Source organism: Nicotiana sylvestris, chromosome 2, assembly GCF_000393655.2.
Source record: "Nicotiana sylvestris chromosome 2, ASM39365v2, whole genome shotgun sequence".
Lineage (NCBI taxonomy): Eukaryota > Viridiplantae > Streptophyta > Magnoliopsida > Solanales > Solanaceae > Nicotiana > Nicotiana sylvestris.
The window spans coordinates 106,151,939-106,224,027 of NC_091058.1; the positions used below are offsets into that span (position 1 = coordinate 106,151,939).

Genomic DNA, 72,089 nt, shown 5'->3' on the forward strand with positions numbered 1-72,089 from the left:
TGACCAAAGTCAAACTTAGTCTTTTAATAGAATCCTAAAGAATCAAATGGACCTATTTCACTCAAAACTCACCAAATTCCCGAACAAACCGTCCCCGCAAGTCGTAAATTAGCTAAAGCAAGCACATAAAGTTTTATTTAAGGGAACGGGGTCCTAAAAGGCAAAATGACCAGCCGGGTCGTTACAACGCCTAAGTCTAAAATCACCATACGAAGCGGTCGAGATCACCCACGACCCATTCCGGGACCGTTTACTCAAAAGTCCAATTCTAGTCAAATTTTCACTGTTTAAACTTCCAAAACTAGGTTCCTTCTTCCAGTTCAACTCTGATTCATCCGGAAACTGAATCAACCATGCACACAAGTTGATATACATAATGTGAAACTGATCGAGATATCAAACTAGCGAATCATGCGAAATTGCTCAAAACGACCAATCGGATCGTTCCAAAGATACACAAAGTACTTAATTGTAAGGATAAAATTCTATAGACCCATCAGGAAATTATTAATAAGAAAAATAATCTAGCTAATCCCTTATGAATTATGTAATCTTTGTTTATTTAATGTGCCTCTCTATTGTAAAACAATTCAGGTAAAATTTAAACAAATATTAATTCTCTCTTAATTTAAGATGACAAATATCTAGGAATACTAATTCACGAACAAAAGGATGGTTTGGTTTTCGGGTCTTTCGATAAGTATATTAAAAGGGTAAACCACGTAAAGTAGTCAATTATGTCACGCTCCACCTTCGGCCTTCTCGGTGACACAAAAAAAAATCAAATATGGTTTTAACCTTTTATGGAAGTACACACACGAAAGAAATCGGGGAGAAGGAAGCTTTCATTGGGCCCAGTGACTGATGACTTTAGATTACTACTCAAACTTTTTGGGCTTCACGTGACCAGTCAAATCTTCTGAAAGCGTTACGAATGGCACAGAAATTTCGGTTGGCGCAAAAACCACTGGTCCTCCTTTCTCGTCTCCATTGTTAAGCTACTAGGGTTTTGATCTTCTGCAGTGAAGTTCTTGGGCCGCCATGGAAGAAGTTAGGTCCAGCACCGCTTGGGTTTCTACTCACTCCTCTCATGTTACCGTTGATTTCTCAGGTTCCTCTCTATGTTGTTATTCATTACATCCAATGCATTCTCTTTCTGCATTGAATTAATTAACCTTCAGTCTCAAATTAGTTGGAGTCCGTTATAAGAATCCTCCGTGTTCATTATGCTTTGTCCAGGAGCGAGGGCCTAGAAATAACTGCAATGCTCTATTTTCTCTTTATTTTAGAGTCACGTTTAATGGTAGTTTAAAGTGGCCTGTATTTGATATATAAAATTACATTTTGCATGTGTTATGCGCAGGCATTGAGAAGGTTGCTGAAACTATGAAGAATACATTGCCGAAAGTGGAGTGGGATTTTGAAGGGATACACTATTTTGATAACGGCCCACTCACTGTTCAATACTTGTTGGTCTTGGATACATTGAATTTTTGTTTCTGGCCAGGTACTTTAACAAGTTTGCAACTACGATAGCTCCGTAATTGTGAATAAAGTTGTAATTTGACAAAGGTTTAATCTGTTATAGTTGTCTGCAAATTAGTTTCTTTAACTGTAGTTAGGGTTGTACAAAGAAAATTGATAAACTCCACCAAATCGATAGTCCGAGTCAAACCGAATAAAAAAACCCGATTGTGGTTTGGTTTGATATTGGAAAACAAAATCCGACCATAATTGGTTTGGGTTAGATTTTAACTAAAGAAAAGTCAACTGAAACCAAACCAACCCGACATTACATTAACATAACTTTTAAAAATATTTTATACATAAAAATATTTATTGTAATATAATTTATAAATATTTCTTAAACTTTTTCATGGTTTTATTTTTAACGTATTATTTTAAGGTTGTACTTAATGTAGTAACTAAAATAAAGTTCAAATCAATACTAATTCTAACAAAAGAAATTCAATTCAACACTAAGATGACAGTGTGTTGGATATCTATTTTTTAGTTTTCCATTGGTTTGTAATAAAAATGCATAACTTAGACTCTCCTATTGAGCCGAGAGTCTCCCGGAAATAGCCTCTTTACCCTTTTCGGGGTAGGGTAAGGTCTGCGTACACTCCACTCTCCCCAGACCCCACTAGTGGAATTTTACTGGGTATGTTGTTGTTGTAGTTTATTTTTTTCTTTAGTGTTTAGTCATGTAATTTAACCGTACTTATTTTAGCATGACTTAGTATACTTGTAGATTATGTTCATTTTATTATGGCTTATTAATGAGCAATATTTATTTTATGTGATTTCATTGCCTTTATTATTGAATATTTTAGTATAATGCTATGTTTTTTTTCTTGGAAAATACATTATATAGTTGTATCCTACTAGGACTAAAGAAATATTTGGAGTACAAGTTATAAATTTTGTGCTATGAATACTTTACGCGAGGAAAAAACCCCGAAAAACCCAAAAAATCAGAGAAAAATCGAAATTGAAAACCCCGACTTTGTTGGTTTGATTTGATTTATAGATTTAAAAACCCGACACTATTGGTTTGGTTTGGCAATTGAAAAACCCAAACCAATTCGACCTATGTACACCCCTAACTGTAATAATACAACTTAATTTGCTTTTATTTCATTCTCTGTCTGTGTATGAGTACATGCCAGTATTTGGAACTGCGTTGGTTTTTCCAAAGCATATAACTTGCACATTTATGTCAATCAAGAAAGTTTTTAGTACAGAACCCTATTCATGATGCTTGATGCTGGGGCTTCACTAAAAAGTCGTATGGCTGTTTTTCATGTCAGTTGTTTGATAGTATACTCTGGCCTAATGACTTTTTGCTTACTTCTAACTGCAGATGAGGACCTGAGTTATGATCATCTGGCATCTGGATTGAAGGCTACTCTTGAGAGTGACAAAACTGCATTTGATGCTGATCGTCTACAGAAATATACAGGTAAGCAGGTTTCTTTGGATTCTGTTCTGCTATGCCTCTGTTCCCTACCCCTCCCGTGGTTTTCCAGAAATTATATGGTGCATGGGTTCTGTATAAGAATGTCCAGTGAACAGTTTCTTGCTTTGTATACACGCGTGGTCTCTTAAGAATGCCGATGACTTTCACTCTTGCTTTTGAATACCTAACTGACGATCCAATCAATTTCAACCCAAATAAACTACCCTCTGCGGAGAATGCCTTTGCGATCTTTAAATTTGAGGTCCTTACACAACTATTAGAAGTGAGGTAATCCAAGATTCAAAAGAGAAGAATCGATTTTGATTCTTCAGTTTGAATCTTCTTTTCTTGTTGAAGTAGCTCATTATATGCCTATATGGACAAAAAAATTGTGAGAAATCGTAGTCTTTCTCTGAAATGATACTCACTCTCTTAAATGTCACGACCCGGACTTCCCACCCTCGGGAGTCGTGATGACGCCTACTAGTAAAAGCTAGGCAAGCCAACCAATTGAATTATTTGCCTTGTTTCCATTTTAAATCCATTAACAATTAAGAACCAACAATTATCAATCAACAAAATTTACTGGGCGGAAGATTAAATTTCAAGTTTAATAATACTGCAAATACCATTCCATAACAAATCTACCTAAGACTGGTGTCACAACTTCACAGACTGTCTAGGAGTATTACAAATAAAGGTCTGAAAGAAATAAATACAATACTGTCTCTGGAAATACATGAAAGAAAAAGGAATAGTAGATAGAAGGAGACGCCAAGGCCTGCGGACGCCTGCAGGACTACCCGGATCGCCTGATGAACAAGAAACAACAATCTCATTGCGGTCCGAAATCTACAGCACTGGGATCTGCACAAAAGAGTGCAGGGTGTAGTATCAGCACAACCGACCCCATGTGCTGGTAAGTGCCTAGCCTAACCTCGGCGAATTAGTGAATAGGCTAAGACCAGACTACCAAATAAACCTGTGCAGTTAAATCATATACAGCGGAAATAGAAACAGATAATTACAACTAAAGTTGGACGGGGGAAACATGCTGCGGGGAGTAGCAGGTAACAACAGAATAATAGTATAGAAATGTAAGGAACGCCATAAATCAAATACCAACAAAAGATATGGACATAAGAAACAAGTACACATGTAATCCCAAATCACATAGTACCGTTGCAAGCGTGCAACCCGCTCCCATTTCATATAATACCGTTGCAGGCGTGCAACCCGCTCCTATTTCATATATTACCGTTGCAGGCGTGCAACCCGCTCCCATTTCACATGTTACCGTTGCAGGCGTGCAACCCGCTCCCATTTCATATATTACCGTTGCAGGCGTGCAACCCGCTCCCATTTCATATGTTACCGTTGCAGGCGTGCAACCCGCTCCCATTTCATATGTTACCGTTGCAGGTGTGCAACCCACTCCCTTTTTAATATAGTACCGTTGCAGGCGTGCAACCCGCTCCCTTTTCATTTATCAATACCAACCATAAAAGAATCCTGACAAGGAATAATATTTTAACAATAACATCCCAGCAAAGGAACAATACTATAACAACAACATCCTGACAAGGGAACAATAATATGACAACAACATCCCGGCAAGGGAACAGTAATGATAATCCTCATATGAAGTGCAATAAACCACAACGGAGTCACAACAATTACAATACAAGAATCACGGGCATGCTTGACACCAACGTATAGATACTCGTCACCATGCCTATACGCCGTACTCAACAATTAGCACACAACAAGTAAGACTCAACTCCTAATCCCTCAAGCTAAGGTTAGACCAAACACTTACCTCGATGCCACGAACACAATTCAAGCCTCAACTATCGCTTTACCTCTTGAGTCCACCACCAACTCGCTCGTATCTAGCCACAAGTTACTTAATAATATTAATAAGTGCTAAATGAATCAATTTTAATGCATGGAAATAAGTTTTCTAAATTTTTTCCCAAAAAGTCAAAAATCGACCCCGGGCCTGCTTGGTCCAAAATCGAAATTCAGACCAAAACCCGATTACCGATTCACCCCCGAGCCCAGATATATAATTGGTTTTGGAATCCGACCTCAATTTGAGGTCTAAATCTCCAAATTTTAATATTCTTAGGTTTTACCCAAAATTCCCCAATTCCACCATGAAAACTCTAGATTCTAGGATGAAATCTTGTAAAAAGAAGTTAAGGAGTAAAGAAAATGAGTTAGAAATCACTTACTAATGTTTTGGAGAAGAAAGGTCGATTGAAAAATCGCCTCTTATGTTTTTTGGGGTTTTGAAAAGTGAAAAATAACTGAAAATCCCATTTAAATATACCCCTCTCAGACCCCCTGCGCGGACCGCACAAAAAGGAGTGCGGTCGCAGAGCTCACAGTGTTGACTGCAGTGATATACGTTAGTATTTTGGCCAACTTTCTCTACAGATGTCCAAATTGTGATTTCTTTAGCTTTTTAAAAACTAGACACGAAGGGCTACAACTTTGGTTTTTGAATCATCTCAAAATACCTTGTAGATCAAAAGATATAGGCTTCCGAAGTCGGACCGGTGAAATTCTTCCTCACCGTGGACCGCACAAAAAGGAGTACGGCCACAAAGGCCCCTCCGCGGTCAGCATAAAATCAATGCGGTCAGCGCTAACGGGTTCAACTGGAAATCCAACTCACGTCAAATAGACTCCATTTTTCACCAAATTTCATAGTTATCATTCAAATACTATAACAAGTTTGTACCGGGCTCCGGAACCAAAATACGGGCCCGATACCAATGGTTTCAAACATTAATTCTGTACTTCATTTCTTGGATAATTCAGCAAAACAATTTCTTTCAAAAATTGATTTCTAAGGCTTGAGACCTCGGAATTCATTTCCGGGCATACATCCAAGTCCCATATTTTACTGCGGACCTCCCGGGATCGTCGGAACACGGATCCGGGTCCATTTGCTCAAAATGTTGACCAAAGTCAACTAAATATCAAATTTTTAACTCTAGAAATTTCTATTTCTCATCTTTTCACATAGAAGACTTTCCGGATATAGGTCCGGACCACGTACGCAAATCAAGGTGAGGTAAAAGGGAGGTTTTTAGGCCTCGGAACACTGAATTTGTTTCTAAAACAAGTGATGACCTTTTGGGTCATCACATCAAATCTTTAGTACCAACCTCCAATTATAAATTTGTTCATCATTCTCAAGGTTAAATCGGGAAATGGAAAAGGATTTAGTTGATGCAGCAGTAGAGACACATAAGATTAATAAAGTATTAGATGGATCATAACTGATGCTACAATAGAGACGCCTAAGATCAACAAATATTAGAGCTCAGCACTAAAGTAAATTCTAGAAAGCATCTTCATCAGTTCTGCTTGTGTTTGGAAAGTCATGTGAAGCAACTCACATTTGCATATATATATATTTGCAAATGCCTTGAGTTGTTTTCAAGTTCTGAAATCTTGTAGCCTTTCCCTGCTAAATTTCGAACACCTATTTTTAGGTCCTCAGTTAAGGAAAATGTTGAACTGGCCGAGACCACTGCCTTTGGAGGATGAACGGGTGCGCTTATTGCATGAGGTACACTTCTAATTTTTTTCATTTGGTGTTACATGCATTCTCTTAACGTTCCAGTAGCTTGCAGTGTGAATCAATTTTGTGTTCTTCGAAGCTTGTTAACTAAGCTAATAGCTCTCATGGCTAAGGTTGGGCTTGAGCTTGAGAGGAGCTTTGGGGGAAAGGCATCTAAGCTTGTGGAGTCCTGCGACAAATCTGCTGCAAAGCTTGTCACTCTCATCGCTAGCCACTTTCCTGGTATCTTTGTTTTCTATAGTTTTCCTTTTACATGATACGTTTAATCATTATTTCCAATGATAATATATTTATCTTTGCTTATTTTACTGTTGCAGGCTTCCGTGATCACACGGTGTACAAAGGCCACCAGATTTTCTTGTATAAAAGAGCTCAAATTTTTGCTGCTGATTTATGGGGTGCATTTAAGGGTCAAGGATATGGTGATTTTGAAGACATAAGCTCAATAACCATATTTGCTGATTATATTGTTCCAGCTGTCCTTCAGCAGCTTGGAGTGCTGAGATATAGTTCATCCGTGGCCAGTATTATCAAGAAAAATACTGAAATTACCTCAGGCAGTGACGAGGAGGTAGAACTCCGAGCCTGCTCTGTCTATGCTGTGGAGCAAATGAAGGACTTGATCAGTAAAAAGACTGGGAAGCAGGTTGGTCTAGCTCATTGCTATTATATTGCTCTTCGTATCTTCAGTGATCAGATTTGGTGCTTCATAACTTATACTCGGCTGAAAGTCAAATTTTATAAAATGAGTATGTATTTATTGCATGTGTAAAGCTTTGGTGTCTCTTATTGGAAGGGGTGAGTGGAAAAATGGGTACTTCTTGTTTAAGTATATTCCATTTACTTCACGTAGAAGACCATTAGACCAATAATTTCCAGAATTCACAGATAGATGACTTCATGAAATAGACTAATCTACAGACAAAATCATTCTTTCAGCTTTGATGCAGCTAAGCAGCTGATGTTAATAGAAATCCTGCCATCTAAATTGTTCTGTCGGATCATTAATGTATTATCTTTGATTTAAAATTTTACAAAATGGAGTAAAATACTTTCTACTTTATATGGGTCTTTTGACTCTCTAATATATAACTATTGCCTATTGGAACAAGAAACCATAAATATGAGATGGCATCTTTTGTGCTCCTCCAAAATTTTGTCTTGTTCATATCTGTCTCCTAGAGTCTTAATAAAATAAAGAAAGAGAGGAGAAAATAAAAAAAGTGGCTGTCATCCTTTGGCAATGCCTTTGTCTGCGCTGCTTGATACTTCTGAATCTGAAACTGTTTATAGTCCAGTCAATAGTAGAGTACAGCTTAGGTGCATGTTGCTGAATCATGTTGCAAGTAGTGCACTTGATTTTCTCATTGTTCAAGACTATTTAACTTTTAGCTTGGCAAGTTCCAGTTAAGTTACAATCCTTATGTCATGTTGACCTCTTAAGTGTATATCTATATCTCCCATTTAAATACAAGAAAAGATAAAAGGGTGAGTTACATGTCCAATGGCCAATGTAAGTTGTACATGGGCTGTGGCTCTATGCTTGATTTCATTGTACAAGCAATATATAAATAAGGCTGCTAGTGGTGTAACAGTTAGTCTGACATGTCAGCTGTGTTCTTTACTTGTTATTCCTGTTTTGTGTGTATTCGAAACTGAGTTCCCAGCTTTCCAATTTTCATTGATTGAATTTCATTTTCACTAAATGTGACATCTCGTTTTCCTTTCCAGGTGTTGAGCGTGGAGCTGGATCTTTGGTTATGGGCTTTTGGCATAAAATGCCCATCTCTTCAACACCACAGGACACTCTCTATCTATTATTGACTACAGAAATTAAGCTGGGTCCATTGCGGTCTTGCATTCAAATGATTTTTTTGGTGTTCAAGGAATTTTGACATTTATGCATCTAGGTGTAAGAGTGCAGGAATTATACAGGATTCTTTTCCCTCCTAGTGGTGAATTCACTTTCTTTAAAGAGCATGGAGGTTGAATATCAGTTATTTAACCTCTTTCAATCTCGTTAAATTTCTGTAAATTGACCTACATACAGATTTTATTTGCTTTAATGGTAAATGTTGGCTGGAATACATGACTTTTTGTTTAATTGGTCCTCTTTGTCCTGGAATTTTTATTGACTTTGACTGTTTCCATGATTCTTTATGGTGGAGACATTTCAAAGAGGATATCTTCTTCAGACCTCATTATAATGATTAGTCCCACTATGAAGTTTTCCATGATATGATCCACAAACTACTTATGACTAATACTGTGCGTGCTATTACATTTAAGATGATCATGTCTACTTCTTTAAATGTTTAGAAGGTCTAGTAGGGCACTATTCATCTCAGTTTTGCTTCTTGCTTCAACTTGGTCATATCTTCCTGCAGTAGATTTACATGCACATCCCCTGCTCAAGAAACAGCATCTATGTTGCAGCTGCTCCTTGTAGTTAATGGAGCAAGGGATTTTTGGTGATTGGCAGGCTGCCATCATAAGTACATTGTGGAATTCCTGGATTCCTCACAAGTCTTGGCCCAAGAGGCACTTTGTTGACCTTTGGGCGAATATCCTGCATCAAACAACCGGTTCTGTTGTAACAAACCAGAACTTCCGGCTCATGAATACCGACAATAAAGGAACTGATTTCTTAGAATCAGGTTCTAGATGGATTTTGGATCAAGACCAAAATTGCTGCTTTACAGTTTTACACGTCCATGCCTAGCAGCGCGGAAGATTTAGCAATATCAAGGTTTGGAGTAACTAGATGATGGTAACCTTTATTGGACTTGTAGGTTGCAACTTTTATAATTTATCATGATTGACCTCTGAGAACTTTCAGTACCTGGTCAAATATCGCAGTTGGAATGGCAAGTGTGGCTACAGCATTGGGGGCATCAACAATTCCTGAAATCCTTCCTTCACAGGGACAGCACGAAAGTAGAAGATACACCTGATAGCCACCAACATCATTGTGGGCACAGCAATAATCAGTATTCATATTTACTCAAATTGCTTTCTTCTTCTGGATGTTTATGTTATGTGGTCCCAAAAATCTTCTATTACAAGAGTAATTTTCAGTAAGATTCTTAATACCTGTTCCTTTGTGTAGCCAAACTTTGACAGGTAATCAATTGCACTTAGCACTGCACGCTTGTATGCAACACTTGCATCAAGATAGTGCTGTTGTCCACTTTCATCTACGCTGATGCCCTCAAACACCAACCACTCCGAGAATCTTGGTTCCATAGGCCCTATCTCAAATATTGGGTTCACATGTAGCAGTGTGGGTCCCATTGGAGTAAGATATTCTTTCATTCCATTTCTTATGATTTCACACCTGATCCAAGCAAAAATAAATAGGTAAATCTAACATCTGCCACATCTGTACTGTTAGCTTATAAAGGCAGGGGTGTAGCGCATAAGTTAGAAGAGCTCTTGATGCTATATGTGGGTACCTTAAGATGACTAACATTGATGTAGCATCAGCAGCAATGTGGGGTGGCAGAGTAAAATAAGCACAGAGTTATAAATAAAGCCTAGTTCCAAGTTACTTTATATTGCTTGTAATAAAATGGTGCATGATTTTATTTCCTGAGTTTGCTGGTTGATGTAAAGGATCGACTCTGGTGGCAGTCAACCCCAAGGCAGAAAAAGATTATTTATTCATAGCCATTTGTTGTAAATGAGATGTGGAACATACTTGAGCTCTAGGAAGCCACTCATCTCTATTGCCCCACAAAATGCTACTTCACCATCGCCTTGAGAAAAATGCATATCACCAGTACTGAGGTTTGCTCCTTCTACAAATACTGGAAGGTATATTTTTGAACCTCTGCTGAGATTTTTGATGTCACAATTTCCTCCATTTTCGCGTCCAGGTATTGTTCTTGCAGCCTCATTGGCAATCCTATTCCACTCAGGAGTTCCATCTTGAATCTGCATATAATTATGACTTGTCAGAAAAACTTGATGTGCTTAGTTTGTTCATTCTTCTCTCTTTTTTCATTTTTTTGCATTCTTTTATCAGTTTTCATATTGTTATGACTGGATTATATTCTGTTTCCTGAATGCACTAACTTCATGCTGCAATGCATTGATGCATAATTTGTTGTCTCTTTCTTTTATAGATTAGGTTTAGTTTAACAGGTAAATTACTGTTATGGAGTGAATGAGCCAATGAGGCCTCTCTTCGGTTTCTGAAACAATTGCAAGTGATCATACCTTGCCAAGAATGCACCCCTTTGTTGAAGGTAGGTTAGCCAATGGTCTTGAATGCAAGACCTCACATAATTTGAGAGACTGGGGACCAGTTTCTTCAAGCTTCCTTTCTCTCTCATTCCAGATATTGAGTAGTTCTTTTGAAGGCGCTGTTCCAATTATTCCAGGATGAACTAAACCAGGAAATCTTACACCTGTCCATGAGATGTCCAGTAAATCTAATTAGGATTTGATATGTATATTTGTCCAGGGTATATTAGGATAAGGTTTGCAGCTTTACCTGGAATATGAGGTGAGTAGGCATATATTCCTTCGAAATACCAAATGGCTTTAGTTGCACAGGGGAAATGGTCTGTTAGAAATCCGCCACCGTTATCTCTGTCGAATATGGCAGTAAAACCCCATTCATCTCCAGGGAGAGGCCCCAAGTTGCATATTTCAACAGCAAGAAGGTCACCTGGTTCAGCTGGCTTTCCATCCGTGTCTACAACTTTTATTGGTCCACTAAGATAATGGACCTGCATGAGAGAGTTATGTGATTTAGCCTGAACTTATTCCAATTTTCAACTTTCTATTTCGACAATGGAGGTCCATTACGTGACTTAGGACTTTTTTTGTTGGTTAGATTCACCGGATGTTGGGTGATAAGTTTATGCATACTTACAGTGGATAGATCAATGGTTTTTACATCAATTGCAGAGTTATTATCTTGAATAGCGCCTGCTGTCCAATCAACCATCTCAATTCGGAACATCTCCCCGGTTTTAATCTCTGTTACAGGAGGTATCTCTGGGTGCCAACGATTGTGGAGAGGTAGCTTTTGATCCCATGGCTTCTTCTTTAGGTCTATGGGGATTATTAGTCTTGGAGTTGGAGGAGCCATGGCAACTTAGTGTTTTGTGAAACTTTGAGCATGTTTACTTTCATTACATGGCACTCAAAGGAAAGCAAGTGACTAGATTGCTAGCTGACAAATGGGAGTCACGTCTCTGTAATGGTCACCGTCTACTTCTTGAAAATGACAAAGATATTGGACAGACTTCACAATTGTATTCATCGTTAAGGGACGTATATTCAACTTGGGAAACTCCGTAACCAAAGGATGATTTAGTATTTTCACCTGAGGCAAGAGATTTAGGATATATTTTTTATGATGAAAGATATGATTCTTCCTACTAAACCAACTAGTTTAATCCAACCCAATGAACTTAGAACATGATATAGCTCTTTCTAGCTTCAATAGCAACTAGGATTTTGAACTTTTAGAGCAAAAAAGAGAATTTTCAAGACAAAAACACTCTCAAAAGGAATTGCTCAGTTGATATTGATTCTCCAGTTGGGTGTTTCCCTGTTTCTTCACGTCTGGTTCTTGAATTTAAGTGAAATATGGAAATCGTATCATGGAAATTCCCTAGTTTAGATGCTACGCCTTATCTATTGAATTGTGTGCTACTGCTGGAGTCCTAGACTAAGCTTCATCCTTACCAATTTGTTGCTCATTCTTGTTTCTGATGGGCAGGATGATCACTTTTCATCACCTATAAATCCTTCTACTTATTAGGGGTTGAACTATCACTGTTAATTTCGTGTCAAACCTTTTTCTTTCATGAAAGTACTAGTTCTAAAGGGGTTCAATTTAATAAAAGTAATAAATGTGTGAAACAGTGAAATAATTGAGTGCTTGCAGAAACTCACAACAGACTGATCAGCATGCTTGATGTCCTCGGCAGTGTATTCTTGTGTAATGCCACCTCCACGAAAATCCACCATCTCAATCCTGAACACCTCTCCAACTCGTACCTCTGCTACCGGAGGTATCTCCGGGTGCCACCGGTTGTGAAGAGGTGGATTTTGTTCCCATGGCTTCTTCTTTAAATCTACCTCTACTACCAACCTTGGACCTATTGAATTCATAGCTTCTTTTAGAGGGATTGGAGAAAGATCAAGTTAACTCTTTTCGAGCAGCTTATTTGAAAACAGTAAACTTTTTAATGGACAACTTTCACTCTTGTTCTGCCATTAACTCAATTAGCTGCATGACATTTGTTCAAAGTCCATGATAGGTTAGCTTAAGGACAGGATTTTTCCTCCAATTGGACTATCTGCCTTTATTGTCCTCCCAACACAGTTTCTCTCAAAGATGCAAAATCTGTACAAATCATGTCTTATTATTAGCCTTTATTTTCCAAGAATATGATTGACACCCAGATAAAGGTTACCTCAATCCGTCTGCAAGCAACATTAGCCACTCATCAGGGAATAATGCAAAATGTTTTATCTAGATTGAATTCTAGTTTAATGGCTTGATTTAACCTACTAGTATTAGTCTTTACTCTTTAGTGCTTTAAGACTTTACATATTTTCTTTTTTCTTGAAGTGTCTAGATAAAGAGTACATGTTTAGGATGAACAGAGGTACGGTACTTGTATTCTCCATGAAATAAAGAGGGTTCATTTCTATCATCATTTTGAGGGTAGAATTAGTGGCACAAAAGCTAATTCTAGTCCCAATTGCCTTTTGTAGAGGACCCCACAAATCAAAATCTTTAGGATTTGCCAATATCTTTTGATGGCTTCAATTCACTGCAAATGCTTGGTTTTTGTCTGCCTACAAGAATGGTCCCTCTACGGCTTAACGTAGTCGTCTAGTACTTATCTGAGATAGGACTTTTCTTTTTTCAGGTTTACATATCTGATATGCAGTTGCTATGTCTTCAATCAAGAAGGAAATGACCTCACCATGTTCCTTAGTTTGGCTATATGCTGCATTTTGATTGGCACACCTTCATTTGAACAATGTTAGTAGATATTTTCTACCTTGGTAGCCGGCCCTAAAAACCATATGTAGCTAGGGATTCCCTAGAGTCCGGAACCCAATTGTTGTTTTTTTGGACTCAAAGTACATTAATAAGTATATATATAAAAGTTACCTTTCTATATGTAACGTCCAAATACAAAACGTTATACCTTAATGGTAACTTTTATCGTTAAGGTATAGCGTCTTGTATTTGGACGCTATACATATAGCGTACAAAAAAACACGCTATGGCAGAGGGGTGCCTGATCCGCTTCTCCCGTTACCTGCTTTCTTTATTTACTCCCATCACGACAAACTCACAGATTTACAAAACTCATCATTTCTCTCACCCAAATAAACCTACTATCAATATTAGATTCACAAAATTTTGTAAAATTTTTAATATATATACAAGAAAATGAACTAAAATTGCTGGTTCAAATGAACCTGTAACTTAAGTGCTAGATTCGTCCATGCTTAAGAAAATTAGATTAGGTCATTAGATTTGTAATATCGGTTCAGATTTTCACATTTTAAACGTTGAGTTGTCTCTAGAATAAGTGCAGATAATACAAAGAGATGAATAAATAAGCAGTTTACTTCTGAATATTGACCGTGTAAAATTTTCTTACACTTCAAGTTAAAAGTTACTCCCTTCGGTTCACAATAAGTGAACAATTTGTTGTTTTTATTTTGATCCAAAATAAGTGTCCATTTATATAATCAAGAAAAAATTCAATTTGTTTTTTCAAAATTACCTTTATGTACGTATCCATAAAAAGTCTTTCTCCTCACATTAAATTATACTGCAACATTTAATTAAGGTAGTTTAGTCACACTAGTTATTCTTGTCTAAAATTTAGTATTTCCTTAATGGGTGTGCTCAAGGCAAATTGATCACTTAATGTGGACGGGAGAGAGTACCACAAGACGGTGCAAGTAAAAAGTTACACTTCTGAATATTGGCAGTGAAAGTTTGCTTATCATGAATAAATAAGCAGTTACATTGGTTCTTAACGTTCTTTGTTTATAGTAAGTCTAATTTAGCAACCTAAAAAATAAAATAAGTACCTTATTATAATAGGTAAAGTACATTAAAAATGTAAATAAGTCTGTACTACCACCTGCATAAGTTAAATCCTTAAAAAGAAATAAAATTCCTATATTCTTCTCTTTTCTAGGTAGTGGGTATTTTGGAATTAGGTTGCACGAGTCTCAACTAATTTATCGGCAGCCTGCTACACGTTACAAGATCATATTGACCGTAGTTATAGATTTGGAACCTTTTCTTTTCTCTTACCAGTACCTTAGTTGGAGAAGCGGATCAGGCACCCCTCTGCCATAGCGTGTTTTTTTGTACGCTATATATATAGCGTAAAAATTCAAAATGTTATATATGTCAGTCAAATACGTTATATATGTCAGTCAAATCGTCAGGCTATATAACGTTTAAATACAAGACGCTATACCTTAACAACAAAAGTTACCGTTAAGGTATAATGTCTTGTATTTGAACATTATATATAGAAAAATAACTTTTTTTTTTGCACTTTATACTTTGAGTCCAAAAAAAATAATTGGGTTCCGGGCTCATCTCCCCTCCTCTTAATGACAAGATAAATACATACGAAAAACTATATCCTTACTTCATTTACACCATCTACCGACAAATACACGAATTGCCCACTAGTCACCGTGCGGAATGCCTCTAAGTTAGTCAAAGGAGGGACCAGAGTGCTAGCTAGCTAATCAATACACCAAAAATAGTAAGGGCACTCTACTCCAACAGTATAGGGCAACCAAAGCTCGGCTTCTGGAATTTATATAGTAATTTGTTTTTGTGCAGATTAAGGGCAAATAAAAGTGCAATTCGGTGCACAAAGTATCCTGCATTCATGCCGGGTTCGAGTTAGGGCCGTACCTTAAGAGGTGTGATGTAGACAACCGACCCTAATACTCCCTCTGTTCCAATTTATGTGAACATATTTCCTTTTTGGTCCATTCCAAAAAGATTGACCCCTTTCTAAATTTGGTAACAATTTAGCTTAAACTTACAATTCTACCCTTAATGAGAAGCTTTTATAACCACACAAATATTCTGGGCCCTTTTTGATTTGTTTAGGACCACAAATTCCAAAAGTCTTCATTTTTTTTTAACTCCATGTCCAGTCAAACAGGTTTACATAAATTTGAAATGGAGGGAGTACAAACATTAATGATTGTTTCCACGGCTCGAACTCGTGACCTAGAGGATCACATGGAAACAACTTTACCGTTGTTCCAAGGCTCCCCTTCATCCAAGGCTCCCCTTCATTAAGGCCAAATCTACTTGAAACTTTCTTTACTATCAGCTATGCATGTTAAGCAGTTGGGAATCGCTCCAAAATAAGTGCTTCCTTACTCTCTAATCAGCAGGGAAATTTGCTACTTACAAAAATTGACAATTCGATAGTCGAATATGCTTGATGTCAATTGGCAACTTTCCGTTGCACTATGATTTACACAGTTTCCTTAGTTACCAACATCAATAACAGCTAGACTGATAAATCATGTATTTATCAGATTGTTGGGACCCTTGCACCTTTGAGAAAGTGCCCCTTTCCTACATCTTCATAAAATAATCTCTCCTTGAATACGTTACATACTTCCTTCATCTCTACAACCTTGTCATAAAATTGTGTTAATTATAAGTGACTTCATTAATGGAAAAGTAAACTAAGAATGAAACTGTTATTACCTTTCTCTAAGCTATAGATCTTTTTTTTCTTCTGCTCGAGTGGTCAAGAGCATTGGGCCAGCTTGAAATTAAAACAACTCCCTCCCACCCAGTTCGGGCGAAATTGCAAGTCATCAACTGTGTAATCATGTGATCCATGAGAAAAAATCTCATGTTCTCGACTCCAAACGTATTTGAATACTGGATTGTGACATATATATATATATATAACCCAACTCTTACTAGATGGCGTTCCCTTCAATACCAACAAGCTAAGGGAATAAGAAAGACTCACCTGGACGTGGCCAAATTCACTACAAGATATCACCTTTATTGTGGCGACAAATACCTAGGAGTCGCTGCTAAAGGGTATTAACGGCGACTATTGTATTGTCACAAGAAAAACTGTAACTGAAGGTTATTTGTGGCGACATTTATAGTCCAACTCTTACTAGATGGCCTTCCCTTCAATACCAACAAGCTAAGGGAATAAGAAAAGACTCACCTGGACGTGGCCAAATTCGAACCCATGACACTAGACGAATTCGAATTATTCTCTTTTGACACCAAATTATGATGTGCCGGCTGAAGGGCCAAGTAACTAAAGCAATAAAGGCTATAGGCTCAAAAGTTTTAAGGCCTCACTATCTATTAATATATAGTAGATTCTTTAGTTAATTTTCTGCAAAAATTGTTTAAGATAAAAAGCACAAAATCTTCATAAAAATGAAAGAAAACTATTTATAGCCCGTTTGACCAAGTTTTTTTTTTTTTTGACAAAAGTGCTTTTTTTTGTTGTCAAAAGCACTTTTGGCCAAAAATTGAGGTGTTTGGCCAAGCTTTTGGAAGTAAAAAAAGTGCTTTTGAGGAGAAGCAGAAACAGTTTTGGAGAAGCAGAAAAAAATAGCTTCTCTCCAAAAACACTTTTTTGAGAAGCACTTTTGAGAAAAATACACTTAAAAGCAATTTTTTAAAGCTTGGCCAAACAGTAATTGCTGATCAGAAGTGCTTTTCAAACTAATTAGCCAAACACAAACTACTTCTCACAAAAAGTATTTTTGAGAAAAATACTTTTGAAAAAAAGCACTTATCAAAATAAGCTGATTTTCGCAAGCCAAACGGGTTATTAGTCATGTGATTGATTGGCTATATTAATAATAAAATTTAACTTTAGGTCCCCAATTTACTGAGCCTCCCAAGATTACGATGCCAAAATGGCTTCATTGTAGCTCCGAGGATAAGAACGAAACGTCGCCGAGGCAGGACGCTGACAATGACCTTTTAGTCTATTTTCTCCTTCTTCCACATTAACTGCACTTCCCAGTCGACTGTAGTCCATGTTTCTCCTTACTTGCTGAAGTTGTTTCTTGAAGGTAGTTCTGTTTATGGTTACGTCCAGTCTTAGTCTCTCACCATGTAAATCCTTTTTCCTCATTTCCGGTTTCCGGGAGAAACACACAGTGGCACAAGCAGGATTTCACAAGGGAATTCAAAATATAAGAAAAGTAAGCGATTCAATATATATATATATATATATATATATATATATATATATATATATATATATATATATATATATTAGCTATACACAAAAATACTTTTAGCCTTATATACACATTGTAGTTTTTCGGGAAGTTCGAATCCGCTTCTGCTGCCGTAGCTCCGCCCATGCAGAACCGGGAGATTTGCATCTATACCCGTTTTTTGGGTCACGTTTTAACTTGTGCCCGCTTTGTAAAAAAAAATTGCAAACGTACCCACTTTTTCGCTTAACTTAAGCATACGGGGCTGAAGTAGCAAAGACAATCACGCAAAACTTCAGCATTCTAGTAGACGGGCCTGAAGTAGCAAAGGCAGTGCTGAAGTTTTTTTGTCCTGGATAAGATGCTGAAGTTATTTAGTTCATTTGTAAAAACTTAAGTACTAAAACAGCTGGAGTTTTTTGTCCTGGATTCATGAGTTTTGTCATAAATCTTTTTCAAAAACTTCAGCAGAAGATGCTGAAGTTATTTAGTTCATTTGTAAAAACTTCAGTACTATATAAGCTGAAGTAACATTTTGCAGGAAGAGTGAAATATAAATGGCAAAACTTAAGTTCTATATGTAAAAATCGAATCAGCACTGAAACATTTCACAAAATTTTAAGTCAACAATCAATTATCCCACAGATGTTACACAAAACACTAATAATCCAAAGATGTTCGTTCTGACACTGCAGCACATTAAGAACTTTACCATTCAGACAAGTACAAAGGCAAGAGAACTGTGATCTTCCTCCTCAATCCTCTTCTTAAATAAAAAAACCGATATTATTCTCCTGATCTATTAGTACTACTATTCTACATAAACAAATTCCAAATCTACTGCTGCAACCATAGCATTCACCTAATGTAAAAATTCTACCAATACAATGTTAAAAATAGAACTCTTAAGATGGTGGTAGTATTAGAGAATTAATCATAGTGCCTTTCAGTTGTTAATAGAAGAAGAAGAAAACGAAGGAGGAGAAAAAGGAGGAGGAGAAATGGGCTGAAATTGTTTAAAAATTGGGTACAAATTAAAATTTTTTTAAAAAATGGGCATAAGTCCCGTGCAATTTTTTCTGCAGAACTGATTACACTACTTGGACAAACACGTTAACGGATACCAATGGTCCTAAAAAAACAACTACGAGTAAGCGTACGTACAAATTACTTATCTAGAAAATAAAGCACGTGACCTGCTATAACCTTAAAATTTACCATAGCTGTGAAAAGACTATACATTTCAGTGGTATATAAATTAAATCCATAAGAAAAGTTTAAAATGCTGGATGATCAGAAACCCAAAGATCGGTGATGAAAGAGGGATGGGCTGAGGCCATGGCATATGTGAACCATGTGCTAGTGTTTCCCTTGAGCTTGAATAGTAAAGCATATCTGTACTTGCGAAACTCTTCCTTGTAATTCTTATTATTATGCATTAATGGAAATTTCAGCAGGATCTAGAATTATTCAAAATAAAAAAAAAATATTATGGGTGCTAGTCTTCTGAATTTGCCTAGAAGTGAAAAACACATGCATGGCTTTCCTGCACCAAATGAGTTGATACGAGTTGTTTTAAAATTTCCTTTCTTCATGTTATTCGATATCTTTGCGGCATGGAACATAATATTCGGTGCATAGTTTATATTTGATTAGATTGTTTGCTGCTGTTTTGATACTCCTATCAATACCACAACCTTTTTCCCATTGATACCTAAATAATAAATCTTTTGCTAATCTCATAAGATTTTAAAGATAATTTTTAAGAACGAACCAGCGAACTTGTCAGTCGAGCATTCTGATAATTGCATGTGTCTATAAAGATTGTACATAATATATTGAAATATGTAGTTGTTTGAAACTCGAACTTTACTTGGTCGAGTAATTGAATAGGATTAACTTGACTCAACATAAGAATTGTATATAACTCGGTGAAATTATCAACTATCAACACTTTATTGATAATTAAGCTGAAACAAAGGATTTGAATGAGTTTTAAAAGCTCAAAAGTGGTTATATTTCAAGTGTGATGTTAAAATTTATTTTTATTCACGAATTAGGCAATGATCTTTTTTCACAACATTTTTAATTTGTATTTTAAGTTTGTGCTATTTAGAATTATTTATCAAGTCGAGCGCAAGTTTTGAGTCTAAACATGACGAGCAAGGAAGGTGTTGGCCCAAGTAAAGGTTAGTTTTGAAGACTGACAAAGGAACTTAGGCATGAACCAGATCCATCCCTGTTGAGCACAGATACGGACAAACTTGAGCGTGTGAGATGCACGTGAAAGAGATAAACCTAACTTGACAGAATTGATATCTCCTGATCCTGATAAAAAATGTTGCATAATTGATAAGGAGAAAGACTCTTTACTCAAAGAGAACACTATTCATCAAGATAGGGAAGGAGTTAGAGGTTGAGATCAACTAGAACTCTTCCAGCAAGAAAGAGTAGCATCAGAATTCTAGTCAATCTTTATTTACTAACTCTATAAATATTAGTGTTATTTTCTTTTATAGGTAACGCACATAAGCAGAAGTTAAACGTGAATTGAGAGCAAAATAGCAAGGCAATTTTGCAAGCAGTTCGTGTGTGATTCAAGTGTGCAAACCTGAAGCTACATGAACTAGATAGAAGAACCAGTTCCAAGTGTCTGTCTTTTATTCTAGTTCAATTGTAATAGGTGTTTTCATATTGTATCTTTCAGCTTTATCTAGAGGCAATTGTAATAGGTACTCAGAGTTTTCAAGTTAGAGTTAACTTGAAGTTGTCGCAGCAGTTAGAGGCTGTTTGCCATAACAGGATTAGAGTTAGTCCTAGATTTACAAAAGTATTTTTGTAAATGCAGTTTTTGGGTAAGTGATTTAGTAAAGAGTTTGGTAAATCCTACTAGGAAGTAGGTCGCAGATTTTTCACCCTGTGAGCCAGGTGTTTTCCACATAAAATACTTGTGTTCTTTACTTTTCCCATTTACTATTTCTGCAATAGTAGGTTAAGGAACACTTAGATGAACCAGGTCCTTCCATAATTGTAACAACCCAACCCTCTAGTGATATTGTTCGCTCTAGGCCTGGGCCCTCACCGGTTTAAAATGCGTCACTATGGTCTAAGGTTTGTTAACTTATATACCCAGCATCTCTCTTGTGTTTTGCCGATGTGGGACTCTGTCTAAAGTTTGGGGTGTTACATACACCCCCTCTTATGGACTCAGCGTCCTCGCTGAGGTTTGCCCCACCGTATGAGATTTGCTTAGACTCAACACTGAGGTTTGCCCCGCCTAACTGGGATTTGCCTAAACTCAGTTGAACTCTGACCCACCATCGAAAAGGCTGACACAAGAGTGGCTCTGCTACCATCTGTAACAGCCCAGTCCGCTAGTGATATTGTCCGCTCTAGGCCTGGGCCCTCACGGGTTTAAAATGCGTCACTAGGGTCTAAGGCTTGTTAACTTATATACGTAATATCTCTCTTATGTTTTGCCGATGTGGGACTCTGTCTAAAGTCTGGGGTGTTACAATAATCAGTTTAAGCAAAAAATTGGTCATCACACAAATCACCCCCCTCTTGTATAGTATTGAAGTATAAAACATCAATTGATATCAAAGCGGGTTATCATTGAAGAGGCTAACACTTTAGGAAAAGATCAAGATGAGTGCACCACCTGGAAACTGGGAAGGGCAATCCACTGCTAGACATCCACTCTTTAATGGCCAGTACTACTTTTGATGGAAAAACAGGATGAGAGATCACATCATCGGAGAATACTATGAGCTATGGGACATTGTCACTGATAGTCCCATGGCTACCATGAAGAAGACTGCTGAAGGAGTAGATGTGCCAAAAACAAGAGCTGACTGCAATGATGAGGACTTGAGGAAATGGGAAAAGAATGCTAAGGCCAAGAAATGGCTTGTGTATGGACTTGGTCCAGACGAGTACAGTAGAATTCAAAGCTGTACCACTGCTAAGGAAATCTGGGACACTCTGTGAGTAGCTCATGAAGGAACTCCTCAAGTGAAAAGGTCAAGAGGAACACTGCTGTATTCTATATATGAGAATTTCACCATGAAGGAAGGCGAAATCATCTAAGAGATGTATACCAGGTTCACCACACTAACAAATGAACTTAAGTCTCTTGGAAGGGTAATTCTTGAAGAGGACAAAGTTGAGAAAATTTTGACAAGGGTTCTGCTAGTCACTTGGGAAAGCAAAATCATTGCCATTCAGGAATCAAAGAACATTGACACTCTTAAGTTGGATTAGCTAATTGGAAATCTTACTGCCTATGAACTTATAAGGCAAACCATAAAGATGGATGCTCCTAAGAAGAAAAGGATCCTGGCACTCAGAATCACTGAAGGTGCTGATCTAGAAGAGGATGAAATGACTATGATCACAAAGGACTTCAAGAAGTATCTAATGAGAGGAAAGGGTTCCTCAAGAGATGCAAGCTACAACAAACCAAGGGTTCTTGAAAAACATACCAACGAGGGCTGCTACAAGTGTGGGAAGACTGACCACCACATTAAAAACTATCCTCAGTGGGAAATTGAATGGAAGAAGGAAAGGGTTGAACGAAGAAATAGGAAGAAGGAACATGTTCATCCTAAGAAGAACAAAGGATCAACAAAGGCTATGGTTGCTGCCTGGGGAAAAAGTTCAGATGAGGATTCAGAGGATAAAGATGGAGATGAACAAGCACTTATGGCCATTAGAGAATCTGATGAGGAATCTGAGGTAAGTGTAATTCATCTCAAAGACAAGATTAAGTTTTTTTCTAAAGAAAGTCTATCTGAGTTACTTTTAGATTTCATTGATGAATTTGAGCTCATAAACAATGAAAAGGAACAACAGTCTAAGAAATGTGTGATTTTGAAAGCTAAGTGCAAAAATCTGGAACTTAGAGCTAGTGAAAGTGATAGTAAAAATGCTGAGTTAAAGAACCAGGTTCTTGAACTTGACACCACTGTGCAAGAGCTTAGATCTGAAAATTTAAAACTGAAATTAGGAACAGGTAAAAAGAAAGCTGATCACACACCTCACTTTAGAAGAAAATCTAGGAAAAATGAAAGATGAGTTGTACAAAAGAGATGAGCAGATAAGAGTCCTAAAGGAGGATCTAAGCAAGGTTAAGCACGAGCTAGACAGAACTTGTAAATGGAGTAGGTCCTCTGATGCACTTTCATGGCTACAAGAACACCATAGTAGCAATAAGAGAGGACTTGTCTATGGGACTCCTTCACCTAAGTGGGATCCTAAAAGCAAGTACATCACATTTCCTGAGAACAAAATATGCACATACACTGTGGTAAGATTGGTCACTACAAAAGTGAATGTACTGCAAAAGAAAAGGCTAGTCAAAGAACAAAACATTTGTTTAGGGGGAAAATAGGCTGTCAGGATGGGCTAAAAAGAATCTAATTAACCCTTTTGCCTATAGAAAGGGACCCAAACTAGTTTGGGTTCCTAAGACTAACCCTTGATTTTCTTTTGCAGGTCCAAGTGAAGGGGAGCAGTCAAATATGATACATGGATAGTGGCTGCTCAAAGCATATGATAAGAAGTAAGAACCAGTTCCTTTCACTTGAAGACCTCAAAGGAGGTAATGTCTCTTTTGGAAATGGTAAGAAAAATGAGATCATTGGGGTTGGAAAGGTAGGTAAGACAGACTCACACAACTAGATCGATGGAACTGGTCCATATGGATCTCTGTGGTCCAATGAGAACTTTAAGCAGAGGTGGTAAAAGATATATGATGGTGCTTATTGATGATTACTCTAGGTTTACCTGGACATTGTTTTTAATATCTAAAGATGAAGTATTTGACACATTTACTTCTTTTGTTAGAAAAACTCAGAAACAACTAGGTAATCAACTTGCATCAATTAGGTCTAATCATGGAACTAAATTTGAAAATGCTAAGTTTGCTGAATTTTGTGATGTGCATGGCATAGATCATAATTTTCCTCCTCCTAGGACTCTACAACAAATGGAATAGTTGAAAGAAAGAATAGGACACTTGAAGATATGGTTAGGACTATGTTTCTTTCTAGTAAACTGCCATTTAGTTTCTGGGAAGAAGCTGTAAATACTGCATGCTACATCATCAATAGGTGCATGACTAGACCTCTTATAGAGAAGACTCCCAATGAGTTACTTAAAGGGAGAAAACCAAATATATCCCATCTTAGGGCATTTGGATGCAAGTGCTTTGTGCACAATAATGGAAAAGACTCCCTAGGTAAGTTTGATCCCAGAAGTGATGAGGGAGTATTCTTGGGATATTCTTCACATAGCAAAGCATATAAAGTGTTCAATAAAAGAACTTTTGTACTTTGATCGCCAGTTCTCGGGCATGACTTGCCCCGTATGATGTATTATGACTAATGTAAATTGTTGATTTTATTTTTCATGAAAATCAGTATGAATTCGAAAGAACAATCTCAGTTGAAAGCTTTGAATTTGAAAGGTTTGACCATGAGTTGACTTATTTGTATATGAGCTCAGATCGGAATTTTTATGATTTGGATAGCTTTGTTGGGTGATTTATGACTTAGGAGTATGATTGGAATTGGTTTTGGAGGTCCGGAGTAGAAATAGGCTTGAATTGGGGAAGTTAGTATTTTGGCAATTTCTAGTTGATAGGTGAGATTTTGATCCGAGGGTCGGAATGGAATTCCGAGAGTTGCTGTAGATTCGTTATGTCATTTGTGATGTGTGTGCAAATTTTCAGGTCATTCGGACGTGGTTTGGTTGGGTTTTTGATCGAAAGCATATTTCAGAAGTTTTTAGAAAACTTAGGCTTGAATTCGATGTGAATTGATGGATTTGATGTTGTTTGATGTGTTTTGATGATTGGAACAAGTTTGAATAAGGTATTGGGTCATGTTCGTGCTTTTGGTTGAGGCCTCGGGGGGATTTCAGATGGTTGGCAGGGAAATTGGAATTTATGTTGCAGCTTTAGATTTGCTGCTTCTAGTATTTTTGCATATGCGGTTTGTGGACCGCAGATGCGGGTGTATCATCGCAGAAGCGAAAATGGGTCAGGCGAGCTGGACCGCAGAAGCGGCTAAAGGGATCGCATCTGCGGAAGCGCAGATGCGGAAGTGGTTCGCAGATGTGGCTTAGGCCGGTTTAATGAACTCCGCAGAAGCGGATGTGTTGACCGCATATGCAGTACCATAAAAGCGAATTTTGGACCATAGATGCGGTCATGTCTGGGCAGAATGTATATATGTCTTCCTTCGCGATTTTTGAAGGGTTTAACCATTTTTGCACTCGGAATTTGGAGCTTTGGGCGATTTTGAAGAGAGGAATCAAAGAGACTTCATTGAGGTAAGGATTTTGGACTTAAAACATATTCATATAGTAGAATTTCATGAATTTAGGGCTGTAACTAATGGGTTTAAAGGGCTAAAAAAGGAGGATTAGGGCTTGAGTTTAAGAGGCCTTTAATAGAGGATTTGAGGAGTCATTTGAACTCCGATTTTGATGTTGTTGATATGCATAAACTCGTGGAAGGATAAGGAACCCGTTGATGTAAAAATTTCTGAGTTTCGAGAAATGGGCCCGGGGCTCGGGTTTTTGGTAATTTCAGGATTTGTGCCCGTTATTGATTGTTTTCGCTTGGGCTTTGTTCCCTTAGCATATTATGATGTATTCATACTGATTTTGGATAGATTCAATGTGCGTGGAGGCCGATTTGAGGGGTAAAGGTGTCGCGAGCTAGAGATATCGCCGGTTCGAGGTGAGTAATGATTGTAAATGATATCCTGAGGGTTTGAAACCCTGAATTCGCATATCGTAGTGCTATATTGAGGTGAGACACACATTTGATGATAAGCGTGGGGTCATTTACTATAGGGGATTGTGACTTGGTCCGTCCCGATTGACGCTTTTACCGCGTATTTGATTGAAACTTATTTGTTATCATCATTATATTTTGGAAAGTATTATCATGTTTTAGGCTGAATGCCATATTTGGGCCTCGTGCCAATTGTTTTGGACCCTTAAGGGGTTTTTATAACTATTTCCTCATTGTTTTGACCTACTACTTGAACTCAATTGTATTGTTTTCCACTGTTGTACAACTTAGCTACTTTTACTCGGTTTTGAAACTAAAATAATATATTAAATGATGTTTTGAGGCTGAGAACTACTGTTTTTACTAACGCCTGAAGGGCTTATGTGATTTTTGGACTGAGTATGGCCAAGGGCCAGATGTGAGGATACTATGGGATCGGGCTGCGCGTCGCAGTAGTGTTATACTGATATTGATATGAGGCCGAGGACCTAGATTTGATGCCACGAGATGGCTTGATATTGCGCTTGGGCCGTAAGGGGCCCCTCCCAGAGTCTACACACCCCCAGTGAGCGTCGGACAAGATATATGGATCGGGCTGCACACCACAGTGATATATGGATCGGGATGCACGCCGCAACGGTGTTGGTACTGTTCTACGTGTTTACTTTACTTCATCTGTCTGCCATTATCTATTGTTTGTGCTACTTCATGTGATATCTATCTGATCGCCTAGCATTTATCTGTTAATTGAGTGTTGTGCCCGAGGGGCAGATTTTCGTGCTTATCTGCACTATTTGTTTGCATTCATTTGCGTAACGGTTGAAAGAGTCATTTTTAAAAGAGGTTTAAACTGAGCTAAGATGTTTTTCCAAGGATTTCACAGTTTCACTGCTTTTATTCAAAGGGTTTTAGACCGCTCTATACAGCATGTTGATGCATTTTTTGTGATTTCTTATTGCTCAGTTATTATTTACCTTTATTACTCACTGAGTTGGAGTACTCACTTTACTCCCTGCACCTCGTGTGCAGATGCAAGTATTTGTTCACTCGGTAGCGAGTTTTGAGCTGGTCGGAGGCTAAGTTATCGGAGTTTAGTGAGGTGACTGCTAGCGTTCGCAGCACTGCATCTCTTCTTTTTGTTTATCAGTCCTATTTTATATGTTTCAGGCCTTGCAGTTGTATTTATACTCTAATAGATGCTCGTGACTTGTGACACCCTGGTTTGGGCTATGTCGGGTTGTACTTCCGCTAATTATTATCATTTAATCACATTTAAACTACTTATGAACTGTTTAACCGCTTTAAATAGGATGCATTGGGTTTAGTTGGCTAACCTTGTCTTCACAAGAGGCGCCATCATGACCGTATCGGGGATTGGGTCGTGACAAGTTGGTATCAGAGCCTAGGTTACATAGGTCTCACGAGTCATGAGCAGGTTTGGTAGAGTCTCGCGGATCGGTACAGAGACATCTTTATTTATCCTCGAGAGGCTGCAGAACCTTTAGGAAAACTTCACATTCTTGAATTCTTAGGCAGCACGACCAGTTTCAGATGATTAAAGAAGAGGTAGTGCTAATTGGGGTGATTTGACGAGGGTATGTGTTTCAGAAAAGACAATGTGATTAATTTGATGGTACTTCGGTAGTATTGCGACACTTTCTTGTTAGATCGACTGGTGATATTCGAGTTTGCTTGGGGGCACAGGGAATTTTTTGAGTATCTATCGTGGAATGATTGGGTATTTGAGGCGTAGCATGTATTCGGACGGCGAAATTGGGATCGGATGTGGTGATTCATGGGCCGTGTAGATTTGGAGACGGAAGTTCTCATATTCAGGCTATGTTGTGGTTGTGGATCGTGTGTATCGACACTGTTTAGCGACTATCGAGATTTGGAGGCTCGAGTGGATTTTTCTTTGTTGGTATGTTAGATGTTGGATGTGATGTTGGAGTTCAGACTGGTCATCTCAGTGTTGGGTTATTCTGGACTATTACGCTATGGGCTATGCCGGAAATGCCACGGGTTGAATGGCGAGGGGCGGTAGATTATGTTCTAGTAGGGTGGTTTATATTTCAAAGACCCAGCGAACGGCTGGGAAGGATTGCCTTTCTTAATTGAGCCTTCATGATGGATATCAGTGCAGAGGATTCTACCACTGATTCAGTTCCGGTGTTGAGGAACTCTCTGGATGTGTTCCTTGTGGGCGGGCATGTCGCCGGGCAGGTTTGTTGATTTCGGTATTGATTTGGCGTCTGGCACCATATCGTATGGCTCCAGCAGGAGTTATAGTAGTGGAAGGAGCAGTTTCAGGCTTCTTTGATAAGGAGTTCGTGGCAGGCCAATGTGGATGCGTGTTCTAGCTGAGTCGGCTTAGTTGGCCCCAAGCTATATTGTTGAGGGACAGGTTGATTCGACCATTATTGAGCTTACTAGTGATCTGGGAGATCTATGAGTTGCCTTTCTGTGTTGCAAGACGTTATGATTTGTTGATTATGGGCACATATGGTGCGGTTCTATTGGGATTCATAGTGGAAGTCGAGCGGGAAAAGCAATTGAGTGTTGCTCGGTGGATGGTGTATCGGTTACGTCGTATCGGGTCTGCGTGGTATGTGTTCCTTGTTTCACCGTAGGTGTAGTGATTTGCTTTGGTTCCAGGTGTCAAATTGTGTGCGGTTGTCAATTTCGAGCATAGTGACCTGAGGTGTTTCACGTGGAACAATGTTTGGATAGAATCGCGCATTTTTGCAGCGAAGCTAGGTGGATATATGACCTTGCAGGTTAGATTCGGGTGTTCTATTTCTATGATGTGAGACGGGTCCTCAGTCTTGTGTTGTGGTGGTACGGGTAATCTTGAGGTACAACTCCTTCATTGAGTCATTTTCATGATTGAGTATGTTAGGACCGTTGCTTATTGGCGCGCGTATTATGCCAGTTGTGGCTTAGGCCTCTATTGATGCGTCATGTCACCAGAGTGATGTGTTGGATTAGAGGAGATCGTTGGGATCTTTAATGAATACGAACAGATTCGATTTCAGCATGTTGGGAGGATAATGTCGAGGTTCGGCTCAGAAATTTGCTATGGTATTTGCCAAAGGAGAAGTGGCTACATGAATAGTCGATCTCAGAAATGGTTATGGTTCAGTGCGTATTTTATTTATCGTTGGTAGTATATGAAAGTGTTGGAATGAGACTTTAGTTGATAAGAGGTTTTCTAACAGTATTCGGTTGTTGTGGGCAGCTGTTGTGAATAAAAGTTATCGCTACGAGTGTTTGAGTTATGTGGTATATTATGGGATTGCTCCCGAGGTTGCAGGCATGGGTTATTACAGCTGGTTCGGGTCTATTCAGAGTATAGGTGTGAGGTTTTGATCGTATTGATGGTTTCGGAAGTGGAAATGTGGTTCTATGGCTTATGGGCTAGATTGGATTGTGCTATTTCAGTTGCAATGGGTTATCGGACCTATATGAGATAGGGTGACGTGGGATCACCCCCGGGTATATGCATGGTAAAATTATTCAGCTACGGGTTGGCTTTTAGAACAACTCTGGGTACGTTCGAGGACGAATATGTGTTTAAGTGGGGGAGGATGTAACGACCCGACCGGTCGTTTCGAGATTTTGTACTTTGATCGCCAGTTCTCGGGCATGACTTGCCCCGTATGATGTATTATGACTGATGTAAATCGTTGATTTTGGTTTTTACGAAAATCGGTATAAATTCGAGAACAGTCTCAGTTGAAAGCTTTGAATTTGAAAGGTTTGATCAAGAGTTGACTTATTTGTATATGAGCTCGGATCTGAATTTTTATGATTTGGTTAGCTTTGTTGGGTGATTTATGACTTAGGAGTGTGATCAGAATTGGTTTTGGAGGTCCGGAGTAGAAATAGGCTTGTATTGGCGAAGTTAGTATTTTGGTGATTTCTGGTTGATAAGTGAGATTTTGATCCGAGGGTCGGAATGGAATTCCGAGAGTTGCTGTAGCTTCGTTATGTCATTTGTGATGTGTGTGCAAAATTTCAGGTCATTTGGACGTGGTTTGGTTAGGTTTTTGATCAAAAGCGTATTTCAGAAGTTTTTAGAAAACTTAGGCTTGAATTTGATGTGAATTGATGGATTTGATGTTGTTTGAAGTGTTTTGATGATTGGAACAAGTTTGAATAAGGTATCGGGTCATGTTCGTGCTTTTGGTTGAGGCTCCGGGGGCCTCGGGGAGATTTCGGATGGTTGGCGGGGAAATTGGAATTTGTGTTGCAGCTTTAGATTTGCTGCTTATGGTATTTCCGTATCTGCGGTTTGTGGACCGCAGATGCGGGTGTATCATTGCAGAAGCAAAAATGGGTCCGACGAGCTGGACCGTAGAAGCGGCTAAAGGGATCGCATCTGCGGAAGCGCAGATGCGGCTTATGCCGGTTTAATGAACTCCACAAAAGCGGATGTGTTGACCGCATATGCGATACCTCAAAAGCGGATTTTAGACCGCAGATGCGGTTATGTCTGGGCAAAATGTATATATGTCTTCCTTTGAGATTTTTGAAGGGTTTAACCATTTTTGCACTCGGAATTGGGAGCTTTGGGCGATTTTGAAGAGAGGAATCAAAGAGACTTCGTTGAGGTAAGGATTTTGGACTTAAAACACATTCATATAGTAGAATTTCATGAATTTAGGGCTGTAACTAATGGGTTTAAAGGGCTAAAAATGGAGGATTATGGCTTGAGTTTAAGAGGCCTATAATGGAGGATTTGAGGGGTCATTTGAACTCCGATTTTGATGTTGTTGATATGTATAAACTCATGGAAGGATAAGGAACCCGTTGATGTAAAAAAATTTGAGTTTCGAGAAGTGGGCCCGAGGCTTGGGTTTTTGGTAATTTCAGGATTTGTGCCCGTTATTGATTGTTTTCGCTTGGGCTTTGTTCCCTTAGTATATTGTAATGCATTCGTTCTGATTTTGGATAGATTCGATGCACGTAGAGGTCGATTTGAGGGGCATAGGCATCGCGAGCTAGAGATTTCGCCGGTTCGAGGTGAGTAATGATTGTAAATGATATCCTGAGGGTTTGAAACCCCGAATTCGCACATCGTAGTGCTATATTGAGGTGAGACACGCGCTTGATGATGAGCGTGTGGTCGTTTACTGTAGGGAATTGTGACTTGGTCCGTCCCGATTGACGCTTTTACTGTGTATTTGATTGAAACTTATTTGTTATCATCATTATGTTTTGAAAAGTATTATCATGTTTTGGGCTGAATGCCATATTTGGGCCTCGTGCCAACAGTTTTGGACCCTTAAGGGACTTTTATCACTATTTACTCACTGTTTGACCTACTACTTGAACTCAGTCGTATTGTTTTCCACTATTGTACAACTCAGCTACTTTTACTCGGTTTTGAAACTAAAATGATATATTAAATGATGTTTTGAGCCTGAGAGCTACTGTTTTTACTAACGCCTGAGGGGCTTATGTGATTTCTGGACTGAGTATGGCCGAGGGCCAGATGTGAGGATACTATGGGATCGGACTGCGCGCCGCAACAGTGTTATACTGATATTGATATGAGGCCGAAGGCCTAGATTTGATGCCACGAGATGGCTTGATATTGCGCTTGGGCCCTAAGGGGTCGCTCCCGGAGTCTGCACACCCCTAGTGAGCGCCGTCGACGAGATATATGGATCGGTCTGCACACCGCAGCGATATATGGATCGGGATGCACGCCGCAGCGGTGTTGGTACTGTTCTACGTGTTTACTTTACTTCATATGTCTGCCATTATCTATTGTTTGTGCTACTTCATGTGATATCTATCTGATCGCCTAACATTTATCTGTTAATTGAGTGTTGTGCCCAAGGGGCGGATTTTCGTGCTTATCTGCACTATTTGTTTGCATTCATTTGTGTAACAGTTGAAAAAGTCATTTTTAAAAGAGGTTTAAACTGAGCTAAGATGTTTTTCCAAGGATTTCACAGTTTTACTGCTTTTATTCAAAGGGTTTTAGACCGCTCTATACAACATGTTGATGCAGTTTTCGTGATTTCTTACTGCTCAGTTATTATTTACCTTTATTACTCACTGAGTTGGAGTACTCACTTTACTCCCTGCACCTCGTGTGCAGATGCAGGTATTTGTTCACTCGATAGCGGGTTTTGAGCTGGTCGGAGGCTAAGTTATCAGAGTTTAGTGAGGTGACTGCCAGCGTTTGCAGCACCGCATCTCTTCTTTTTGTTTATCAATCCTATTTTATATGTTTCAGGCCTTGCAGTTGTATTTATACTCTAATAGATGCTTGTGACTTGTGACACCCTGGTTTAGGCTATGTCGGGTTGTACTTCCGCTAATTATTATCATTTAATCACATTTAAACTGCTTATGAACTGTTTAACCGCTTTAAATAGGATGCATTGGGTTTAGTTGGCTGGACTTGTCTTCACGAGAGGCGCCATCATGACTGGATCGGGGATTGGGTCATGACAATAGCAAAGCTTATAAAGTGTACAACAAAAGAACTATGTGTGTAGAAGAAAGTGTACATGTGATTTTTGATGAAACTAACATTCTTTCTGAGAGACAAGAACTTGAAGATGAAGCTATTAGGCTGGTAAGAAGTTTAAATGAAATCACAGCCCTGGCTGAAGCTGCACCAGAATAAGGAACATGTGATGGAATATGTTCTTCTATTCAGGGAAACCTGACGGGGGGAACTAAACAAAGAGGAACTGAATCTAATACCTCAATGGAACCTGTCCATGAGCCTGTTCCTCAGCAATAAAGCATTGGAAAAACATCAAGATAAAACTAGTAGGTTGTCAAACCTTACAAGTACCAAAGTTCTCATCCCATTGAGAACATAATTATTGATCCAAAAATGTTTTTGATGCTTTTGATGCTTTCTTATCTCTTATTGAACTTAAAAATGTTGCTGAGGCTTTGCAGGATGCAGACTGGGTAAATGCAATGCAAGATGAACTCAACCAGTTTGAAAGGAGTCAAGTTTGGCATCTAGTTCAAAGACCCAAGGACATCAGTACTTGGCACAAAATGGGTCTTTAGAAACAAACTTGATGAAGATGGAATTGTTATAAGGAACATGGCAAGATTAGTGGTTCAAGGATCTAGCCAAGAGGAGGGCTATGATGAGACCTTTGCTCCAGTTGTAAGGTTGGAAGCAATAAGACTCCTCATAGCCTTTGCTGCTTACATGGAATTTACTCTTCACCAGATAAACGTCAAGAGTTCCTTCCTCAATGGCTATTTAAAGGAAGAAGTGTTTGTCAAGCAACTTCCAGGGTTTGAAAGCAAGGAGCGTCCTGATCATGTGTACAGACTTGACAAGGCACTTTATGGACTCAAGCAGGATCCTAGATTATGGTATGAAATATTATCAAAATTTCTTCTTGAACATGGTTACAAGTGAAGTAAAATTGATAAAACTCTATTCTTGAAGTAGAAAATGTAAAGATCTTCTAGTAGTATAGATATATGTTGATGACATAATCTTTGGAGCAACTACTGAAAAACTAAGTAAGGAATTTGCTAAACTAATGGGTAGTGAATTTGAAATGAGTATGATGGGTGAGCTTAATTTCTTTTTAGGCTTACAAATTAAACAAAAACTCAAATGGAACTATGATCCATCAATAGAAACTTAATTTCAGGTAAATCCAATGGAGTCCCACTTGACTACTGTCAAGAGAATATTGAGATACTTGAAGGGCGCCACTGACCTTTGCCTTTGGTATCCAAAAGGTAGTAATGTTAACCTAGTAGGATATGCTGACGTTGATTATGCAGATTTCCTTGTGGATAGGAACAACACCTCAGGTATGTCACACTTTCTTAGTTCATGTCTTGTGTCATGGGCTACTAAAAAACAAAGTTCAGTAGCCTTATCTACTGCTGAAACTGAGTATATTGCTGTTGCTTCATGTTGTGCTCAATTGCTTTGGATCAAACAACAATTATTGGACTTTGGAATTGATGTTGGTTGCATCACTATTTTTTGTGATAACACTAGTACCATTAGTATGACAAAGAACCCGGTTCATCATAAGAGAACTAAGCACATAGATATTAGGCACCATTTTTTGAGGGACAACTATGAGAAAGGCTTGATCACTGTGGAGTTTTGTGCTACTGATAAGCAAATTGCTGACATTTTCACAAAAGGCTTGAGTAGAGACCATTTTGAGAGGAACAGGTTGGAATTAGGGATGATTAAGATCACCTAAAAGGACCAGTTCAATGCTAAATGGAAAAAAGAATTAAAAAAAATTTTAAAAAATGAAAAAAAAATATTTTTTTGGTTAGAAAGTCTATAAATTGTACATAAGTAGACTAAATCTTGCTCAGTCTCATACTTTCGATAGTATACTCTTGTGCCATGTGTTAAAATAATTCATTAATCTCTACTGATATTTTCTCTATTTTTGCAAATTTGGACTTATACAAGAGAATTATCAGTGAAGAACTTGGTTCATCAAGATAATACGGTATGCTTTCTACACTCTGTATATTTTAAAATAATAATATTTGAATCATGAGCAGAGTCCTACCTAAGATAAACTTCTTTTAAACTTATCCAATAAGTGAACCAGTTCTGTTCAAAGACTCCCACCCAAATTAACTCACCTAGATTCTAGGGACTCCTCAACCGTCTTTTCAAATCTAAAATTTCAATTTGATTAGACTTCTAATTGACTACTAAAGCTTCCGTTACTCATTAATTATCCCCCTACTTTAAATCATTCATCATCATCCCTCCAATTCTCTCATAATTCCCAAAAACCGTCAAAATTTCTCTCTTCTCTCTTCTTCTAAAATTCAACCTACTCATCTTCTTCATCACAGAATCAAGAAAAATAACTAACCCTCAAGGTAACCCTGGTACACCTCCACCATGTTCCTCATCTTCTACTATCCCTCAACCTAGGAAACGACGAGTAAAAATGCTTGCTCGAAAAACTGTGGCTAAAGGTGCGCTTTCAAGGAAACTCAATGCACAGTTATAGGCAAGTCAAGACCAAGAACCCCAAAACTCTTGTGACTCTTTCAAGTCTGCAACTGAGGGGGAAGGAACTGGGTCTTCTGATTCTTAGCAGGTAACTTCTAGAACAAATACTACGAATGAGGTTATTTCTGTGTTTGTTGAAAATCTAGAGAATCAGTTTATTTTAGTTGAATCTGTAGTGGATGTAGAAATGCCTGAGTCCAGAAGAAGAGGAGTTAAAAATAAAAGAGAAAAAGAAAAAGAGAGTGAGGGTGCTAGAGGGTGATGAGAGGGGAAAAGGGAAAGAAGTGGCTGATTCTTCACCTACTTCTGAAACTGATAGGATGGCTATCTGTGGAGCTGAGTCAGAAAAGGTGGAGGAAAATGGCAAGAAAACAGGGAGAAGTGGATCAAGGGAAGCCGCTGAAAGGCTGGTTAATCTTGGAAAGCATACAGATGAACCTAGGTCATCCGTTGAAGAAACCCTAGCAGATCTCTTGAAAAAGGTAGGTGACAGTTATAACCCCAAGAAAAATCGAACTCCTAAAACACAAACCCCTGGCACAGCAAGAGCCAACAAGAAAAGGAAGGCTGCTCCTTTTGACACTACTAAAATTCCTCTCCCAAGAGGAAGAGTCACGAGGAGCAAGCTGAAGCAAAGTGAGGAGGAGTTTCAGAAAGCCTTAGAAGAAAGCAAGAAGAAAAAGATGGATAAAGGGAAAGAAAAAGTGGGAGAGCCTGTTGAGGCTGTTGATGTGGATGAGATGGACCTGGTCCATCAAAGTAAACTAGTGACTACTGAGGTGGGGTTCAAACCCCCAAGCCAAAGAAAGCCAAGACTTCTTCTAAGAAGTTTACATCTGTACCCAAGACTGTTGAACCATCTACCCTGGCAAAAAAGACCAGGTCTGTAGTGAAACCTAAACAAGTAAACATTGCTGAAGAAGAGGATTCGAGTGAAGAAGAGGAGGATGGATCAGACAGTAAAGTGGACAAACTGGCCAAGCTTGGCAAAAGGACTATTTTGAAGGGTAGACTACTAAAGGATCTAGAGGAAAAAGAGATGGTCCTGCTGCTAGAAAAGCTAGAAGTGCAAGGGTGGAAGGACATGGTCCTTCAAATGGATGGCAGATTGGCTAGGGATAAAGTAGTTGAGTTTATGGCAAATGCTGCTGTGCAGAATGGAAGAGTTACCAGCTTGGTGAAAGGGGTGCCAATCTCTTTTGATATGAAAGAGTTAGGTGAAATTCTAGGTGTACTTGCTAAGGGGTACAATGATTACACAAGGCTTAAGTGGCCAAGCCTAGAAAATCTTCCGACTGCCCTTACCATCACCAGAAAATTCAGTGATCATGAGCAAGAAAGTGAGCCCAAGGCTGTATACAAGAGTGCAATGAAGCCTTCCCACAAGGTGCTGTTTGAATGTGTCATCAAATGTGTTCTTCCTAGGCAGGAGAGGAGGCACATTGTGAGCTTTATGGACTTGGTTATGATGTAGTGTCTAGACAGTGGGAAATAGATAAATTGGCCTGGGTTTATAGTCCAGCTTTTTGATAGGGTTATCAATGGTACCAAGTCCCATGCTATTCCATATGGGTTCATTCTTACTACTGTACGTGCTCATTTTAAGATGCCTTTGAAGAAGTGGGAGCTCGCTATAAGCAAAGATCATTTTGGGGCAAAAACTCTGATTGCTTGTGATTATGAGGTTCTTGCCACTCCTAATGAACCTGGTTCATCCAAAAAGACATCAATCAATAGCAAAGTCAGAGTCTTGGTACATGAGACTGAGGCAAAGTATGTTGAGATAGCAAGGCTGAAGACACGATTAGCTGAGGTAAAATCTGAGAGAGATGTTCTCAGAACTGAACATGCAAGGGAAAAGGAGAAGAATGATGGAATTATTCAAGACATGCTGAAACTTCTCCAAGAAAATAACCCAGCCCCTACCTCTTCCAAGCCTTAAATCCTAGCCTAGTGTAGTTCCTTTAGTGATCTAGTTTGGGATTTTTTTTATTGATGTTTGCTCGTGCTTTCAGTATTTTTATTTCCTTTTGTGCATTGTGGTAGAATCATATCAACTTTTAATGAATTTAATGAAATCTGCTAGTTTTTGCTCTAACTGTTTGTTTTTATTTCTTTGATGGTTGAAATTCCTTAGCTTGATCAATGATGATTAATCCATGATTGCATTTAGGATAGCCCCAGTGGCCATGAGTAAGCTTTATAATCTGGGTTCTGCATATTTTTATGCAGCTTTTTGATGATGCCAAAAGAGGAAAAATAAATAGGTTGTGCTTTAAACAAGTGTTGTTTAGCTTTGAACAAGTGATGTTTATAACCTAATGAACCTGGTCCTTGATGATAAGTGATAACAAGGAAAAATATTTCTAACATTGTTTTGATGTTGAGCTGAGTTTAAACAGGGGCTACGTTTATGAAAAACACAGAGTTTGTCATCATCAAAATGGGAGAATTTGTTGGCCCAAGTAAAGGTTAATTTTGAAGACTGACAAAGGAACTCAGGCATGAACCAGGTCCATCCCCGTTGAGCACAGATACGGACAGACTTGAGCGTGTGGGATGCACGTGAAGGAGATAAACCTAACTTGACAAAATTGATATCTCCTGATCCTTATCGAAAAGGTTGCATAATTGATTAGGAGAAGGACTCCTTACTCAAAGAGAACACTGTTCATCAAGATAGGGAAGAAGTTAGAGGTTGAGATCAACTAGAACTCTTCCACCAAGGAAGAGTAGCATCAGAATTCTAGTTAATCTTTATTTACTAACTCTATAAATATTAGTGTTGTTCTCTTTTATAAGTAACACATATAAGCAGAAGTTAAACGTGAATTGAGATCAAAATAGCAAGGCAATTTTGCAAGCAGTTCGTGTGTGATTCAAGTGTGCAAACCTGAAGCTACATGAACCAGATAGAAGAACTAGTTCCAAGTATCTGTATTTTATTCTAGTTCAATTGTAGTAGGTGTTTTCATATTATACCTTTCAGCTTTATCTAAAGGCAATTGTAATAGGTACTCAGAGTCTTTAAGTTAGAGTTAACTAGAAGTTATTGCAGCAGTTAGAAGTTGTTTGCCACAACGGGATTAGAGTTAGTCTTAGGTTTACATAAGTACTTTTGTAAATGCAGTTTTTGGCTCAGTGATTTAGTGAAGAGTTTGGAAAAATCTTACTGTTAAGTAGGCCGCGGTTTTTTCACCTTTTGAGCCAGATATTTTCCACGTAAAATACTTGTATTCTTTACTTTCCGCATTTACTATTTCTGCAATAGTAGGTTAAGGAACACTTAGAAGAACCAGGTCCTTTCATAATCAGTTTAAGCAAAATTGGTGACCATACAAATCACCTCCCTCCTATTGTGTGGTATTGAAGTATAAAACATCATAAAAACCTATATTAATATAGCAATTAATATTAATAATTCACGTCCACCGAGAATATAATGAACATTATCATTTTAACTACAAGAAAAGGTACCCATATATGTTAAATTTGAAGTAACGTTTGATATCATCTGAGTCACATTTTTTTTTTTCAACTTCCATTTTTCCCAGCCAAAAACATAAGCATATGTTAAAGTTTTGATATTAATTGTCCATATTAGGGTTCAGGTGCAAACTTTTCCAACCCCAACTTTGATAGGTAATTAGGTTCTTGGTCGTCCTAGAAAGGAAACTGGTTAAGGAGAATTGAAGTTATACACAAAGATAAAAGTGAAGAATAAATATATTATTTTTAATTAATTAGAATCCTTTTTGGTTAGCCTCTAAGATTTTGTTCTAACTTCCTTTGCTCGAAAAAAAAAGGAATTCCTTTTCTACAACATCATTACTTGCCAAGCCAAATAGTCAATACATCACTCAAACACAAAGAGTTAAAATCCACTTATAAGCACTACTTTTCTTCCCCTCTAAATTTAGTCTCACTAAAGAATATTGAATTCTTTTTAAGATGTATCTAAAGAACATCAAGCAAACTCTCCAACCGAATCTTCCAAAGAGATTGGCGAGATATACTATATTATAATTTGTGGGAGACTAGTGAAATTACTTTACTAGCCGACCAATAATTAACCTTATCCACTCCTTTGCATGACCAAAAAATATATTTGAAAATGATATATTAGTTGGTAGTTAAAAAGTGGTAGAGATGAAGTAGAATCTGATATAAAGTACCTACTCCATTCTTTTGAAAGAGGGATTGGTTTTCCATTCTTATGTTGTATTTTGAGGTAAGGTCTAAGCCCTCTCTGTTCTTCTTTGGTTAATACAACACTTGCCCTACAGAGTAGTATTTAACCCCCCCATAAATTAGTAATCGAGCGACTTCTCTCTATTGTGTGGGAGGACGTAGTTCAAATTTAGAGCATCTTATCTATTCCCTCTTCTCCTTATTATTATTATTCTATTATTATTTTTTTCTTTAATTTTATTACTACTGTTGTTCCCTTTGCTTTGGTTATTTTACTAGTTTTGCTACCAATACTTCTTTTCTTTAGCATTTTCATCATATCGTCTTTACTCTTATATTTTTCAATCGCGTTTTGAAAATATTTTTTTTGAGCCAAGGGTTTATCGGAAACAGCCTCTCTATCTCATATAAGATAGTAGTAAGGTCTGCATACACTCTATCTTTTGATGGATTATTATAAGCAGCGGAAGCAATCCTAGTATCAAAATCACATGTAATCTAGACAACAAGTATAAACGGGATTTCATAGGTTACCTCTTGAAGCGTGACAAAGCTCCTTTATCACGTGAGCTTTCAATTCCACAACAACTCAATGAATTCTCCACCACCCGCACGATCACGATCTCCGAACGTTCCACGGTTTTCTACTATGTTACCCAAATAATATCCGGAAATAGTAATTTCGTGTGGGCGAAATTTTTCTAGGAAAAAGGGATTGAAATTTGGCCACCATATCTACTTTCTCTATGTGAAAAACCTTATGTATTTATAGCACAAGTTTTAAGGGTTAAAACCCTTTTCCAAAACCTGTTGGGTTTTCTTTTCCACCAGAAAAAGGATTCCTTTATTTCCTATTCTTTAGGCACAGTAGGGACCACAGAATTTAATTAACAAGGCTTCCAATTATGGAATTAATTTGTAATTTTCGAAATTAACTCTTAACTAATTTCATGTGTTTGATAAAAATTCACCGGCCGGGTTTACACATGAAAACTTATAAGCTTTCATAAATGTGTATCATAAATCTCTAAATCGAGACAGGCATTCCATCAACTAACTATTATTTCACCAATGTACATTATTATTATCCAATTTACCAAGCATATTGACCCACGAAAGAATCTCGCATTTTAATAAATCAAAATAATAATAATGTACACAACTAATAATAATTATATCAAGATTAAGAGTATAAGTACATTTAATGGCTAGAGAGTTTATTTTATTAAGTCAGTATAAAATACTTATCTCTACTTGGTCCATTCAATACATACAAAATATACTAGCACTAGAAGTTGGAATTAAACCATTCCCACAATCAAGATAAATTATATTTAATCTTATGCTACAATTATTCCTGATGGGTTGTCTAATTCCATTATTAGATTGTGAACTCAAACTTTATACTTATAAGAACCGATGATTTAATCTTTCGTGTATAAGCTAAACTGTATACATTAAATCATCTACTATATAAGCAAAGGACACAGACTAATATATGATCTATTTAAAACTTTATTAAAACTGAATAAATAATTTTCATAATAAATACTATATCTAAACCAAACATATGGTTAATAGTATATATCCCAACAATCTTCTACTTATACTTTTAACCATGACAATTATTAGAATATACTATATCCAAATTCATGGTTAATAGTATATGCCCCAATAATCTCCCACTTAGACTCATAACCATGTATCTACAACTTTCCCAGGCATTCTTTTACATGACTATTAAAAGTCTTCACCAAATAAGGTTTTGTTAATGAATCTTGCCAAGTTATATCTGATGCAATATTTGTCCAGTAGTGCTTCGTCGTAACTATCTAGTTTGGTATTAAACTCTTCAGGGATCCTATTACCGAAACTATCCCAAGTGTGTATACCGAACTATCATTTTCTTTAGCATTCTCCCACTACGACGAAGTACTACTAATATTACCTTCATTACCTTGTGGCATTGAAATATTAGTGACTTCTACTATAGTGTTCACTGTTCAAATATCACTTCCACTCGATAAAGGCATATCATGTCTATTAACGTTCTCCCACTACTTAAATGCAATGGAACGCCAATTCCGACGTGTGGGTTTTGATGTTCTTGAGCATCTAGTTATTTCTTTGCCCAATTCCTGTAAAAATAGTTTACTTCTAGGAACATGTTTTATTAAACAGTCCTTATCTAGAAAAATGCATTTGTTTTAACAATTGCCTTATTTTCTTTAGGACAATAAAATAAAACTCTATTCGTTTTCTTGGATATTCAATAAACATGCACCTATCCATTCTTAGTTCCAACTTACATATCCGCTTTCCCTTTCAGCACATATCTGGGACACTATATCTGAACATGCCATAGACTGAGCTTACATTCAGTCCATTGTTCTATAGATGTCCCAGATACTAACTTAGAAGGAACTAAATTCAGAATGTAATTTTTCAGTTTCCAAGAAATATTCCAAAAATAAATAAGGCAAATCTGAATAACACGTCATTAATCTATCCAAGTCCAAGAGAGACTTATTTCTTCTTTCTACTACACCACTCTATTATGGAGTTTAAGGTGTAGTCAATTGAGATGTAATCCTTTATTCTGATAAGTAACAAAAGAACTCTTTAGAGAGGTGCTCTCCACTACAATCAAATTGCAGTAACTTAATATATTTCCTTGGTGCTTCTCCGTTTCAAGTCTTAAAATATTGAATTACTTAATTCATTAAGACTTATGGTGCATCAAATAAATATATTAATATTTTGAGTAATCATTTATGGACGTCAGAAAAATACTCAAAACTATTGCTTACCAGTAAGTTCATTTAACCATACAAATCAGAAGGGACTCATTCTAACTTATCACTAGCTTTATTTCCTTTTGAAGGGAAACAACCTTTAGTCAAATTTCCTTCCAAACATGATCTACAAGTTCATAATGCCTCTATTTTCAATGAACCTTAAGGTCCATCCTTTACCAACTTGAAATCCTATCCAGATTAATATGACTTAGACAAAAGTGCACAGATAAGTTTTACTCAATTTTGAAGAACATATTCTCTTATGAGGTAGATTAATATTATTCTGTTCAGGAGATACATTAATTGTCACGACCCTAAACCCGGACCCGATTGTGATGGCGCCTCCCGTGAAGACATGGTCAGCCCACACATTCCCAATTCATTTTTAAGCAATTAAGTAATAAAACTACGTCTTTAACATAATAATAAGAATCCCAAAATAAGGTATATAATACAGTTGCGGAATAGACATAGCCCGACATCAGGTTGTCACCAGTCATGAGCATCTATCATAAAAACTACAAGTCTGAAAAGAGTTTACACAACTATTACATAACTAAAACAGAAGAAAATAAGATAGAGGGAGAAGCAGTGGGATGCGAATCGTCGGGCAGCTACCTAGTGAATCTCCGGAATCTGCTGGAAGCTCTCTCAACCCTCGCAAGCAGGACCTGATGCACCTGAATCTACACACGGGGTGCAGGGAGTAAAGTGAGTACTCCAACTCAGTGAGTAATAATAATAAATGCAGACTAAGTAATAAGAAACCACGTAAAGGCACATCAACAGATTATAAAGAAGCAGTAAAAGCCAATAAAAGCAATGAAATAGTGGAAAATAGATAAAGTCACTTTAGTTCAGTTAAAACTTCTTCGGAATGCCTTTTAACAGTTAAGCAAGTAAATGACAGGCAACTAGGAAAGGTAAACACATAAAGAACCGCCCCTCGGGCACAATACCAACAGAATCAGCCCCTCAGGCAACACATGGAACAATACCAGCCCCTCGGGCTATATCTCACATCACAATGGGTACCCGCGCTCACTGGGGGTGTGCAGACTCCTGGAGGGCCCCTTACGGACCTAGCGCAATATCAAGCCATCTCGTGGCATAATCAATAGGCTCTCGGCCTCATATCAAGCCACCTCGTGGCGTACAACTCAGGACCTCGGCCTCATAATCATAATCAGTGTATCCTTACAACACAGGCCATTGGCCTTACTCAATCAGAATCTCATAAGTCACTCGGGCAACAGTAAAACATGATGCTCAACCCAATTTATCATTGAAAATATCATTTAATGTTTAAAACAGAGTAAACATGGCTGAGTTATGAAAACAGTAGAATATAGCATGACTGAGTACAAGTATAAAGTCAAACAGTGAGGAAATATCAGTAAAAATCCCCTAAGGATCCAAATAGTTGGCACGAGGCCCAAATATGGCATTCAGCCCAAAACATAATGATAGCAATTAGTTTTCAATCAAATACGCGGTAAAACAGTCATTCGGGATGGACTAAGTCACAATCCCCAACGGTGCACGAACCATGCCCATCATCTAGCGTGTACGTTACCTCAATATAGCACAACGATATGCAATCCGAGGTTTCATACCCTTAGGACAACATTTACAATCACTACACACCTCAATCCAATCCAAACTCTAGCCAACAACGCCTTTGCCCCTCGAATCGGCCTCAAATTGCATCAAATCTATCCAAATCAGAATCACGATGTAAAAAATGCTAAGGGAACGAAGCCCATGCGAAAATATTCAAATTTCAACATAAATCCCGAAATTAACCAAAACCCGACCCCCGGGCCCACGTCGCGGAATTTGATAAAATTTATATCAATAGATTCCTTGTCTCCCCACGAGTTCATACATATCAAAAGTCCCAAAATCCGACCACAAAATGGCCTCTCAATCCTCATGTCTAAGTCTCCAATGCCAAGCTCTAGTTTCCTAAATTTTTAACCCTTAATTTCCATTAGTTACAGCTCTAATCTGTGAAATAATACCATAGGATCGATTATTAGACTCAAAAATCTTACCTCCAGACGATACCCCTTGATTCCCTCTTCAAAATCTCCCAAAAACCTCCAAAACTGACTTGAAATGGTGAAGAACAACTCAAAAATCGCGAAGGATTTCTTTTATATCTTCTGGCCCAGGGATTCCGGACCTGCAGCCAATTCCCCGCTTCTGCGGTACCGCTTTTGCGGTCAATGAACCGCTTCTGCGGTTTTTTACTTAAGCCCCAGACGCCACATCTGTGATGCACTGCCCGCACCTACGCTATCGCAGGTGCGGCTCCTCAGCCGCTTCTGCGGCTCCAGCCTTCCTAGGCCCTTTCCACTTCTGCAACTCCTTTCCGCATTTGCGGGGGTCGCACCTACGGCCTCCCCACCTCAGATGCGGTTATGACAACAGATTCCAACTTCAGCTGCCATTTCAAACTTCCATTCTTTCCGTCAACCATCCGAAATCACCCCGAGGCCCCCGAGACCTCAACCAAAAGCACAAACATGTCATATACCACCATTCAAACTTATACCAATCTTCAAAACACCTCAAACAACATCGAATCAACTAAAACACATCGGATTCAAGCCTAAGTTTCCAAAATCTTCCGAATTATGCTTTTGATCAAAAGGTATACCAAACCACGTCCGAATGACCTGAAATTTTGCACACACATCTCAAATGACACAACGGAACTACTGCAGCTCCCGGAATTCCATTCCGACCCCTATATCAAAATCTCACCTATCAACCGGAAAATGCCAAAATACCAAAGGCTACTGGCCGACCTCGCCACTGCACTTTTACTGAAGTTATATCCTTTGATCTCAACTTCCGAACCTGACGCCCCAAAATGGCTACTGGCTCCACATCATAAGTCAAATCACCATCTAACTGAACCGTGCTGAAACCAAAACATGAGACGGATCCCCAATATACTTTCGGAGCATAGAAAAATGAAATACCGGATGCACACTCGACAATCTGGGTGGAAAAGCAAGCTCATAAGCCATCTCCCCAATCCTCCGAAGCACCTCAAAAGGCCCAATGAACCGAGGACTCAATTTAACCTTCTTCCCAAACCTCATAACACTCTTTATGGGCGAAACCTTCAATAGAACCTTCTCACCAACCATGTAGGACACATCCCGAACCTTCCTGTCAGCATAACTCTTTTGCCTCGACTGTGCTGTACGAAGCCTCTCCTAAATTACCTTCACCTTTTCTAAAGCATCCTGTACCAAGTCTGTCCCCAATAGCCTAGGCTCACCTGGCTCAAACCAACCAACTGGAGATCTATACCGCCTCCCATACAAAGCCTCATATGGAGCCATCCGAATACTCGACTGGTAGCTGTTGTTATAAGCAAACTCTGCAAGCAATAGAAACTGATCCCATGACCCTCCAAAATTAATGACACAAGCACGCAACATGTCCTCCAATATCTGAATAGTACACTCGGACTGTCCATCCGTCTGAGGGTGAAAAGCTGTGCTCAACTCGACCTGAGTACCCAACACTCGCTGCACAGACCTCCAAAGTTGCGAAGTAAACTGAGTGCCCTTATCAGAAATGATGGAAACTGGGACACCATGCAAACGAACAATCTCCCGGATATAGATCTCTGCCAACTACTCTGAAGAATAGGTAGAACACACAGGAATGAAGTGTGCGGACTTGGTAAGCCGATCCACAATCACCCAAATAGCATCGAACTTCCTCAAAATCCGTGGGAGCCCAACTACAAAGTCCATGGTAATCCGCTCTCACTTCCACTCTGGAATATCCATCTGCTGAAGCAAACCACCCGGTCTCTGATGCTCGTATTTAACCTACTAAAAATTGAGACACCAAGCTACAAATTCCACAATGTCCTTCTTCATTCTTCTCCACCAATAATGCTGCCTCAAATCCTGATACATCTTCGCGGCACCTGGATGAATGGAATACCGCGAGCTATGGGCCTCATCCAGAATCAACTTCCGAAGCCCATCTACATTGGGCACACATATTCGGCCCTGCATCCTCAACACCCTATCATCACCAATTGTCACATCTCTGGCATCATCATGCTGAACTCTGTCTCTAAGGACAAGCAAATGAGAATCATCATACTGGCGCTCTCTGATGCGATCATATAAGGAAGACCAAGAAATCACACAAGCCAATACCCGACTGGGCTCCGAAATATCCAACCTCACGAACCGATTGGCCAAGGCCTGAACATCAACTGCAATAAGTCTCTCCCCAAATAGAATATATGCCAAACTCCCCATACTCACCGTCTTTCGGCTCAAAGCATCGGCCACCACATTGGCCTTCCCAAATGGTACAATATAGCAATATCATAATCCTTTAGCAACTCCAACCATCTCTGTTGCCTCAAATTGAGATCCTTCTGCTTGAACAAGTGCTGGAGGCTACGATGATCAGTAAACACCTCACAAGATAAACCATACAGGTAATGCCTCCAAATCTTCAACGCGTGCACAATGGTAGCCAACTCCAAATCATGAACGGGGTAGTTCTTCTCATGGGGCTTCAACTGACGAGAATCATAAGCAATAACTCTACCCTCCTGCATCAAAACACACCTAATACCAACCCTCGAAGCATCACAATGGTATATGAACCTGAAGTTGATGGAAAAACTAACACTAGAGTTGTGGTCAAGGCTGTCTTGAGCTTCTAAACGCTCTCCTAACACTCATCCGACCGTACACATGAAGCATCCTTTTGAGTCAACTTGGTCAAGGGTGATGTTATGGATGAAGATCCCTGAACAAATCGGTGATAATAGCCCGTCAAACCAAGAAAGCTGCGAATCTCTGTGGCTGAAGACGGTCTAGGACAACTCTGAACCGCCTCTATCTTCTTCGGATAAACTTGAATACCCTCACTGGACACCACGTGCCCCAAGAAAGCCACTGAACTGAGCTAAAACTCACACTTGGAGAATTTTGCATAAAGCTTCTCCTCCCTCAATCTCTTCAACACAACTCTCAAATGCCTCGCGTGCTTCTCCTAACTACGCGAATACACCAGAATATCATCAATGGAGACTATGACAAACGAGTCAAGATAAGGCCAGAACACGCTGTTCATCAAATGCATGAACGCTGCTGGGGAATTGGTCAGCCCAAAAGACATCACCAAGAACTCATAATGACAATATCGGGTCCTAAAAGTCATCTTAAGAATATCTGAGTCCCTGATCTTCAACTGGTGATAACCTGAACGTAGATCAATCTTGGAGAACACTCTCGCTCCCTGAAGCTGGTCGAATAAATCATCAATGCAAGGCAAAAGATACTTGTTCTTAACTGTTACTTTGTTCAATTGCCTATAATCAATGCACATCCTCATAGTGCCATCCTTTTTCTTCACAAATAGAACCGGCGCACCCCAAGGTGACACACTAGGCCGAATGAACCCCTCATCAAGGAGTTCCTAAAGCTGCTCGTTTAACTCCTTCAACTCCGATGGTTCCATACGATACGGCGGAATAGAAATGGGCTGAGTGCCCGGCACCAAGTCAATACCAAAATCAATATCCCTGTCCGGTGGCATGCCCGACAGGTCTGCAGGAAACACATCGGGAAACTCCCTCACAACTGGGACAGAATCAATACTGGGAGTCTCTGCACCGACATCCCTCACAAAGGCTAGATACGAAAGGCAACCCTTCCCAACCATATGCTAGGCCTTCAAAAATGAGATTACCCAACAGGGAATATAATCAGTCAAATCTCTCCACTCAATCTGTGGCACACCCAGTATAGCCAATGTCACTGTCTTAGCATGACAGTCTAGAATAGCACGAACGGAGATAGCAATCCATGCCCAAAATAACATTGAAATCCACCATACATAATAGTAAAAGATCCACTCGGGTCTCCAGACCCCCAATAGTCACCACACATGACCGGTACATACGGTTTACAATAACAATATCGCCCACCGGAGTAGATACATGAACAAGTGAAACAAGAGACTCACGGGACGTATCTAAATAACGAGCAAAGTATGATGACACATAAGAAAAGGTGGAACCGGGATCAAATAATACAGAGGCATCTCTGTGGCAGACTGAAACAATACCTGTAATAACAGCATCAGAAGTAATAATATCGGGTCTAGCTGGAAGTGCATAGAAACGGGCCTGACCGCCACCTGATCGACCTCCCCCTCTAGGGCGATCCCTAGCTGACTGACCTCCACCCCTAGCTGGCTGGGAGGGTGGTGGTGAAGTAACTGGTGTTGAAGCCGATGGCTGACTCCTCTGCTGAGATGAACTCGCAAGGTGATGAGGGCACTACCTCCACATATGACCCATCTCTCCACACTCATAGCAACTCCTGGGTGCTGGAGACGGGGACTGAAGGGAACCCCTAGCACCGGAATGACTAGCTAATTCACCTAGCATAGAAGAGCCCTAAACGGATGAAGCACGGGACGAACTCTAAGCTAGCAGGTAGGTCACTAAGGGATGACTGGCCCTGATGAGAACTGTGAGAACCATGACCCGATGATGCCCCACGAAAACTTGGGCGAGTTGGATGAGCATGCCTAAATGGACGACCTCTGTCGTGCTGAAACTGACCTCTCAAACGAGCACCACCATAACTACCAGATCCTCGAGGCCTCTTGGCCTCCCTCTCATCTCGCTCCTGGCGACGAACTGACTCAATCTCACGAGCAATGTCAACAACCTCCTCAAAAGTAGCACAACTAACCCTTTCTTTGGTCATAAGAATACGAAGCTGATAAGTGAGGCCATCAACAAATCTCCTAATCCTCTCTCTATCTGTCAGAACTAACCAAATTGCATGGCGAGCTAACATAGAGAACCTCATCTCATACTGCATCACAGTTATCTCTCCCTGACGCAACCACTCAAACTGCCTGTGTAGCTCCTCTCTACGAGACTGCGGTACATACTTCTCCAGAAAGAGAACGGAGAACACTCTGCTGGTCTCCAGAAGACCCGTTGTGCGAAGAATCCTCTAACACTTATCCAAGAAACCCTGGAATCCTCTGGCATGGCAGGAGATATATAGTCCTGAGCAGCTGCAACCGGCTGGGCTGGATGTGCCCCCGGTGTCTGAAGTCCCTGCATGACCTGCTCAGGAGTGCGAGCGGCGAGAGTTTGAGTGCCTCCCCCGGCCTGAGAAGTAGTTGCGACTGTAGTAATTGAGGCCACCTGAGCTAGGCCAGTGCATACTGATAAAATCTGAGCTAAGGCCTCCTGAAGACCTGGAATCATGATGGGCACAGCTGGTGCCTGAGCTGGTATTGCTGGAGCGTCCACAACTAGGACCTGATCCTGAATTGGGGCAGTTGGTGGATCTGTAGGTGCTGCCCCTATTGTGCGTACCACACCCCTGCCCCTACCGTGACCACGACTGCGTCCTCGGCCTCTAGTAGCCACAGCTGGGGTACTGGTGGTCATCCATCCTGACCGATAGCGTGTGTCCACACCATCTGTGAGAGAATAGAATAACAAAAGTTTAGTACTCGGATCAACAAATTCGCACGACAAGAATTTCAAGAATTTGAAGTTTTTCCTAAAGGTTCTGCAGCCTCTCGAGGATAAATACAGATGTCTCCATACCAATCCGCGAAACTCTACTAAACCTGCTCATGACTCATGAGACCTATGTAACCTAAGCTCTGATACCAACTTGTCACGACCTTAAACTCGGACCCGGTCGTGATGGCGCCTCTCGTGAAGACAAGGCCAACAGACATATTCCCAATTCATTTTTAAGCAATTAAGTAATAAAACTACATCTTTAACATAATAATAAGAATCCCAAAATAAGGTATTTAATACAGTTGCGGAATAGACATAGCCCGACATTGGGGTGTCACTAGTCATGAGCATTTATCATAAAAACTACAAGTCTGAAAAGAGTCTACACAACTATTACATAACTAAAACAGAAGAAAATAAGATAAAGGGAGAAGAACTAGGCTGCGAATCGTCGGGCAGCTACTTAGTGAATCTCCAGAATCTGCTGGAAGCTCTCTCAACCCTCGCAAGCAGGACCTGATGTGCCTGAATCTGCACACGAGGTGTAGGGAGTAAAGTGAGTACTCCAACTCAGTGAGTAATAATAATAAATGCAGACTGAGTGATAAGAAACCACGTAAAGGCACATTAACTGACTATAAAGAAGCAGTAAAAGCCAGTAAAAGCAATGAAATAGTGGAAAATAAGTAAAGTCACTTTAATTCAGTTAAAACTTCTTCGGAATACCTTTTTAACAGTTAAGAAAGTAAATGACAGGCAACTAGGAAAGGTAAACACATAAAGAATCGCCCCTCGGGCACAATACCAATAGAATCAGCCCCTCGAGCAACACATGAACAATACCAGCCCCTCGGGCTATATCTCACATCACAATGGGTACCCGCGCTCACTGGGGGTGTGTAGACTCCCATAGGGGGCCCTTACGGCCCAAGCGCAATATCAAGCCATCTCGTGGCATAATCAATAGGCTCTCGGCCTCATATCAAGCCACCTTATGGCGTACAACTCAGGCCCTCGGCCTCATAATCATAATCAGTGTATCCTCGCAACACAGGCCTTCGGCCTTACTCAGTCAGAATCTCATAAGTAACTTGGGCAACAGTAAAACATGATGCTCAGCCAAGTTTATCATTGAAAATATCATTTAATGTTTAAAAACAGAGTAAACATGGCTGAGTTATGAAAACAGTAGAATATAGCATGACTGAGTACAAGTATAAAGTCAAAATAGTGAGAAACTATCAGTAAAAATCCCCTAAGGATCCAAATAGTTGGCACGAGGCCCAAATATGGCATTCAGCCCAAAACATAATGATAGCAATTAGTTTTCAATCAAATACGCGGTAAAATAGTCATTCGAGATGGACTAAGTCACAATCCCCAACGGTGCACGACCCCACGCTCGTCATCTAGCATGTGCATCACCTCAACATAACACAATGATGTGCAATCCAGGGTTTCATACCCTCAGAACAACATTTACAATCATTACTCACCTCAATCCGATCCAAAATCTAGCCCGTAACGCCTTTGACCCTCGAATCGGCCTCAACTCGCGTTAAATCTATCCAAAATTAGAATCACGATGTAAAAAATGCTAAGGGAACGAAGCTCATGCGAAAATAATCAAATTTCAACACAAATCCATAAATTAACCAAAACCCGACCCCTGGGCCCACATCTCGGAATTTGATAAAATTTAGATCAATAGATTCCTTGTCTCCCCACGAGTTCATGCATATCAAAAGTCCCAAAATCCGATCATAAATGGCCTCTCAATCCTCATGTTTAGGTCTCCAATACCAAGCCCTAGTTTCCCCAATTTTTAACCCTTAATTACCATTAATTACATCTCTAATCCGTGAAATAATACCATTGGATCGATTATTAGACTCAAAAATCTTACCTCCAGATGATACCCCTGGATTCCCTCTTCAAAATCTCCCAAAAAGCTCCAAAACCGACTTGAAATGATGAAGAATAACTCAAAAATCGTGAAGGATTTCTTTTATACCTTATGGCCTAGGGATTTCGCACCTGCGGCCAATTCCCCACTTCTGCGGTATTGCTTTTGCGGTCAATGAACCGCTTCTGTTGTTTTTCACTTAAGCCCCAGACACCGCATGTGCGATGCACTGCCCGCACCTGCGCCATCACAGGTGCGGCTCCTCAGCCACTTTTGTGGCTCCAGCCTTCCTAGGCCCTTTCCGCTTCTGCGACTCCTTTCCGCATCTGCGGGGGTCGCACTTGCGGCCTCCCAACCGCAGATGCAGTTATGACAAAAGATTCCAACTTCAGCTGCCTTTTCAAACTTCCATTCTTTCCGTCAACCATCCGAAATCACCCCGATGCCCCCAGGACCTCAACCAAAAGCACAAACACGTCGTATACCACCATTCAAACTTATACCAATCTTCAAAATACCTCAGACAACATCGAATCAACCAAGACATATCGAATTCAAGCCTAAGTTTCCAAAATCTTCCGAATTACGGGTTTGATCAAAAAGTATACCAAACCACGTCCGAATGACCCGAAATTTTGCACACACATCCCAAATGACACAACGGAACTACTGCAGCTCCCAGAATTCCATTCCGACCCCTATATCAAAATCTCACCTATCAACCGGAAAACGCTAAAATACCAATTTTGCCAATTAAAGCCTAAATCTCCTCCGGACCTCCAAAATACATTCTGATCACTCTCCTAAGCCTCAAATCACCTCTTGAAACTATATGAACCATCGGAACACATCCAAGCCCTCTAACACATAAGTCAACATCCGGTTGACTTTTTCCAACTTAAGCTTCCTCAAAAGAGACTAAGTGTCTCAAACCTTACCAAAACCTTTCTGAACCCGAGCCAAATAACCCGATCACATATATTATCGATAAACAAAGCAATAAGAAGCAGAAATGGGGGAAACGGAGCGGTAACTCATGAGACGACTGGCCGGGTCGTCACATTAATATACAATAACGAGGTCATGCATTCATGTACCACAAGAGATAAAATATTTATCGAGCTCAATAACTCAAGAGTTATTCGAAAAATAAAATAGATATCCATCTCTTATTTTGCCCAGAAACCGGAATTAAATTTCTTCTAACAAAAAATTGCATCCTTAAATTAATGTCTTATCACTAAAAGAAAATTTTAACAAGTAATAGGATAAATTGCATAAAGTCATCGTAAAGTTGAGATAAAAATATTAAATAGATCATAATATGACAAAACACTGAATAGTAAAATTCAGACTGCATTCAATATTTATATACATACATGCATCTCGAATAATAAATTTCGATGGGAAAAGAATCATTCGTGCAAAGTATATTATATAATGCAAAAATTAACAATCCAAAAATAAATAGAACCAACTCAAATGAAGAGTATACTATTATTTTCAGTCAATTGTATATAACCTTTTAGTACAAAAATTTTAAACACACTACACATATATGTCATGCGTCTTGAATAGCAATTTCGATGGGAAAAGAACTTACTCACGCAACACACATATGTAACGTAAGATTATTCACTCCAATAATTAAAACAGACCCAACTCAGATGGAGAGTATACTGTAAATTTAAATCAAGTGAACACCATTTTTAATAGCTCTAGTTCCATTGATCTAACATGTATACTCAGATGGAGAGTAAGTACATGATATCAATTACTAGTACTTTACCTAGTGAGCTTACAATAAATTTATCCGATATGGAGGAATACCTAAAGTCAGCGCATAAATTTATTACTCACTTGAAATTAATAGTGGAAGACCATAGAAATATATTTCTATCACCACTTAATCATGATTGTATTTTAGTTACAAAATTGATTCAACCCTTAAACTCAGATAGAGAGCTAATACAGGTTATCAATAACTAGTAACTATATCCAGTGAGTTCATAATAAATTTTTCCGATATGGAGGAAGACCTAATGTCAACGCGTAAATTTTTTATCTCACTATAAATAAAAAATGGAGACCATAGAGGTTAATTCCTATCACCACTTTATCACAACCACGAACTTTTCTCTGAGGATTAAGTTCCATATTTTAAAAAAATGCTCAATACCCCATTTAAACAGTCTTAAAACGCTAAAATTAACGTTTTTCACTGCATAACAGTGAGTATTGTTCACTGGTCTATTTCTGGAAAACCTACCAAATTTCATATCAATCAGAGATTGTTAAAATCATAATCTCCAAAATTTGGAAAATTACCATTTTAAATATTTTTTAAGAATTTAAAATATGACCTACATTTTTTTTATCATATACCAATTCATGTCAAATCAACATGTGATATCTTGTTCCATATTAGACATAAATAAAATGATAGAAAGAATGACTTTTTGTATGTAAATCACATTTTAATCCGCCAAACCTCCAAAAAACTCATCTAAACGATCTCGGATCGTCAAAATACGATGTGATTCACTGCATAGGAGTGAGTTCCTCTTAAATGATTGTTTCCGATGATCCTATCGAATTTCAGGTCATTCGGAGATCGTGAAATTCACAATCGCCAAAACTAGACCAAATTCGAATAAATTATTTTTGGCGTACTTAGGATTAAATGCATATGATTTACATTCTTTTTTATATATCATATCAAGTTAAATCATCATGTTTCAGATTTAACACAAATATAGCCAATATATAAATAATAATTGTTCATATTTATAACAAATTCAATTTAATAAACTGCTTGAAAATCCATCTAAACAACCTCAAATTACCAAAAAACAGCATGATTCACTACATAGCAGTAAGTTTTCCTCACTAGATTATTTTCGATGAACCTACCAAGTTTTAGGTCAATCGGAGTTCGTCAAATTCATGACCACCAGCCTGTAACCAAACTCGAAGAATAACCGTTTTAAGCAGTTTTATGAATTAAAATAAATATGACATTGATTTCCATTCTCCTTATAATTATACTATGAGCTCAAGGCATATATTATGTTCTTCCTATTTCTAGGATACATAATATCTCATTTTGTAATAAATTATCCTTTTATTAAATATACAAGAACCTAAGATATTATATTTTCTCCCGTTCGGTGAAAACCCCAATATCTCTTCTCATGGGTGGAGTTAGTTTCACTAGTACCCAAAGATAAAACTTTTTTTTTCTAGTTAAGAACCTCCACCATTAATGTAGATTTTTCAAGGATAATTTTCACATGGTATATTAAGCAGATTTCAATGACTCAAATAAATAGACCATTTTGTGGATCCTACTTATTAATCATAATGCTCAATCCATGAATAGATAAAATTTCACATGTATAAATTTACTAAGAATATTTCATGAGTTCAAATAAACAAACCACTTCAGTCATTCAAACCACTTTTAAGCTATTTATTACTCATAAAATTCTTAATTTACAAGTGAATATATATGTAACTCATAAAATTATTTTATGGCAGAATATGGACCATAGCTTAAAAGTCATACCAACAATATAAAACTCATACAAAATATTGTCATATTTCACTTAATTTGAACCTCCAATCAGAGAACAAAATTCTTCATCGAAAATCCAAAATTAATAATCACGTAGGGCATGAAAACATAAACTAAAATTTGAGAAATTTTTTATGCACAAATATGCCAAATGCTCCAATCATTATTCATTCAGGATATCAAATAGAGGATTTCACTTTCTTACAAAATAATTATATCATCACACAATATCAATTATACCTTATAAGACCTAGTCAATAAAATCCTACATCTCTCTTATTGAATTTAATATAACAACACGTCTATTTATTAATAGCCAATGTGTAAACCTATTATATGACTAGTATTTAATCATGGGGACCATGGGGAGTCACCCCACCACCATTGAATTAAAAACAAATTAAAATTATTAAGAAATAATTTTCAGAAAATAGAAAAACGTCCAAAACTCAGTCCAAACGACCTCAAAACGCCGAAAAATCCCATGGTTCACTGCAACAACAATGAGTTTTTCTCACCACATCGTTTCCGATGGACCCACCAAATTTCAGCTAAATCGGAGTCCGTCAAGTTCGCTGACCTCCGAAAATACCGGCTATTCGGTCAAAATCAGGTTTTGCATTTTTCTAGGGTTTACCCCACAAAATTCAGATAATCTCAATCAAATATCAATAAGAAAACATATATCTCATGATTACAAGAATAATCCAAAAAATTTACAAAGTTACTTCACAAAATAGTAGTGCAGTTTTTCAGAAAACCACATATACATGTAATTCAAAAATGCACATAAACACGATATTCTTGTTTCATGAAAAACTTAGTTATCTAATTAGATGTGAGTAAGCTCTGATACCAATTGATGGATTTGTAACGATTGACCGATCATTTTGAGATTTTTGCACTTCACTCGCAAGTTCTCGGGCATGACTATCCCCGTGTGATGTATTATGACTTATGTAAATCATCGGTTTTGGTTTTCAGGGTAATCAGAATGAATTTGAAAAAACAGTTCTCAGTTTGAAGCTTAAAATTTGAAAGGTTTGACCAAGTTTTGACTTGTTAGTATATGATCTCGGATTAGAATTTTTGTGATTTGATTAGCTCTGTTAGGTGATTTGGGACTTAGGAGCTTGATCGGAATGTATTTTGGAGGTCCGTGGAAGGTTTAGGCTAGAATTGGCGAAATTGGAATTTTGGCGTTTTCCGGTTGATAGGTGAGATTTTGATATAAGGGTCGGAATGAAATTCCGGAAGTTGGAGTAGGTCCGTTGTGTCACTTGTGATGTGTGTGTAAAATTTCAAGTCATTCGAACGAAGTTTGATATACTTTTTGATCGAAAGCGGGATTTGAAGGTTTTTGGAATTCTTAGGCTTGAATCCGATGTGATTTTGGTGTTTTGATGTTCTTTTGAGCATCCCAATGGTTGGAACAAGTTTGAATGAGGTTAAGGGATATATTGGCATGATTGGTTGAGGTCTCGAGGACCTCAGGTGAGTTTCAGGTGGTTGAACGGATCATTTCATGTTGGAAAAAGTTGCAGAAAACCTGTTGTTGGTGTTGCAGGTTTTTGACCTTCGAGTTCGCGATGGATGTCCCACGATCGCGAAGGGATAGGATGTGAGGCAGTGGGGTTGGCCTTCGCGTTCGCGAAGGTGGTCCCGCATTCGCGAAGGGCTGAGGTCAGTGGTCATCGCATTCGCGAGGGTTTCGCCGCGTTCACGTAGAGGAAGTGGAATAGTTGGGTCCCCAAGGAATTTGTTCTACATGTTCGCGTAGTAGAGGTCGTGTTCGCGAAGAGGTGGGTCAGTTGTGCATTGCGTTCGCGAGAGGGTCCTCACGTTCGCGTAGAAGGAATTTTAGTCAGTGAAGCTTTGTGCTTCGCGAACGCGAGGGTGCTGCCGCGTTCGCGATGAAGAAAATATCTGGGCAGAATGTTTAAGTTCAAAATCGAGGGTTTAAGTCCAATATCACAAGAACCATTAGAGAGCTCGGGAGAAGGTGAAATTTGAGGAGATTTTTAGTGGAGCAATTGGGGTAAGTATTCTTCACTCATATTTGGTTTAATTCCATGATTTAGTCTTGAATTTCATCATTTAATTTGGGAAATTAGAGTGGGAATTGGGGAAAAATGGAAGAAAAGTTTGAGAATTCTTTTGGAGATTTGAATGGGCAATTGGGGTCGGATTTTGATGAATTTGATATGGGTAGACTCGTGAGAGGATGAGGATTTTATTGATGTGATTTTTATCAAATTCTGAGATGTGGGCCTGGGGGCCGTGTTTGAGCAATTTCGGGATTTTTGATGTAAATTGGATATTTTCGAGTGGGCTTTGTTCCCTTAGCATATTTTGATGGTATGAATTTGCTTTTGGCTAGATTTGGAGCTTTCAGAGGCCGAGTCGAGAGGCAAAGGCATCGTGGGCTAGAGTCTGGACCGGATTGAGGTAAGTAATGATTGTAAATGTTTGTCCTGAGGGTATGAAACCCCGGATTTCACATCGTTGTGCTACTTTGAGGTGACACACACGCTAGATGACGAGCGTGGGGTCGTGCACCATTGGGGATAGTGACTTAGTCCATCCCGAATGACTGTTTTACTGCGTATTTGATTGAAAACTGTTTGCTATCATCATGTTTTGGGCTGAATGCCATATTTGGGCTTCGTGCTAACCGTTTTGGACCCTTAGGAGATTTTTACTACTATTTCTCACTATTTGACTTTATACTTGTACTCAGACATACTATATTCTACTATTTTTATAACTCAGCCATGCTTATACTGTTTTGACATCTCAAAAGATATTGTGAGTTGAGCATCATATTTTACTGTGCCCGAGTGGCTTTTAGAGATTTCTGACTAAGTAGCGCTGAGGGCCTGTGTCATGAGGTTATTATGGGATTGGGCTGCGCGCCGCAGTGGTATTGAACCGATTCTTGATTATGAGGCCGAGGGCCTGAGTTGTACGACATAAAGTGGCTTGATATGAGGCCAAGAGCTTATTAATTATGCCATGAGATGGCTTGATATTGCGCTTGCGCACTAAGGGGCCCCTCCCGGAGTCTGTACACCCCCAGTGAGCGCAGGTACCCAGTGTGAGTGATGTGTTATAGTCCGAGGGGTTGTTGTTGTTTCATATTGAAGCCCGAAGGGCTGTTCTTAATATATGTTGCCCGAGGGACGATTCTTGATTCATGTTATGCCCGAGGGGCTGATAATGAGTGATTGTGAGGTAGCCCAAGGGGGTTGGTTCTACTGATATTATGCCCGAGGGGTTGGTTCTACTGATATTATGCCCGAGGGGCGGTTTAGGGTACATGTTTTGTCCGAGAGACTATTTATGTTCTATCATTTTTACTCACTATTTTTATCACTCGTTTAGAAACATTGAAAGTTATTTTAAAAAGGTTTTTACTGGAACTGAGCTTGATTTACGAGGTAAATGATTTTGTGTACTATTTTGAAAATGATCTACATTTGTTGTAGTGTTATGACATGGATTACGTGTTTTCTTACTACTCAGCTTTCATTTACTTTTATCACTTACTGAGTTAGCATACTCACATTACTCCCTGCACCTTGTGTGCAGATTCAGGTAGTTCTGAACCCGGTAGTGGGTGTTGATTTCTTAGTGGCAGAGTCATTGGAGTTAGCAAGGTAGCTGCCCGACGTTTGCAGCACTGCTTTTCTCCCTCTTGTCTTCCTTAGATTTTATTTAGTACATTCTTAGACTCATGTTGTATTCAGACCTTAGTAGATGCTCATAACTTGTGACACCCCAATGTCAAGCTTGTGTATTTATTTCGCACTATTCATTTAGACTTACATTATGATATATTTGAATAATTAAAGGCTTAAAACGATTGTTATTAATTAAATGGTTAATTCGGGAGTTGTGTCAGCTGGCCTAGTTTTACGATAGGCGCCATCACGATCGGGTCAATTTTAGGGTCGTGACAAGATGATATCAGAGCCTAGGTTACATAGGTCTCACGAGTCATGAGCAGGTTTAGTAGAGTCTCACGGATCGGTACGGAGATGTCTGTGCTTATCCTCGGGAGGCTGCAGAACCTTTAGGAAAAACTTCACATTCTTAAATTCTTATGGTGCGTCCTCGATTCAGCTTGGAATATAACTCTTTGAATTCCTTCCACGCGTTCGTATGCGCGCATGAGCGCTCCGTATCAGGTATGCATCGATGGCTTGTGATTCCCTAATCGAGGGGCGAGATGTGATCTCTGTGTGTTGATGTTGGGCCAGTCTGGATGACTCGAGGCTGGGTTTTTACCTGCAGTTTGAACACGAAGGCGTTGATTGTGTGAGCATGTGCTTTTGGATTGGTATGTTCGATAGTGTCCCTATTAGTGGGAGTGATGACTGGGTAGCTATGTGATGAGGTGTCATATGACTGCGAGATGTGTTTATATGAATTGAATGAGACGAGAAGGGTCTGCATGAGGACAGAAAGAACTATTTGGTACTTGATTTCCATCTTGATTCGATGTATGGCCCCAAGTTATGGGAGTGTGAAGAATCTTTTCATGTTTCTAGTTGGGAAGTGAAGTAAATTTCATGTTGCGATATGAGTTCAAACTCAGGAAGATTAAGTTGCTGCGTAATGTTTGTGGCGGTGGAAGGGTATAAGGAGATGTTAGCTGAGGCAAAACAGGTGGGTTATCTCTTGCGGAGTGTCCTGAAGTTTGTGTGACCCTTATGCTGTTTGTTGGAAGATCTCTGTTAACTAGTGAAAAATATGTGTTGTAATTGGAATTTGGGTCGCTTAAGAGAGGGGGCTTGATTGTTACGAGGGTGAATGCGAGATTTGCAGAAGATTTAAAGTACTAGATGATCTGTGTTACATAAGCTTATTAAGGATTGAGTTTAATCTCACTATGGCATTATAGCAGTAATATAGCATATGCATTGTAAGTTATTGTGTGTTTTGATCTATGGCGTCGAGCCAAGTGGGGGAGCCTACTATTGAGTAGTTGATTGCATGGTTGTGTGCTATGTTGGTTCTAGTTTGAAGCATACTGGCGAATCAGTTATGGCTTACGGAGGATGAGACCGAGGATGGCTCAAGTAGAAGAAATTTCAATAAAGGTTATGTTATGCTTTATGGGCGTATGAGAATCACGGAATAACTTGAGTTGTTATTGGTAAAGGATGTACAGTGCATAGAACAGGAAGTTGCTTGGTTGCATTAAGGTGAGGTTACATTCTGCGGTGTCGGAGTGCCAATGGAGCACAGGTCATCCGGCTGGTTGGATCGGTCTAATTGCGGTTTGAGTAGAGTGGATGACTCTCGAGAATGGTTCTAATGGGCTCAAGATTTTACATGTAATAATTGGAGAATTTCAAGTTGTATATTTGGCTAGTAACTGAGGTTTGCATTGGAGGGTATCGAGACTTGTGGCATTTCTATATCAATTATGAGATTCTATATATCAGTATCAAGAAGATGGAGGTAATGACTTCGGATTCGTAGGAAGTCTCTTTGGGGTAGGTATTTCGAATGTGGTGCTTTTGGGAACATTTAAGAGAGTATTCAGCGGCTTGTGAGCCTTAGACGGTGTGGTTTTATGCTTGGGTCTCGCGTGGTGAGTCTGGGTTGAGGAATTGTGGTGTTATAGCAAAAAGAAGTATCAAGTTGAAGGTTAATTAGAAGGAACTTGGATAGATAGGATAGCTTGATAGTAGGCCGGATCGGCATGGTAAGGATATGATTAGTTCTTTGGATGCTTACGAGGTAATGAGTTTCTACAGGTGTTTCGCGGCAATGCTCTTGGGTTTTAGTGGCCTGCGTAACTTGGTTGAGTTAGAAGGATTCAGTCCTTACGGTTTAGTTTTGTACAAATGGAATTCAGAGAGTTCTTGATGGTTTCTACCATGGTTGGAGATGTATAACTTCTACGAGCGTGAGGAGCATGGGATGTATAGTGATTTTCTTCTAGATGGGATCAATGGAAAGTTCTTAGCTAGTTGGGTACGTAGTTGCTTGTAGCTCGGAGTGGATTATGAAGCTCACATATTTATCATAGGATGGCATGGTATATGCGGTATGCTGTGTAGGGTTGAGATTTGCATGTGTGAGGTCACGGTTCAATTCTGGAAGGAAGGTCATAAATTCTTAGGCATCATGGACAGTTTCAGATGACTAGGTAAATGATATCACTAATTTGTGCGACTTGATGAGGGCATACGTTTCAGCAAACGCAATGTGATTGAGTTAATAATACATCATTGGTATCGCGGCTCTCTCTTGTTGGATCGACTGCTGATATTCGAGTTTGCTTGGTGGCACAGAAGAATTTTTAGAGTATCTCTCGTGGAATGATTGGGTATTAGAGGTGTGGTATGTATTCAGACGGCGAAATTGGGATCAGATATGGTGATTCGTGTGCTATATGGATTTGGAGACTGGGAGTTATCATAAACAGGTTATGTTGTGGTTGTGGGTCGCGTGTATCAGCCTTGTGTGGTGACTATCGGGGTTTGGAGACCCGAGTGGATCCTTTGTGGCTTGGTATGTTAGATTTTGATGTGATATTGGGTATAGATTGGTTGTCTCCGTATTGTGTTATTCTGGACTGTTGTGCTAAGACGGTGATGTTGGCTATGCCGGAGATGCCACGAATGGAGTGGCAAGATTCGACGGGTTATGTTCTCAGTAGGGTGATTTCATTGTTGAAGACCCAGATAATGGTTGGGAAGAGTTGTCTTTCTTATTTGGCCTTCGTGAGGGATGCTGGTGTAGAGAATCCTACCACTGATTCGGTTCCGGTGGTGAGGGCTTTTCCGGGTGTGTTTTTTGCTGCCGGGCATGCTGCCGGATAGGGTTATTGATTTCGGTATTGATTTGGTGTCGGGGACCGTATCGTGTGGCACCGACGGAGTTAAAGAAGTTGAAGGGGCAACTTTAGGAACTCTTTGATAAGGGGTTTATTGGTAGACCTATATGGAGGTATGTTCTACATCGAGTCGGCTTTGTTGACTTCGAGTTGTATTGTTGAGGGATATGTTGATTCGATTGTTATTGAGCTTATTAGTGATCTGGGGAGATCTATGAGTTTCCTTTCCATGTTGCGAGGCATTGGGATTTGTCGGTTATAGGCACATGTGGTGCGGTTTTATTGGGGTCTCTTAGTGGAATTCGAGCGGGAAGAGTATTGGGTATTGCTCGGCGGATGGCATATCGGTTGTGTCCTCTCGGGTCTGTGTAATGTTATGTCAATTGCTTTTCCGTGGGTATGATGATTTTCTTTAGTTCTAGACATCAAATTATGCGCGGTTGTCGATTTTGAGCATAGTGACTTGAGGTGTTTCATGTGGACCGGTGTTTGGATAGGGTCGCGTATTGCAGCGAAGTTATGTGGAGGTATGACCCTTTGGGTTAGATTCATGTGCTTTGTTCCTACGATGTGTGATGGATTCTCAGCATTGTGTTGCGGTGGTACTGGTGAGCTTGCGGTACAACTCTTTCATTTGAGTCATTTTCATGAGTTGAGTATGATCGGATTGTTGCTTATTGGTGCGCGGATTGCGCGAGTTGTGGCTTTAGATGGTATGGATGTGTCATGTCACCGGAGTAGTTGTGTTGGATTAGATGAGATCGTTGGATCTATAATGAATACAAACGGATTCGACTTCAGCATGTTGAAAGGATAATATCGAGGTTCGGCTAAGTAATTTGCTATTGTCCTTGCCAAAGGAGAAATGGCTTCACGAATAGTTGATATGAGGAATGGTTATGACTTTCTACATGTTTCATTTATCATTGGCAGTATACGGAAGCGGGAATGAGGCTTTATTTGATAAGAGGCTTATTATCGAAATTCAGATGTTTTGAGCAACTGTTGTGATTAGAAGTCATCGCTTCGAGCGTTTGAGTTGTGTGGTATATCATGTAATTGCATCTGAGGTTGTAGATATGGTTTGTTACAGCTTGTTCGGACTTATTCAGAGTATAGATGTGAGATTCTGATCTTGTGGATGAATTCAGAAGTGGAACTGTGGTTCTAAGGTTTATGGGCTAGGTTGGGTTGTGAAATTTCAGTTACATTGTGTTATCGGACCTATATAAGATAGGGTGACATGGTATCACCCCCGGGTATGTGCATGGTAAGTTTACACATTGATTTGATGGTTTTCTGAACAACTCTGGACACATTTGAGGACGAACGTATGTTTAAGTGGGGGAGGATGTAACGACCTAACCAGTCGTTTTGAGATTTTTGCAATTTGCTCGCCGGTTATCGGGCATGACTAGCCCTGTGTGATGTATTATGACTTATGTAAATTATCGGTTTTGGTTTTCAGGGTAATCAAAATGAATTTGAAATAACATTTCTCAGTTTGAAGCTTAAAATTTGAAAGGTTTGACTTGTTAGTATATGACCTCGGATTGGAATTTTGTGATTTAGTTAGCTCTGTTAGGTGATTTAGGACTTAGGAGCATGATTGGAATGTATTTTGGAGGTCCGTGGAAGGTTTAGGCTTGAACTGACGAAATTGAAATTTCGGCGTTTTCCGGTTGATAGGTGAGATTTTGATATAGGGGTCGGAATGGAATTTCGGAAGTTGGAGTAGGTCCATTGTGTAACTTGTGATGTGTGTGCAAAATTTCATGTCATTCGGACAAAGTTTGATAGACTTTTTGATCGAAAGCGGGATTTGAAGGTTTTTGAAATTCTTAGGCTTGAATCCGATGTGATTTTGGTATTTTGATATTGTTTTGAGCGTCCCGAAGGTTGGAACAAGTTTGAATGAGTTTATGAGATATCTTGGCATGATTGGTTGACGTCCCGAGGGCCTCGGGTGAGTTTCGGGTAGTTGAACGGATCATTTCATGTTGGAAAAAGTTGTAAAAAAACTGCTGTTGGTGTTGCAGTTTTTTGACCTTCGTGTTCGCGATGGATGTCCCGCATTCGCGAAGGGATAGGATGTGAGGAAGTGGGGTTGGCCTTCGCATTCACGAAGGTGGTCCCGCGTTCGCGAAGGGCTGAGGTCAGTGGTCATCGCGTTCGCGAGAGTTTTGCCGCATTCGCGTAGAGGAAGTGGAATAGCTAGGACCCCAAGGCATTTGTTCTACGCGTTCGCATAGTAAAGGTTGCGTTCGCAAAGAGGTGGGTCAGTTTCGCATCGCATTCGCGAGAGAGTCCTCACATTCGTGTAGAAGGAAGTTTGGTCAATGAAGCTTTGTGCTTCGCGAACGCGAGGGTGCTGCCACGTTCGCGATGAAGAAAATATCTGGGCAGAATGTTTAAGTTCAAAATCGAGGGTTTAAGTCCAATATCACAAGAACCATTAGAGAGCTCGGGAGAAGGTGAAATTTGAGGAGATTTTTAATGGAGCAATTGGGGTAAGTATTTTTCACTCATATTTGATTTAATTCCATGATTTAGTCTTCAATTGCATCATTTAATTTGAGAAATTAGAGTGGGAATTGGGGGAAAATGGAAGAAAAGTTTGAGAATTCTTTTAGGGATTTAAATGGGCAATTGAGATCGGATTTTTATGAATTTGATATGGGTAGACTCGTGAGAGGATGAGGATTCTATTGATGTGATTTTTATCGGATTTCGAGACGTGGGCCCCGGGGCCGAGTTTGAGCAATTTCGGAATTTTTTATGTAAATCAGATATTTTCGAGTGGGCTTAGTTCCCTTAGAATATTTTGATGGTATGAATCTGCTTTTGGCTAGATTTGGAGCATTCAGAGGCCGAGTCGAGAGGCAAAGGCATTGCGGGCTAGAGTCTGGACTGGATTGAGGTAAGTGATGACGGTAAATGTTTGTCCTGAGGGTATGAAACCCCTGATTTCATTGTTGTGCTACTTTGAGGTGACGCACACGCTAGATGACGAGCGCGGGGTCGTGCACCATTGGGGATTGTGACTTAGTCCATCCCGAATAACTGTTTTACTGCGTATTTGATTGAAAACTGTTTGCTATCATCATATTTTGGGTTGAATGCCATATTTGGGCCTCGTGCCAACCATTTTGGACCCTTAGGAGATTTTTACTACTATTCCTTACTGTTTTGACTTTATACTTGTACTCAATCATACTATATTCTACTGTTTTTATAATTCAGCCATGTTTATATTGTTTTCACATCTTAAATGATATTATGAGCTGAGCATCATATTTTACTGTGCCCGAGTGGCTTTTAGAGATTTTTGACTGAGTTGGGCCGAGGGCCTGTGTCGTGAGGTCATTATGGGATCGGGCTGTACACCGCAACGATATTGAGCTGATTCATGATTATGAGGTCGAGGGCCTGAGTTGTACGCCACAAGGTTGCTTGATATGAGGCTGAGAGCCTATTGATCATGCCACGAGATGGCTTGATATTGCGCTTGGGCCGTAAGGGGCCCCTCCCGGAATCTGTACACCCCTAGTGAGCACGGGTACCTAGTGTGAGTGATGTGTTGTAGCCCGAGGGGCTGTTGTTGTTTCATATTGAAGCCCGAGGGGCTGTTCTTGATCCATGTTGCATGAGGGACGGTTCTTGATTTATGTTATGCCCGAGGGGATGATTACGAGTGATTGTGAGGTAGCCCGAGGGGCTAGTTCTGCTGATATTATGCCCGAGGGGTGGTTTAGGGTACATGTTTTGCCCGAGAGGTTGTTTATGTTCTATCATTTTTACTCACTGTTTTTATCACTCGTTTGAAAACATTGAAAGTTATTTTAAAAAGGTTTTTACTGGAACTGAGCTTGATTTATGAGGTAAATGATTTTGTGTACTGCTTTGAAAATGATCTACATTTGTTGTAGTGTTATGACGTGGATTACGTGTTTTCTTACTGCTCAGCTTTCATTTACTTTTATTACTTACTGAGTTGGCGTACTCACATTACTCCCTATACCTTGTGTATAGATTCAGGTAGTTCTGAACCCGGTAACGGGTGTTGATTGCTTAGTGGCAGAATCATTGGAGTTAGCAAGGTAGCTGCCCGACGTTCGCAGCACTGCTTTTCTCTCTCTTGTCTTCCTTAGATTGTATTTAGTACATTCTTAGACTCATGTTGTATTCATACCTTAGTAGATGCTCGTGACTTGTGACACCCTGATGTCGGGCTTATATATTTATTCTGCACTATTCATTTAGACTTACATTATGAGATATCTAATTAATTAAAGGCTTGAAAACAATTCTTATTGATTAAATGGTTAATTCGGGAGTTGTGTCGGCTGGCCTAGTTTCACGATAGGCGCCATCACGACCGAATCGGTTTTAGGGTTGTGACAAGATTATTATAAGCAGCGGAAGCAATTCCAGTATCAAAATCACATGTAATCTAGACAACTAGTATAAACGGAATTTCACGGGTTACCTCGTGAAGCGTGAACAAAGCTCCTTTATCACGTGAGCTTTCAATTCCACAGCAACTTAATGAACTCTCTACCACCCGCACGATCATGATCTCCGAACCATCCACGGTCTTCTACTGTGTTATCCAAATGATATCCTAAAATAGTAATTTCGTGTAGGCGAAATTTTTCTAGGAAAAAAGGGGTTGAAATTCGGCCACCTTGTCTACTTTCTTTAGGTGGAAAACCTTATGTATTCATAATATAAGTTTGAAGGGTTAAAACCCTTTTCCAAAACCTGTTGGGTTTTCTTTTCCACCAGAAAAAGGATTCCTTTATTTTCTATTCTTTAGGCACAGTAGGGACCACAGAATTTAATTAACAAGGCTTTCAATTATGGAATTAATTTGTAATTTTCGAAATTAATATCCACCATAATTAATTACGAATAATTCCACTAAAAATTTGTAATTGCACTCCTTATTCAATTTAGAAATTCATCCATTAAATCTTATTTAACTCCCCATGTTAAGATTCAGATACTAATCAATTAAATTAAATTACTGATGATTTAATTTATTAATTATTTCCTTTAGACTTTCGCTTAACTTATTTCATGTGTCAGATACAAAATTCACCGGTCGGGTTTACACATGAAAATTTATAAGCTTTCATAAATGTGTATCATCAATCTCTAAACCGAGACATGGATTCCATCAACTAACTATTATTTTGCCAATGTATATTATAATTATCCAATTTACCAGGCATATTGACCCACGAAAGAATCTCGCCTTTTAATAAATTAAAATAATAATAATGTACACAGCTAATAATAATTATATCAAGATTAAGAGTATAAGTACATTTAATGGCTAGAGAGTTTATTTTATTAAGTCAGTATAAAATACTTATCTCTACTTGGTCCGTTCAAGACATACAAAATATACTAGCACAAGAAATTGGAATTAAACCATTCCCACAATCAAGATAAATTATATTTAATCTTGTGCTACAATCATTCCTGATGGTTTGTCCAATTCCATCATTAGTTTGTGAACTCAAACTTTATACTTGGTCCGTTCAATACATACAAAATATACTAGCACAAGAAATTGGAATTAAACCATTCCCACAATCAAGATAAATTATATTTAATCTTGTGCTACAATCATTCCTGATGGTTTGTCCAATTCCATCATTAGATTGTGAACTCAAACTTTATACTTATAAGAACCGATGATTTAATCTTCCGTGTATAAGCTAAACTCTATATACTAAATCATCTACTATATAAGCAAAGGACACAAACTAATATATGATCTATTTAAAATTTTATTAAAACTGAATAAACAATTATTTCATAATAAATACTATATCTAAACCAAACCCATGATTAATAGTATATATCCCAACTTCTTTCTCATACTCTATTTGTAAAATCATACTGGTTATATTATTGTTGTTGTATATTTTATCTTGGATACTTTCTGTAATGAATAGGCCCATTACTGATTATGTTATTGGGGTAGAAGCTAAGATATTTGGGCCAGTTGCTGAATTGAGCAAAACCCAACGTGTGATATGGGATCCAGGTTGAGACAAGACTAGTGAGCTGAAAAGAATACAAGTCTTATATATAGTAAGAGGGTGTACGAAATAGAGTATGGAAATATCGAGTCTTTTCTCTAATTTGATTTAGCTCTTGTTGGAGCACTATGAAACCTCCCTCCATTCTTGTTTTCCTTTTTAGTTCCTTTTTCTTGTATCCCATATTGTTTGTCCTTGGAATCAATCTTTCTCTTCTTCAGTAAATATTGATCCATTACATTGGTGATTTCATTGTCCCTCCTCTACCAATTGGGTGGCTTCCCTTTCACCTCCCCCATACCCTCCGACTCTCCTTCCACCCCCGAGCCCTACTTTTCCACCTCCAGTTCCAGATCAATCATTCTTACCAGACATGAGTTGCGACTCCATTCTATTTGCTGAACTAACAGATGAAGAGACTAATATGAAAGTTGCAGTTTCAGTACATGTCTACTCAGACATGACTGCAGAACTGGTGTTCGACGAAATGCCTCACTGCCTCTCTAAGGTGTTTGCTACTCCACAACCCAAATAAAAGGCCCGACACATTAGAGTTTGAGCACTCTACAATTGCTGCCACTTTGTCTGTTAAATCTGCGAAGATTAAAGATACATCCATTGAGTTGAACTCTGATTTGGATAACAAAATAACCGAAGCAGGTTTCGTGACGGCAACTCTTGATTCACAACCACTTGTAATTGTTACTGGGGATACAAAGTCAGAATTCAAGTGGCACGAAGCTCTGTCCATTGGCTTTATTTTCGCCAACCTTGAGAAAATTGGAGTTGTTTCCTTACTGTTCGATGAAATGCCTGACAGTCGTGTAGCGTATAGGTATAGTCTAACCTATGAATATGTGGCTGCTCCATATATTTTACTTCATATCCCATTTGATCCTGTTGGAGATGGTGATTCAATTTTACCAAACCCTAAATTGAAGGAGGAATCGCTTTTCAGACAAGAGAAAGAGAGTAAAGTAAAACAAATGACTTATGAAAATAAGTCTTTGTCTGATAATGGAATACAAAGCAAGAAGCAAATTGGGCCAACTAATTGTCTTGGGCCTTCTTACTATTTTGGGCAAGAACAAATACACCAGCCTCAGCCCAAGATTAGGAAATTTTCTGAAGACAACGAGAAGCTTCTAGAGATAATAAAATAACATCTTTCAGTTTTATTTTGTTACTGACATGTACACGTTAGTTATAGTGTAGGAAATAGAAATAGTACAACTGTAGGTAGTTAGAATATTCATTCTTTACACTTAGGTCCATTTGCTTTGTATATAAGAATACATGTACTGTACAGATGAATGAATTCAATACAATAGATAAGAAAAATTCCTAAATATGACATGGTATCAGAGCCCTGGTAGCTCATCAACCTCTTTTGATTTTCTGCTCAGATTTCTCATGACTAACCCAACTGAAGAAACGCCTTCTACCTCCATAGTGATTGCTCGAAACACTCTTGTTTCTGATGCTTCAGATCCACTCTACCTTCTCCCATCAGACTCACCTGGTATGGTGTTAGTCAATTTAGTCTTTGACAGGAAAAGCTATGGTGGTTGGCGTAAGGCAATTGTCATAGCACTCTCAGCCAAGAACAAGCTTGGTTTCATTGATGGATCCATCAAAGAACCAGACCTGGCTGATCCTTCATCCAAAGCTTGGAATCGTTGCAATGACATGGTAATTTCCTTACTCTTAAACTCTCTTTCTAGGGATATTGCTGATAGTGTGTTGTATTCCAAAACTGCAAAAGATATATGGATGGAGTTAGAAGCTAGGTTTGGGCAGTGTAATGGAGCTCAACTATATCAACTCCAAAAAGAACTTAATGAACTTGTTCAAGGAAACACTAATATAGCAGGATACTATACTAAAATGAAGAAAATCTGGGATGAATTAGATACACTCAATATCTGTATCACCTGTTCTTGCAACTATTCATGTGGAGGGAAAGAAAAAACCCTCAAATCTTTTCAGGATGGCAGATTAATCCAATTCCTGATGGGCCTAAATGAAGCATATGGTCCAGTCAAGAGCAACTTCCTAATGATGACTCCTCTACCCAATGGTAATCAAGATTATTCTCTCTTAATCCAAGATGAAAAACAAAGAGAGATACACATTGGGATGCATCCTGCAGAATCAACCTTCATGGAAGGACAACAACAAGTCAACAATCATAAAACTATAGAAGGAAAGTTCAAAGGAAATTTTGCTGGAAAGAGAAACAACCTATTTTGTAACTATTTCAAGAAACCTGGCCATAATATTGACAAATGCTACAGGATAGTGGATTTTCCAGCAGATTTCAAGTTCACTAAGTCCAAGAAATTTCAGAATTATGCACATGGAAATGCAACCATCACTGAAGAAAATGCAGGATACTCATTAAAAGGGGGAGAGGGAGTTTCTTCAGCAAACACAATTTCACAGGAGCAGTACAATCAGCTATTTCAAATGCTTCAACAGATGCAAATTGGGCAAAAAGTGATCATGTTTCTAAGGTAGTAGCTGTTGCCAACTGTGCAAGTATACCACTGTCAGAACTTAATGCCATTTCCTATTTTTCTTTTGTTCACCCTAAGTCTTTGATTATAGATTCTGGGGCTTCAGAACACATGACATCTGATTTTTCCATCTTATTCAACATCATTTCTCTTCCTATGCCAGTCTCTGTTAAGCTTCCCAATTCCCACAAGGTAAAAGTTAAACAGATTGGAAGTGTACATCTTCTGCCAGGAATAACCATCTCTAATGTTCTCTATGTTTTAGATTTTCAATTTAATCTATTATCTGTTCATAAGCTTACCAAACACCTTCGTTGTATCATGTTATTTACTGCCTTTGGTACAATTTTGCAAGGCCCTTCAATGAAGAGGTCAGTGGTAGTTGGTGAAATCAAAGATGGTCTATATCTACTGCATCCAAAGTCTATTTCCTCTAGCTTCAAGTTTCAGAAAGTTTCTGTTCCTCAGCCCTCTTCAGTTTGTAATAAGTCTAGTAGACATGTTCCTAAGTTAGTTTCATGTTCAGTAAGTTTGTTTAAAGATGTAAGCCTTTGGCACAAACGTTTGGGGCATATGCCTTTTTCAAATATGAAGATTTTATCTCCGTTTCAGTCTATTTCCATTCCTAATGATATTCATCCATGTGATATATGTTCTAAAGCTAGGCAAACTAGGTTGCCTTTTCATTCCAATATCATTTCTTCCACTTCAATCTTTGAAAGTATCCACATAGATACATGGGGACCTTATAAGGAATAAACTCATGATGGATATAAGTATTTTCTCACTATTGTTGATGATTTTAGTAGGGGAACATGGACCTATCTGCTCAAAACAAAAAGCAACGCTTTCAATGTCTTAAAATCTTTTCTTATTATGGTAGAAAGGCAATTTCACACTAAAGTTAAGATGATTAGATCTGGCAATACCTTAGAATTAGGAAGTAGTTCCTCTTCTTCTGATTTTTTCTTCTCTCAAGGGATTCTACATCAAACTTCTTGTGTTAACACCCCACAACAAAATGGAGTGGTCGAGAGAAAGCATAAACATCTTTTAGAAACTAGTAGAGCTTTACTATTTCAATCTCATGTTCCTATTGCTTATTGGGGGGAATGTCTCTTAACTGCTACTTTTCTCATAAACAGGTTTCCTTCTAAGGTATTAGGTCTCAAATCCCCTTACCAAATATTGTTTGGCAAGGATCCCGATCTTACCACTCTGAGGGCATTTGGTTATCTAACCTATGCTTCTACTCTTAGGTCTGTTAGGTGTGTCTTCCTGGGATACCCTTTTGGAAAGAAAGGTTACAAGCTCTTAAACCTTAGCACCATGAAGATGTTTGTTTCCAGAGATGTAGTCTTCTATGAGAACATTTTTCCTTTTTCTACATTGTGTACCAATCAGGCTACTTTTTCTATTTCAGCTCCCCCTATTGAACCTGTTTTGCCCAATAAAGGGGGACCTTCTACACCCTCAATTGCAGTTTGTGATGATTCTTCACTTCCTCATTCTCCTCCTACTCACACATCTCTTATTCCTGTTCCTCCTACTATCTTTTCACCCTCTACTGTCCTTTCCAGCCCTACTTCTTCACCTTCTTCTATATTTTCTACACCACTTATTGATCATCCTGCTGTGCGAAGGTCACTAGGATTCACAAAACTCCCTCCTACCTGGCAGATTATATATGCAACTCTGTTTATCTGACAAACCTGACTTCTACTTGTTTTGCAGTAGCTATTGAGCCTAATATTTTGCCTTTTTCAGCCTTATCCTCTACCAATCAACAACTATTGAATTCTACTTCCCATATTTTTGAACCTAACACCTATAGCCAGGCAGTGGTACATCCTGGTTGGCAGCAAGCTATGGCCAAGGAATTTGAAGCTTTAAAAGCTAACAACACCTGGGAGATAGTTGAATTGCCTAAGGGCATGAAGACATTGCCTTGTAAATGGGTCTACAAAATGAAGTATAGGTCAGATGGTGCTGTGGAAAGAT

General features: G+C 38.9%; 3 protein-coding genes and 1 long non-coding RNA gene across 10 annotated transcripts; 2 read left to right on the forward strand and 2 right to left on the reverse strand.

Annotated features, from left to right (window-relative positions):
* The first annotated feature begins 794 nt into the window (after positions 1-794).
* LOC104246999 (uncharacterized) lies at positions 795-8,664 on the forward strand. Its single transcript, XM_009802926.2, has 7 exons — positions 795-1,111; positions 1,364-1,507; positions 2,867-2,965; positions 6,472-6,548; positions 6,674-6,782; positions 6,878-7,206; positions 8,292-8,664. Exons 1-7 carry the CDS (start codon positions 1,042-1,044, stop codon positions 8,382-8,384), a joined length of 921 nt encoding a protein of 306 aa, XP_009801228.1. The 5' UTR covers positions 795-1,041; the 3' UTR covers positions 8,385-8,664.
* On the reverse strand, positions 3,560-13,605 carry LOC104246998 (uncharacterized). 7 transcript variants are annotated; one of them, XR_011405449.1, is made up of 8 exons: positions 12,474-13,605; positions 11,059-11,296; positions 10,782-10,972; positions 10,261-10,496; positions 9,654-9,897; positions 9,403-9,510; positions 7,113-7,284; positions 3,560-3,829 (listed from the first exon to the last, which is right to left on the reverse strand). XR_011405449.1 is itself a non-coding variant. In XM_070168122.1 (8 exons), exons 1-7 carry the CDS (start codon positions 12,690-12,692, stop codon positions 4,813-4,815), a joined length of 1,278 nt encoding a protein of 425 aa, XP_070024223.1. In that variant the 5' UTR covers positions 12,693-13,603; the 3' UTR covers positions 3,560-3,829; positions 4,782-4,812. The 7 variants fall into 7 exon arrangements, 6 of the variants coding, with proteins under 6 accessions (XP_070024223.1, XP_009801227.1, XP_070024222.1 ...); XM_070168122.1 differs by lacking the exon at positions 7,113-7,284 and adding an exon at positions 4,782-4,854 and having other exon boundaries at positions 12,474-13,603; XM_070168120.1 differs by lacking the exons at positions 3,560-3,829; positions 7,113-7,284 and adding an exon at positions 8,728-9,129 and having other exon boundaries at positions 12,474-12,927; positions 12,998-13,596.
* Positions 13,606-15,596: 1,991 nt separating this feature from the next.
* LOC104247000 (uncharacterized) lies at positions 15,597-16,737 on the reverse strand. Its single transcript, XR_716104.2, has 3 exons — positions 16,586-16,737; positions 16,312-16,428; positions 15,597-16,237 (listed from the first exon to the last, which is right to left on the reverse strand). It is a non-coding gene; the product is annotated as an uncharacterized lncRNA (long non-coding RNA).
* Positions 16,738-68,919: 52,182 nt separating this feature from the next.
* Positions 68,920-70,089, forward strand: LOC104247002 (uncharacterized). The gene has a single exon (XM_009802929.1). The coding sequence runs from the start codon at positions 68,920-68,922 to the stop codon at positions 70,087-70,089; it is 1,170 nt and encodes a 389-aa protein (XP_009801231.1).
* The last annotated feature ends 2,000 nt before the right edge of the window (positions 70,090-72,089 follow it).

What these genes read in the sequence shown, in the direction of transcription:
- LOC104246999 (XM_009802926.2), top strand. Translation starts at nt 1,042, where the DNA reads ATGGAAGAAGTTAGGTCCAGCACCGCTTGGGTTTCTACTCACTCCTCT. An exon ending in TGTTACCGTTGATTTCTCAG is followed by an intron (nt 1,112 to 1,363) that starts GTTCCTCTCTAT and finishes TGTTATGCGCAG; the next exon opens with GCATTGAGAAGGTTGCTGAA. An exon ending in GTAAAAAGACTGGGAAGCAG is followed by an intron (nt 7,207 to 8,291) that starts GTTGGTCTAGCT and finishes TTTCCTTTCCAG; the next exon opens with GTGTTGAGCGTGGAGCTGGA.
- LOC104246998 (XM_070168120.1), bottom strand. Translation starts at nt 12,692, where the DNA reads ATGAATTCAATAGGTCCAAGGTTGGTAGTAGAGGTAGATTTAAAGAAG. An exon ending in CTACTCACCTCATATTCCAG is followed by an intron (nt 10,973 to 11,058) that starts GTAAAGCTGCAA and finishes TCTCATGGACAG; the next exon opens with GTGTAAGATTTCCTGGTTTA. An exon ending in AGGGGTGCATTCTTGGCAAG is followed by an intron (nt 10,497 to 10,781) that starts GTATGATCACTT and finishes AATTATATGCAG; the next exon opens with ATTCAAGATGGAACTCCTGA.
- LOC104247002 (XM_009802929.1), top strand. Translation starts at nt 68,920, where the DNA reads ATGACATGGTATCAGAGCCCTGGTAGCTCATCAACCTCTTTTGATTTT.